The sequence below is a fragment of the Enhydra lutris genome, unplaced genomic scaffold, assembly GCF_002288905.1.
Source record: "Enhydra lutris kenyoni isolate GAN:26980312 unplaced genomic scaffold, ASM228890v2 scaffoldscaffold32, whole genome shotgun sequence".
Classification (NCBI taxonomy): Eukaryota; Metazoa; Chordata; class Mammalia; order Carnivora; family Mustelidae; genus Enhydra; species Enhydra lutris.
The window spans coordinates 20,412,460-20,484,548 of NW_019154116.1; positions in this window are offsets into that span (position 1 = coordinate 20,412,460).

The following is a 72,089-nucleotide window of genomic DNA, read 5'->3' on the forward strand; positions in this document are numbered from 1 at the left end:
CATTTGTTTTTATCAAATGGGTCTAGAATAATTTATCCTTAATGTCCAAGTGGACAGAATTACTTCAAGACTTTAGTACTTTAAAATTACAGAATTACTTTTAGTACTTTAGTACTTAGGAGCGCCTAGGTGGCTCAGTGGGTTAAAGCCTCTGCCTTCGGCTCAGGTCATGATCTCGGGGTCCTGGGATCAAGCCCCACATTGGGCTCTCTGCTCGGTGGGGAGCCTGCTTCCCCCTCTCTCTCTTCCTTTCTATAAATCAAATAATCTCTGTAAATCAAATAAATAAATAAAATCTTAAAAAAAAAGACTTTAGTACTTAATTTTTGCATCTTTTTCTGTGTAACCTAATATATATGGAAGAGATAAGATACTTTCTCCTTTACTTAACTTTAAGAGGAGCTTCCAGGTTTCAAACTGAACATGAAATTCAGGGCTGGAAGAACAGCTTTGGTTAAATTATAAAACTGGGGCACATATTTTAAATTCCTATTTTTCCTTATTGCTATATCATTCTGAAGGAAAAATTTCAGATAACAGTCCCTGATGACTACATCACATCTTGTCCTTCCCATTTTTCTCTCACCATCGTGAAAACATCTCTATCAGTTAGAGATTGTCTCAATATGAATATGACCATTCTGCTATGACTATCAACATCTGACTCTCTCTCCATCTCTCCAGTATTTGCACTCTACTTTACTTATAGGACATCAAGGTTATACATGGAAAAAAAGAAAGAAAGAAAGAAAGAAAGAAAGAAAGAAAGAAAGAAAGAAAAGGAGAAAGAAAGAAAAAGGAAGTTGTTCAGATAATAATGACAGGGATTAGAAAAGATCATGAACATGGCATTCAGATCTATTAAAAAAAAACATAAGCAATGATTAAAAAAAAAAGTTAAAAGGCTTTTTTTTCCCCCATCATATTGTTCTGTTTCTAATTGACAACCTGAGGATAAAGTTGTTTTTTTTCAAAAGTAACATATTCTTCTTTCATAATCTTTAGTGAACTGGCTACAGAAGTGTTTTGTGTAAAATACAATTAAAAAGGATTTTTGTTTTTCTGCAAAGAAAGAATAAAAATGAAAAACACCTCATGGAATAAATGTTAATATCTCAGCAAAGCTTATGTATTGTTACATCAAATATATGATTTTGTTTTGGAATTCAAAGATGAAGCAATTTTCTGAATAGATGTTCACAAAATGAATTATTATATGTTTCTCTCTGTGTTGTATTATTATTATAGATATAAAGATATAAAACAGTCAATACTGATACAAGGAGACAAGAAATAGAACAATGTTAAATGAATTATGATATTGCAGTGCAATACAAGGATAGAAATTTTAAAAGGTTGAAATATTTTAATAAATATAGAGAATGCATTTAGATAAATTTTAATAACAAATGACATTGCATAAATCACTGAATGCAGCACAAACAAAAGGACTAAAAAACAGGTATGTTTTAAGTTAATAAGAAAAGATTGTGTGAATGTGTGTGCATGCACTCATGTGTGTGTGTTTTGCATCATCATTAAAGATTAAGAGGTATTGAAGATAACAAAAAAGAATTATAATCTATAATCACTTAAGATAAATTGGGAACAATAGGAAGATTTACTCTTTAAATATTAAAATACACAACATGATTACTATAGCTAACACTGTTGTGTGATACATATGAAAGTTGTTAAGAGAGTAAATCCTAAGATTTCTCATCACAAGGGAGATTTTTTTCTCCCAAATTCATCTTTCTTTTCTTTTAATTGTATCTTCAAGAAAAAAAAAATGTTAATTGAGCCTATTGTGGTAATCAGTTCACAAAATATATAAATTAATCTATGATATAGTATGCCTTATGCTTATACAGTGATGTTTGCCAATTTTTTCTCAATAAAACTGGAAAAAAATAAAATGAAAAACAAAACCAATATTTAAATAATTGAAATTATTCTATGCACTATCTTATTATGTTGCAATATTTTCAGAATGTTTTAAAATGTAATGTTCACAATTGAGATAGGGTAGATAAAAGTAGAGAATATGATCTGTTTTTTAAATTTGTTATTTGAAAATAGAACAAAATATATAAAATATTCAGTCCCCTATGGACTAGTAAAACACTGTAAAGCTAACATGACAGGAAGTTCATGTACCCTTTGATCATGCAATTACTTTTTACTACACTTGAGCCAGAGTTAAGCATATATTTGCAGTCAGTTAATTGAGTTCATGTTTGGCAGAAAATAGTTGGGTAAATGTTCCTGAAGTCCCTATCTCCTGTTAGGATTCTATTTGCTAAACATAAGCTAAGTTGCTGAAGTAGTTGTATTACATAAATAATTACCATGAATTTCATTTTTTTATATTTTAAAAATAACTTAACTATGACTTTATAAACAATGGATTGGTATTTCCCCTATTTTCCAATATTTTACAAATGTAATCTGCCTCTTAAAAATTACATCAATTATATTAATTTATATTAATTAATTTATAGTAATTAAAATTAAATATAATTATATTTGAGATCCATTTACAGAGAGCTTGCAGCTCTCTTTCATTTTTCCATTTTCCCAATTCTATAATATTCCGTTATATATGAATACAGCACAATATATTTATCTATTAAATTGCTGTATATTTTTTGAATATTTATTTTGTACTCAGGCTTTAAAAAAAATATAGTGCTGTTATTGACATATGACATTCTGTAAATCCCCTGGAGTTTGTGAGCTTGAAAAAGAGAGATAGAGATATGTATATACATATATGTATATATGTGTATATATATGTATGTATATTATATATGTATGCATGTATATGTATGTGTATATATCTATATGTGTACATATATATATGTATATATATATATCACTTTTTGGATAAAATACAACTAAATAAGTTAAAAATTTCTTCATGATTATCATGCCAACATTTGACTCTTGCTCTTCCTTATAAATATAAATCCAGTCTCCAAATCCAGCCTATTAAAAGCTCTGCTGGAATTTTTATTTGAATGTCACTCTTGCATAGATTCCAATGTTCATGCCTTGAGAATTTGGGATAGATTTCTGGAAATCATTTTTCCCTGCTAAGTTGTTTAGGATAGGATGACAACTCTCATTCCATCTTTGAATGACATCTTCAAATTAGCACTCAAAATAATTTTACAAATCAACATCATCAACAGGGTATGGAGGTTTCCATTCTTTCAGTAATCAGAATATAAAATGGTATCTTACATAGATTTATTGTAATTTCTTCAACAACTGTATATCAGACCATTGTTCAGGTGTGTCTCTTCTATATAATGTCTGATCATAGATTTTGCTCAAATTTGCTTAAATTTCAACAGGATTATTCACTCTTTTTCTCTTGAATAATTGATTTTATTTTATATTCTGAATAATTTGTTAGACGTGTCTGTTTATGGATTCTAATTTTATTTTGTTCATAGTATACTTCGCTATTTAAACATTATTTAAACATATTCAAAACTTCCATTGTTTTCCTAGTGGTTTGCATTTTTGTTCCCTAACTAAAGTCATTCTATTTTTTTCATTATTTCAAAAATATTTCTTATATTTTATAAAAAACACTCCAAGGCATGTTGTATATAATGTGAACTAGGAACCCATATTTTCTTCTAGCTGGATAACCAAATGTCACAGAACTATGGACTTTTCTTATTCAAAGTGTTAGTTCCATAATTTACTATTTCCTTTAACATTTGGGCCAATTTCTGTCTATTCCAATATTAATCTGCTTAATTAATGTAACTTTTTAGCAAGTCTTGACATATGTTTAGGCAAGAACCAGACTATCTAGTTATATCCCAATCCTGCAAACATGTTTCATTATTTATATCATATTATCGCTGGTAATCAAACTCACTAATTCTTCTTACCTCATTGGTTAGTATCTTAGTTTATTCCGGTTTTTTTTGTCTTTTAAGGAAGATTTGATGGAAAGAAAATAAACACAAGAACAGGTGGCATATAATCATATTTAAGTAGAAGAGTACAAGTTGTTTAATCTGTTTTGAAGTAATGTATTATAAACAACACATTATGTCATGATATATAATTTTAAAGCATAGTTTTAGTGGTAAACATAATGTTAGATAGCAATATATTTGAATGTCTGTTTTGGCTATTTAAATTGTTAAGGACTCATTATTTTAAATATAAAATAGTGGTATCTAAAATTCCTCATAGCCATATTTATTTAGCATATATTTATAAAAAGTATATATATTATATATGAATTATATATAATTATATAAAAATATATATTTATATATTTATAAAACAATATTTATTTAGCATATATTTATAAAAAGTAGAATTGATGTTCAAAGAATTTGAATATTTTTCAATGTTTTTGTTATACTGTTTAAAGTTCATATTTTAAGTACGTATCATCAGATGTTCAAATTACTGCCAGAATTTCATGACTCATCTCTGTACTTGACATTTGTTCACCATAAGACTTATTCTCCACATACTACCCAGAAAAATTAAATATATATCTGAGGTTATGTCACAATCATTCATAAAACTGATGATATCTTGACGTCTTATAAAGAATCCAAACCCCTTTGCATGACCTACAATGAACTCCCTTTCCGTTCCTCTGACCATTTCTTGGGTTTTCTTTCCTTGAGTGTTGTGTTTGTTTTGTTTTATTTTATTTTGTTTAAATGCCATCCACTATCACATGTCTTTTTCCTCCTATATATAAAAACTCATCATCCAGAATTTCATGTGAATATGTCTTTGTTATTACTTAAATATCAGTTCAAAATCAACAGAGAATTATTTTTACCACTCTGTTAAATTAGCCTCTTCCATAATTTTCTGACATTAGCCTCTTCCATATTTATTCATAGGATTTACGTGCACTGAAATTTTTAAAATTTACATATGTGATTTATTTACATATGTGATTTTTTAAATTTACATATGTGATTATTACTTTTCTCCTCCAATAATAGAGTAAGCTCTTTGTCTATTTATTGATGCAGTCTGATACTGAAAGTAGTGCCTAACATATGGTCAATATTCAAAAAATATCTTAATGAAACAAAATGCAAGATTACCCATGCAAAAAATAGGGGTATAATGGTATTTTTTTCTTCTACACACTGTTTGCCATAATGAAATAAAAAAAAATAAACAATAAAGCAAACAATATATATAACAGCATGCAAACTGGAATTGGCTACTAAGCATATATTTGGTGTAGATGATATTGGCATGGCTCTGGGAACTGGCCTGAACACTACTTTGCCTCTAATATTATTTATCTTTGTATGCTAATGCTGAAGATACAACATGTGAAAAATAAAAAAATAAAAAGAAATAGAGTTTACCTAGTAGGTAACACACACTTCTGGGACCAAAACAGGAACAGTATTAATATTTAGAGAACTAGGAAGAGACCAAAGAGCTGTTTTATTGAAGAGGATACAGATGTATTCAAGAAATTGTTGTAAGAATAACTCATTTCAGTTCATCATAGTTTCACTACCCTATTGAAAGAATTCCTATTCATCAGTGGCAACTCATCTTTATGAAAGAACAGATGCTATACAGAGATTTTATATGATTTGAGATAGTCTAAAATGAGCAAAGAGAAGAAAATGGGGATACATAGCCATTAAAAATTATTTCAGAATGAATTACCTGGGAAAGTCCCAGCAAAATGATTTTAAATTTAAAAAGCTATAATCATGATACAAAATGTTAAGGCATGTGTCACCTTACAGCATATGCATAATATATATTATACACACATAGTTATATGCCTATAACTATATATATGTACACATGTATGTATGCATATGCAAACATACAGCTCATCAATGGAAAAATGCCTAGTGACATAAATTACAGCCACATCCACGCTGATTACCACATAGTTTCACAAGAGAAAAAAAGTTCCTGAAATACTAAGCTAAAATATTAGCAGTGATTCCTCTTTGTGTTATGAGACTATGGAAGGTAATTTTAAAATGTTTATATATTTTTACTGCACTTTCTGTATTCTTTACAATTTGTATTTATTTTAAAGAAACTTTATATAAAAATATAAATTATCTGTTATATTCACAATCTATTATAACATGAAATGTAACCCATACTTTAATTTTTTGTTGTTGTTGTTTCAGCATACATATTGCATTGATGTATTTTGCTAAGATAACAAGACATTGTGTTTAGTAAGCTTTTAAAAGGAGAGGAAACTGTTTTTAAATTGCATTTGATTTATGATTGAGTGGGAATACAAATCAAGTGCTGTTAAATGAAATATCCACACTGACCCTGAATGGGATGGATTTGAATTTATCTAACATATTTTACAGTGAAGACTGTCACAAACACTAGATAAGGAATTTATTTATGTTCTCAATATATTTTTTTTAAATCAACTACTGACCCTATGCTACAAGCCAGATTGACAGTGGAGCAAAGAAGATAAAAGTTCTCTGTCCTTAGATGGCTTATGGTTGATTCAACAAGGGAGTCATAGTGGATACATAATTACACAAATTATCACTATTATGATATATGTGGTAAAAAGACATCATGGTTGCTATATGTGTCTTAGTGGGAGAGGTACTCCAGTATTTAGAATTGACATTTAATGTTATACCTAAAACTTGTTTAAAAATTAAACATTAATATATGCTTGGAATAATTCCCACTTCAAAAATACAAAGAAATAGAAGGATAGAGATGGAGACAATCCTAAATTCATAGTTATTTACAAAATTGCCATCACATGTTTTCTTAAAATGGGACTAAAAACTGACAATTTCTCCACACTTTTTATCTTAATTGATATGTAAAAAAATATAAATAGAAAAGTAAAATAAGTCATATGTTTTTATGCTTTTGGCCAGATAATTAGCAAACATTGTTTATCATGTCCATCCAATATTCTTTAACAATTTTTCCAAAGAGATAAAATACCAAATAATATTTTGTTATAGGAAGCTTGGACTTACATATGACTTGAGATAGAAAAGTAAAAAACAACAGATATTTAGATAACTGGGAATTGAGCTAAACTATGAAAAATACAGTCAACATTATAAATTCCTAAGATAATAATTTAAATGGAATTGATTCTAGTGTTATACTAAAAAGATATTAATCATAAATTTAATTAATAATTATTTCATGTTTATATTTACAAAATATGTGTTATTTTATATAAATAACAAATATGAAATAAAATATATAAAATATAAGTAAATATAAATAAATATAAATAAATAAATAAATAAATATTTGAATGAATATCAAATGAATAAAACATACTAGGTTAGAAAATACATCAAACCTATTTATGGAAACACTGGAAAGTCAATACTTTATCCAATACTTTATTCGTTTATTTTAAGAAAATAAATATTTACAGATCAACATTAATGAATAAAACACTTTTTAAAAAAATACCAAAACTTACCTTGAGTGACAAATTAATTTAATCATAGAGTAAGGGGCTTTACTGCACAAGGTATTTTGCCTTGCTACCTTGAAAATATTCCCTTGCATACATTATAAGGAAAAAACAAACAAAGGCTACACTTCAGAGTAGTTACCTCACAAAGACACAAACAGGGCACCTCAGTAGATTTTCTCCTCAGTTGGCATCATTTTAAGGCACCAGTGCCTTGAAAAAATACCCATATTAAAAATTATTGTTCATTAACAAAGCATACAATTTTATTATCCTAAAGCCATAGTGTTCTCTAGATGATAGTAATTTTCAAGATATTTTGTGTTGTCTTTCCCAACTTATTTCAAATAAATGTAATCATCATAGTGACCAGATTTTCTTCTTCTAACTTGCAATATGTATAAACCTTTAAAAAAACAAATTATTTCCAATTTGCAGTGCTGCATGTAAGGAGCTTAGAAGCTGACACTCTATCTGTAAAACATAAAAAGCTCAACAAACTAAAAAAAAAAAAAAATCAACATTTCTTGGATACCTAAGGGAGAGGACACTGGACAAACAATTGCTCCAAGACTAGAAAGACAGGTAGAATACAGACAGCTTTAACTTACCAGAGCCGAGACTCATAAGTAGTAGCTGCCTCAGGAACAAGTACCTGGAGAGAAGTAAAAAAAAAAAAAAATGTAATTGACAAATTGCTGGAGGCTCAGTGTTGACAACTCTGAGAGATTAACTCCAGAGGGACTCAGTTACTGTGGCAGGGGAGTGGGGGAGTGAGGCCCCACAATATTGTGAGATTTATCTCCAAAAGGTCAATCAAATTCCCACAGTTAATATTTTAGAAAAATCACCTCTTTTTCCCAGCTGGGGGATAGGAAAAAGAACTATTTTGAAATATTCAAGGCACTTTGTTCATAATAAGGCCTGCCCTCAGGGGAAACTAGTTACCCAGTGTTTAAATGACTTGGGGGAAGTATCAAAGCGGAAAGGGCATCCTTTCTCTCCTGTCCCATCAAATGAGGCAGAAAACAAAATTGAGAAACTCTTGTGAAGTTCACAGTCCAGGGGCATAAGCTCACTAAAAACTGAGAACTAACAGCAAGACTGTGTAATGCTTCCTCTCCGCCCACAACACAACACCACATTAGTAAATGCCTATTTATGGCAGTCCCTTTTACCTTGTGCATAATATCCCACTATCAAAAAAAACAAAAAACAAAAAACAAAAAAACAAAAAACAAAAAACTGTAACAAAAAGGCAAAACAATACACACACACACACACACACACACACACACAATTTGAAGAGATAGAAATTTACAACCAGACCTGCTAGGGACAGTGGAATTATCAAACAAGGAATTTAAAACAGTTCTGATTAATATGTTAAGAGTTCTAATGGGTAATACAATTAGCATGCAGGAGAGACAGACATGTAATTAGAGAGATGTAAATCCTAAGGAAAAAGCACATACACAAAGATAAACTTGAAATGGATAAAAGACCTCAACGTGAGGCAGGAATCCATCAGAATCCTAAGGGAGAACATAGGCAGTTACCTCTTCAACATCGGCCACAGCAACTTCTTTCAAGATATGTCTGTCTCCAAAGGCAAAGGAAACAAAAGCGAAAATGAACTTCTGGGACTTCATCAAGATCAAAAGCTTCTGCACAGCAAAGGAAACAGTCAACAAAACAAAGAGGCAACCCACGGAATGGGAGAAGATATTCACAAATGACACTACAGACAAAGGGCTGATATCCAAGATCTATAAAGAACTCCTCAAACTCAACACACACAAAACAGATAATCATGTCAAAAAATGGGCAGAAAACATGAACAGACACTTCTCCAATAAAGACATACAAATGGCTAACAGACACATAAAAAATGTTCATCATCATTAGCCCATCAGGGAGATTCAGATCAAAACCAAATTGAGATACCACATTACACCAGTTAGAATGGCCAAAATCAACAAGACAGTAAACAACATGTGTTGAAGAGGATGTGGAGAAAGGGCAACCTTCTTACACTGTTGGTCGGAATGCAATATGGTGCAGCCACTTTGGAACACAGTGTGGAGATTCCTTAAGAAATTAAAAATAGAGCTTTCCTATGACCCTGCAATTGCACCACTGGGTATTTACCCCAAAGATACAGATGTAGTGGAAAGAAGGCCCATCTGTATCCCAGTGTTCATAGCAGCATTGGCCACAGTGTCCAAACTGTGGAAAGAACCAAAATGCCCCTCGCGGATAAATGGATAAAGAAGATATGGTCCATATATACAATGGAGTATTATGCCTCCATCAGAAAGGATGAATAGCCAAATTTTGTATCAACATGGACGGGACTGGAAGAGATTTTTCTGAGTGAAGTAAGTCAAGCAGAGAGAGTCAATTATCATATGGTTTCACTTATTTGGGGAGTATAAGGAATAACACGGAGGACACGGGGCAATGGAGAGGAGAAGGGAGTTGGGGGAAACTGGAGGGGGAGACAAACCATGAGAGACTGTGGACTTTGAGGAACTAAATGATGGTTTTGGAGGGGAGGGGGTTGTGGGGTTGGGTGAGCCTGATGGTGGGTATTATGGAGGGCACATATTGCATGGAGCACTGGTGTGGTGCATAAACAATGAATTCTGGAACACTGAAAAGAAATTTAACAAATAAATAAAAATTAAAAAAAAAGAAAAAGATAAAAAAAGTTAATGATAAAAACAAAGAAAACAAAATAACACTAACAGAAATGAATGCATTTGATGACTTATTGATAGACTTGACATAGCTGAAAAAAGACTGAATGAGAGGATAAATCAGTAGAATTCTCTAAAACTGAAAATCAAAGAAAATAAAGGCTCACAGGAATAATAGGCACAGCATAGGGAATACAGACAATGACACTGTAATAGTGTTGGATGTTTATAAATGGTAATTACACTTGTGGTGAACTTACAGAGAACATAAGGAGAAGTTGAATCATTATGTTGTACTCCTGAAACTAAGATAGCATTGTGTGCCAACTATACTATACATTGTGTGCCAAACAACTACAATGACCAAGAAAACAAAGACTATCCAAAACCTTGGGTACAGAATATCCAAGTAAGATGATTACAGTATGTGTAAGGGGAATAACCAGGAAGGGGGGGGGGGAAGGATAGAAAAAAAATATTTGAAACACAAATGACTGAAAATTTCCCCAAATTAATGTCAGAGATGAATAAACAAATAAATATCTAGTAACCTCAAGAAATAACAAGCAGGATAAATGCTAAAGAAAATAAAGCTTGGCATATCATTTCTTCAAGGAAGGTGTTAACAAAGGTAAAATAAAAACCCTCATTTTTCTCATTTTTAACTAACAGATTACAATTTGTTCAAAATAATAATACCCATAATATACTCAAGTATATATGATAATATATATATGTATAGGGAGAGATGATTATATGTAAGTGAAATTAATAACACAGGGATGGGAGAGAAGAATTAGCATTATTTTGTTATAAGTTACTCACTCATGAACATGAAATAGTATAGTGCTATTTGGAAGCGGACTTGGATTAGCTATAATTGTTTATTACAAACTCTAGGACAACCACTAAAAAAGTTAAACAAACAAATAGTATAACCTATATGCTAAGAAGGGAGAAAAAATGAGATCATGTTAAATGCTCAGTTAAAGCCCCAAGTAGCAAAACAAGAGTAGAAGATAAAAATAGAAATAAATAATAAGAACAACAAGGGAAAAACAGTAATGAAGATGATAGGTATTAATTCAAATATTTCAATAATCACTTTGAGTGCTTACAGTTCAATGTACCAATTAAAAGAGAGATTGTCAGTGGATCAAAACAATAACAACAACAAAAAACCATATATCATCAATATGCATAATCTAGTAGAAACTCACTTTAAGTGAAAAAATGCATAAACACTAATCAAAAGAAAGCACAAATAGTAATATTAATTTCAGACAGAGCAGATTTCAAACAAAAAAAGTTACTGGGGATAAAGAAGAATATTACATATGATAAAGAAACCAGTTCTCCACAAAGAATGTAACATGTATATTTATGGTTAACAATAGAACAGCTAACTAAGTGAAGCAAAAACTAACAGAATTAAATTGTACATATAACTAATATTCCAATGGTTTTAAGATGTAGTAATATAACTTGTACTCAAGCACAAAAAATGGCTAAAGAAATCTTAGGTAGGATAACAAAGCCACACACAATGTAACACACACGTACACATTCACTTTCCAGTTTTAGGAAATGAGTTTCTATCAAAAAATAATTAATTAATTAATTAATTAATAAAATATATGTACACACAGCATATACAGGTCTATTGCATATATAGCATATATATACACATATAGCATATATATAGCACATATACATATATAGTATACATAGCATATACATAAATAGCATGTAATGAGCATATACCTATATAGCATATGTATATACACACACATAAACTATCATAGATTATATATCATAAAATTATACTTTGCTATCAAATTTTAAGATGTTACCATTTAAATATACTTTTAAATTATATTTCTTTTTACATGACAAAGTACATAGTTTTAGGCAAGTATATTTATAAAAATTACCAAATATCGTATTATGTACTGTTTATGACATGTTTTTAGTGGATGACTACTCAGCTAAGCATTACTCTGTTTGATAAAGAGTTATAAGTTACTAATCATTACATCTGTGTTTTTAATATGTTTACCATGAATTTGACATGTAGTAATAATATATTTTATAGTTTAATTTGATATTCCTTTATATATGTGATAATTATTTTATAGAACAAAACATTATTCAATGAATGATTAATACTAAGAAAAAAATGTATGTGCACCTTACATATTTAAACATGGAGTAAAAATTTTGTGTTATTTATGATATCCTTCGAAATAAATTTGTCCCTGATGATGATACACCAGATAGACTTATGAAAAAGATGAGAGCCCAGATAAAAAGAAAAACTGAGGCCATTTTTTTAAGATTTTATTTATTTATTTGACAGAGAGAGAGAGCACAAGCAGGGGGAGCAGAGGGCAGAGGAAGAGTGAGAAGCAGACTCCCCACTGAGCAAGGAACCCAATGTGGGGCTTAATCCCAGGGCACTGGGATCATGACCTAAGAGGAAGGCTGACACTTAACTGACTGAGCCACCCAGGCACCCCGTGAGGCCACCCAGGCACCCCGTGAGGCCTACTTTCATAAACAGATGATACCAAGGTCACATTTATTTTAAACATTTATTATTAAAGTATAGTTGACATAAAATATTATGATAATGTCAAGTCACAACATAGTGTTTCAACAATTCTATACACTACACCATACTCACCACAGTAAACATAGTCACCATCTTTTAACATACAACATTCTTACAGTATTATTGATTACATTCCCCATGGTGTATATTTTTCAACTCCATGAATTATTTATTTTATTTTTTATTCAAGTATCATTAACATATAGCTTTATCTTACTTTCAATTGTAGAATACAATGATTCAATATTTCTGTACCTTCCTCAGTGCTCATTGCTATGTGTACTCTTAATTCCCTTTACTGAATTCCCTTTGCTCTGCATGATATATACACATATTATATAAATATGTCATTTAAAAATTTTTATTTTTTTAAAGAATTTTATTTATTTATTTGACAGACAGACATCTCAAGTAGGCAGAGAGAGGGAGAGGAGGAAGCAGGCTCCCCACTGAGCAGAAAGCCTGATGCTGGGCTCGATCCCAGGACCCTGGGACCATGACCTGAACCAAAGGCAGAGGCTTTAACCCACTGAGTCATCCAGGCACCCCTTCATTTAAAAATTTTAAACAATTTTATATCCAGTTCAGAGAAGAATTAAAATTATTGTTAGGGCATAAGTTGATTCTGAACATATCTTAATAATAAGCATTGGTAATTTTTCTCAAATGCTATGGCACACAATATTTGGTTTTCATAACAAATACTAAACAGAAAAGAATGATTTTGGTAAAATACTACTTAATGTCAAGACAAAGTATGATGCTAGTTAATGAAGAATATTACATCTCTGTATATGATGTGTGAAGAAAGAGTATAAGTTATGGATATGAAGATCTGTTTATATATGTTATATATTATATGTGTGCATGCTAGCATGCATTTAAATTTGGGTGTGACAATAACGTTGATATGAATTAAGAATGAAAATCTACGCAGCAACTTCTTCCCGGGAACATCGCCAAAGGCAAGAGAAGCAAGGGCAAAAATGAACTATTGGGACTTCATCAAGATTAAAAGCTTTTGCACCAAAGGAAACAGTTAACAAAACCAAAAGACAACTGACAGAATGGGAGAAGATATTTGCAAATGACATATCAGATAAAGGGCTAGTATCCAAAATCTATAAAGAGTTTAGCAAACTCAAGACCCAAAGAACAAATAATCCAATCAAGAAATGGGCAGAGGACATGAACAGACATTTCTGCAAAGAAGACATCCAGATGGCCAACAGACACATGAAAAAGTGCTCCACATCACTCGGCATCAGAGAAATACAAATCAAAACCACAATGAGATACCACCTCACACCAGTCAGAATGGCTAAAATTAACAAGTCAGGAAATGACAGATGCTGGCGAGCATGTGGAGAAAGGGGAACCCTCCTACACTGTTGGTGGGAATGCAAGTTGGGCAACCACTCTGGAAAACAGCATGGAGGTTCCTCAAAAAGTTGAAAATAGAGCTACTCTATGACCCAGCAACCGCACTACTGGGTATTTACTCTAAGGATACAAACGTAGTGATCTGAAGGGGCATGTGCACCCGAATGTTTATAGCAGCAATGTCTACAATAGCCAAACTATGGAAAGAACCTAGATGTCCATCAACAGATGAATGGATAAAGAAGTGGTATATATACACAATGGAATACTATGCAGCCATCAAAAGAAATGAAATCTTGCCATATGCGATGATGTGGATGGAACTAGAGGGTATTATGCTTAGCGAAATAAGTCAATCAGAGAAAGAAAACTATCATACGATCGCCCTGATATGAGGAAGTGGAGATGCAACGTGGGGGGCTTGGGGGGGTAGGAAAAGAATAAATGAAACAAGATGGGATTGGGAGGGAGACAACCATAAGTGACTCTTAATCTCACAAAACAAACTGAGAGGGTTGCTGTGGGGAGGGGGGTTGGGAAAGGGGGGTGGGGTTATGGACATTGGGGAGGGTATGTGGTGGGGTATGGACATCGGTGAGTCCTGTGAAGTGTGTAAACCTGGCGATTCACAGACCTGTACCCCTGGGGATAAAAATACTTTATATGTTTATAAAAAAATTAAAAGAATTTAAAAAAAAAGAAAATTCACAAAGAAAGAAAAGAACGAAAATCTAATTTGATCATATATTTATACATACAAATATTCTTTAAATTGCTTACTACCATGAAGACATGTACTTTTTTGAACATATAAGAAAATATACATCAATGGTGGATTTTTAAATGTTACATATGGAGAAAAAACTAAAACAAAATATGCTGCTTTGTCCATTGTGTTTCCTTACAATGCATGCTTTGACTATTTTCATATGATTTGTTCCACAAATGGTTATTATTTGTAAACATACTAATATTGTGTGTTCCATTTTCCCTATGAGGGAAATGAGTATTAGTAGGCGGTAAACATATACTTAAAACATGACACAAATTCCCTTCGTATTTCTTGGACAAAGAGAATAATAACAAGGGCAATCACTTCCACATTGATTACAGATAGCTTTCAAATACTGACTGTGCTACCTAGTCATTTCAGTTTACCACCTTAATCATGATACATTATAATCTTTGATATTATTCTCCAAACTATGAAGTCACACACCTATAGTGTTTCTAGTTAGCCACTAACTAGACTCATGATTAATCTATCTCATTGATATTTCATAAGCCTTCACCATAGGGAAAATGATATTAATATACAACAAAAGCAAAGAAAAGGAGGCAAAGGAAATAATGTTATACATCTAATTAGTTAGATGCATAAAAACCGCTTTGAAATTTAGTGGCTTAATGCAACAATGATTTATTATTTCTTAGGAATTGTGATTGGGTAAGAATTCTGGTTTGGTACAGCTTGGTAAGAGCTGATTGTCTAAGACAGCTGCATCACATGTCTTTGGCTTCTGCTAGAATGAGCAGAATGATTGAGATGGCTATGCTTTTCTCTCCATGTGGTCCTTCTTGCCCTCTCACCAAGTGATCTCATCTTCATTTTCTGTTGTGTTTCCAAGCATACCATTGATCCAAGCAAGCCACAAGGCCAGCTTAGGATTTGAGAATCAGAGAGACCCTTACTTTAGGTTGAAGGAGTGATGAAATCACATTTCAAGTGGGTGTGAATATAGGCATGAAAGAAATTTGGGGCATTTTTCAATTTACCAATTTCAATTTACCAACCATCTGGCCAGAAATTAGTCTTTCCTTCAGATCTTCCTTTCATAACAAAAACATCTTTTCCCTAGTTGCAAGAGTTTTCTGTGAAAGCTCAGAGGCAAACCCCTCCCCAGGAATTGCCCTTATATTAAAGGACTTGCTTCCTCTAATATATCTTCCCTCTTCTTATGCAGGCTACATCCAATTATCTGCCCATGCCGGGTATAAAGACTTAGACTCTTTGCCTCAACCTGGGTCAACTTGAAGATCCATCTCTGTTCTGGAGCTGTCAATAATATTGGCTGAGGATTTGTTGAAACTTCATTAGAGTTCACATTCTTCCTCTGCCCAAAGCTACTTCTGTCAGTCACTCAAAGATTTGTTTCTGAGCTTTTACCAATAAACTTCAGGCACACAATTTCCTTCTCAGAATATCCTTCCTAAGAATTTAATCTAAGTTACTCCTTCATATAAAATATGTTCATTCTCATTCCTGGAGCCACCAAATTGTTTTTGAGTTAAGGCATCAGGCTGAAAAGTCATAATCTCATGAACCGCATGAGGTCCAGATACAGATGAGGTATAAGGGTTACAGGTTTTCAAGGCCATTGCCTCTAGATCCAAGACAGTGAATGAAAAAGAAACATCATTCATTCCCCAAACACCCAACATGCAAGAGTGAGACAGGAATAAGATAATCACAATAGGAACTTTTGATCAGACTAGGAAAGAAGAAGAAGCATTTATGAAATCCAGCCGAGCGTATGTTCTTCACCCAGGGAGTTGTTTCCTCATCTATTGTTCTCTTTAGATTTTTTGGCTTTACCCTCTGACAAAATTTTGAATCTGCCCTCTGGGATAGCGTTTCCTTTTCACTAGAATAGCCCATGATTGAAGTTCTCTAGCATTCAATTCAACTTCCTTTTCATTGAAATCTGGGCCCAGATCCCATTTTTCTAATTAAACAAGCTCAATGCGAATCAGTCCTAGTCATTATTATATTTGTGAATACAACTTTCTTAAAGATTTAGTGTGTTTTCTATGGATTCCTGTTTCACAAACCACATTCATACATTTCAATGAAATGGAATTCTCTCTAACTGGAGCCATATGGTTGATTACTATAGGTGAATCCCTGTAGGATTCTTAAAAAGTTTTTTGGTCTAGCTGAGCTTGTCTGCTATGCATACCTTAAGCCTTTCAGAGGTCTTAACAAAGTATGTTATAACTTCATCATTAGTTGTTTTCAGAGCTTTTTTTTTTCTTCTTTGAAAATCTTGCATGCTAGGGAGTCTAATGATTTTATGGATAGATAGACAGACACGCATATATAATATAAATAATATATAGCAAATCCTGAGCCACATGGATCTCATATAAATTCTTTCAAACTGAATGATTCTTTCCTTAGCTTAATTCTTTCACACAGTAACTTAACATACCTAATGTTTCCTGACATAGCCTGTTAAAGTCAGGTAACACTTTTAACATGCATAAGGTCTTTAGATACATATTTTATCTTCTACGACATTACAGACAATATTCTTGCCAAACATTTTGCTACCTTTTAACTGAATTGTCTTTTTTTTTTTTTTTTTTTCATCCTTTTCTATGCATTTCCTCACTACTCTTTCAGATTTGGCTCATATGCCATTTGCCATTTTTTTCTAGTTTTTTCTTATGGATTCCTAACCACTTTCTAAATTTGTATCTGATACTTTTTATAAAAATCAGTAACATCTATTTTGTTTTCTGTTAAGGGAGCATCTCACTTGTATGCACCAAGTTCTTTATCAGTTAGCATATGCTATGAAATAAATGACCTCAAACATATTGGTTAAGACAACAAGGTTTATAATTTCTCACAGTGCTTATGGTCAAATCTGAGCAGTTCTCTGGGTCATCTGATTACAAACTGACAACATAGCATGGCCTCACAAATAAATCTGGGTCCTTAGGGGAGATACCTGGGCTGGATCTGATTCTTCATGTGGTGCCTAAAAAAAGTTCCTGGATTATTCATATAGTGGCTCAGGAATTTCAGCAGCTAGAGATGTCATATTCCAAAAGCATGTTTCAAGGGTCCAGTTTTGTCAAAGTGCTAAAGCCCATTGGCCTATGCAAATAGCATGGTAAATTCTTAATTCAAGGGGTGGAGAGAGTAAATCACCTGAAGGAAGAAGAGGTAAGTTCGAACTGTACATTGAACAGGCTGAACTTTTGGCCACCTTTTTTACCTCTACCATCTTACAATATAGGAAAAACAATAACCCTTAGCAATATTAAGTTCTATATTCTCAATAACAACAAACCTATCCTGTCTTTGTTTAAAAGAAGTTTGGGGCGCCTGGGTGGCTCAGTGGGTTAAGCCTCTGCCTTCGGCTCAGGTCATGATCCCAGTGGTCCTTGGATCGAGCCCCGCATGGGGCTCCCTGTTCAGCGGGGAGCCTGCTTCCTCCTCTCTCTCTCTGCCTACTGTGATCTCTCTCTGTCTGTCAAATAAATAAATAAAATCTTTAAAAAAAAAAAGAAATAAGTTTGATGTGTTTTTCACATGCTTTGCATGTTAGGAGTTATAGCCATATTTTAAATGAGCAAGTCTGAATTCATTACTTAATCTCAAACTTCCCCTCATTTTGCATTCCTTATTGCTTTTATGGTTTCATAATCCTTAAATAATGTATGTTCCATGTTTCACATCATCATTGTGTACCTTATTTTAATCCAATCAGTTTCTAAGTGATCCTGACTAGATCTATAATATACCTTTTTATTCTTTTCTCTATCATCCCAATGCAAATGCTCTTTCCTGGAATTTTATTATTCAAATACCAAAACTAACAAAGTAGATTATTCTTCCTTAAACCTTTCCTCAGAAAGTGCTATCAAAATTTCCCTAGAGGAAAAATATTCAAAGGCATAGCAAAATTAAAGACACACTTTAACAACTGAGCAAATTTTCTACAACTTTAACCTGACAGTCAAAGTATCAAAGATCTGATATTATATGTATATTGGTCTTGATCCATATACTTTGGCCAAATATACCCAGTGATGGTTTCCTATATATTACTTAAGCTTCTACATTATTTGTTCCATTTCCATTTCTTTCCTTCCAGTCTAAATTGGAAAAATATTACCTTTTTTTCAAATGGGGAATTTCATTTCAGTCCTCAACAAAGAAATTAAATAAATGCCTCTGTAAACTGACCTTTTCATATTTTTAAAAATCCCATTGTAAGTCTTACCACCTTCTTTATCATTCTCATCAACGGACGGAAATTACTTCTCCCTCTGAAGTTATAGAATTATTTAGTCTTTCTTGCAGTACTAGAATTCTCAAGCTAGTAATAAAAACATCTGTTTACTTGTTTGTTGTTCTATAAGGATAGGAATAATGACTAATACCCTTTATATATCCAGAAATATCTTGTGCAATGCCTTTAAACATGAACTCAACAAATAATGACAGAACAGAATCCTTTTAGGTATGGAACAATCAATTTTGACATAACTCTAATGAGTTTCATAAAGTAATAAAATAATTTTATATTTAATTTCAATTGCATTTTTCCAAGTTCAGTTTGTCAGTTCTTCTGTCCTCAACTTTATTAGTGTATTTACATGTCCATAAACTCTAAAAAATTTTACCCCTCTAATCTATCATGTGTTTCACCAAGTAAGGACATCCATAAGCAACATTTCCAATCATACAAATCCCTGTTTAAATCCTATCAAACACTATCACCTCCCAAATAAGGCAAAATGATTAAACATAACATTAAAAACACTGCTTGATTAATGTAATGCCAATTGCATTCTTATTAGTTAATAAACTCTTTCATGTCCTCTATGTACCAAACATTAATTCAGATACTACTTTTTATTATTTTAATAATACTTTCAAAATAATTCAATAAAATAAATTTAATATTTAATAATTTGAACATTAATATAAATACATATAGTATAATTTAATAGAAATATTAGAATTTTGCTTTATTGCTTCTATGACATATTTCCCAGAATATTCAGATATACATATCTCATTTAGAACTTCTAAAATTTCACATTGTCTCAGAACTACACATAGTACTTTAGATATAACTTTCAAACATGATTATGTAGGATTATGACCTTTTTGTGACTCATTATTATATTTTTATATCCTAAGTACATGATATCTTTATCAGCAGTATTATTATTTGCTCAGACTCTGTTCAGGTTCTTGTAAAGTACCAAGTGTTTCCATATAGAATTCTGTAAATCAAGCCTTAAACTGAACTTGTCTATACTGTGATAGTAAATCCAAACCTTGTAATTTTGACTACTGAAATTGAATTTTTCTATATTATGATGGTTAAATGTATGTTAACTTGACTAGGCTAAAGGATGTTCAGATATCTGGTTAAGTATTATTTCTGGATATATCTCTGAGGGTTTTTCCGCAAGAGATCGGCATTTGATTCAGTAGACTGAGTAGAGAAGATCTGTCCACACCAATGTGTCCAGGCATTGTCCAATCCACTGGGGGCCCAAAAAAGGAAAGGGAGGACTATTCTCTCTTGAGCTGGGGCATCCATCTTTTCCTGTTGTCAGACACGGGAGCTTCCAGCTCCTGGGTTTTCAGACTCCAGTATGAAAATCAGCAACCTCCTGGTTCTTATGCCTCTGGCCTGGACTGCATGTTATACCAGCAACTCTCCTGGTTCTCCAGTTTTGGACTCAGTCTGATTTACACCACGAGCTTTCCTGGATCTCCAGATTGTAGACAGCGAAAGGTGAGACTTTCAGCCTCCTTAACATGTGAGCCAGTTCATAAAATAAATCTCAGACATATCTATATATAACCCATTGTCTGTTTTTCTGGAGAACCCTGTTGTTAAGTTATTACTTAATAACTTTAAATGTATATTTGATTTTCAGTTCGTTCATTCCACACCATCATTACTACATTTACAAATCCTTTTGAATCCTGCTATTATCCTTCTGCTCTCATCTATACTATTAATAAATATAGACAATAGAACTTCTATATTTTCATAAAATGTCTTGGTCAAAATATTACATAGAAGAGAAGAAAGTAGGCTTTGGCACAACAACAACAACAAAAAAGTCAAGCAAAAGAAGAAAATCACTGTAGTAAAATCAGTTGCTTTATCTGACTAACATTCCTACATCCTTTTGCATAATTACTCTACATCAGTTTTAGAAAGTGCTTAGCACATATATTTCATGTTATTACTTGTCCCAGTGTCTCTCCCATATTTTTCTGTGACCTCAATTATATGTATATTAAATCCATTTACTCTGTCTCATATACCTTTCATGCTATTTTTCTTCTGTATTTTCCATCCTTTTTTTTTTTTTTCTTCACTTTTAGCCTCATTCTGGAAATTGGTGTTCTCTGGCTTCTGGTTCACAAACCATTTTATGCTGTGACTAATCTTAGGCCAAAACAATCTATTGTGTTCTCAGCAGCCATTACTACTTCAGTTTTAGAATTTGCATTTAATCCCTTTTATTGTAATTGTTCTATGGTAAATTCCCTACTAATCATCTGTGTTTAGGAACATATCATCTCATTTATTTTCAAGTAAGTCCATGTGTGATAACTCTACCATGCTAGTTATCTTGGATTTTGCCTCTAGTATTCATTTTTATTTTTATTTTTATCTTAGTATTCTTTATCATATGCCTCAACATTTATGTTTTAATGCTTAGTACTATCGTCTGAGTCAGGCTCCTCCAGAAACACAAAACCAATGGAATCATTCTATCTATCTATCATCTATCTATCTATCTATCTTCTAACTATCTGTTATCTATTTGAAGCTATTTTAAGGGATAGGCTCATGTGATTGTGGGTTGTTGGAAATGGAAAGTAAAAAATCTGTAGGATAGGCCTGAAGGCTAGGAATTTAGGTAGGAGTTAATGTTCCAGTTGTGAAGCAGAGTTCCTTCTTTTCCAGGAAACCCGTTTGCTTTCAAAGACTTCAACTAATTTTACGAAGTCTATCCACATATTTGAGAGAAATCTGCTTTATTAAAGTTTATTGACTGTAAATACTAATCATATCTTAAAAATGCCCTCATAGGAATATGCAGACTTGTGTTTGACCGAACAACTGGGCACAATAGCCACCAAACTGACACATAAAATTAACCATCAGAATTATGTATGAAAAATAATACAGGCTTCCAATTATTCTTTTATCCTCAAGAGTTAACCTATCATATGAGAGAGAAGATCACATCATACTGACTTGAGGCAGACTAGTAATCTTTGAGTGATTCTCTAGTTCATTGGTGGTTTGATTCTCAGGTATATCCATACTATGTAAGAATAATAGATATTAATACTTGTTTCCTAATTATGTTTCTTCTCCTTGGAAACTAAGGAACTTCAATTTTTATTCTCTTAGCACTGAGAAAATGTCAAAAAAAAAAGTCTTCCTTTCAGATTCTTTTGTCTTGACTTTTAAGATCTCGCCCTACACAACATAATAATTTGGCACATGGCTCAAGGGAAAAACTGACTATCCTGTTCATATCTATGTACTTCTCTTCGTTCTGAGATGTCACTTCCATCAATTTCTGGTTATTTTATTAGTTCCAAACACCAAAATTGTATGTTCCTATCCCAGTGAAGATTAATGAAGTCTCTTCCATCTTCTCTGTCTCTGGGCATTACTGCCCAGATTCTCAATTTGTCACTCCATATGAAGAACAGTCAACCTTTAAAAAGGAAGGAAGAAAACTTGTGCAACAGAATACTGGCTCATTCTTCTTTGGTTTCTTTCTATATAGAATCTTGTATCATCAAGTGTTGATTGCCACAGCAGCTTTACAATGGATTTATTATTCAGTAAACCTCCTCTTTTCCTTCTCTTCCTTTCTCCTCTCTTATTTTATTTGGATTTTCTCTCAGTAGGACTTTTGGCCTATCAAATTTACTCATAGCTGGGACTGGAAATTGCTGTTAGGATTTTTGCCACCAAAATTAAAATCAGAGACTATTTCAAGAAGAAGCAATTGAAGAAGTTCAATTGTCAACAGCTCCAATTGAAGCTGAAATGCTAACAAGCTGACTGAAGAGTCCTGATTAAATAATGTGTCATTGTCTTTAGCCAAAATGTATGATATTAAGTGTAGAAAGTTTTAAGGCAAAGCTATCTATGTCAGAGTATGTTGCTGAATATTAAAAGTGACTCTAATAATGTTTGGAAAGTATTATACATTCTAGTGTCTGGGAAAAAGCACATACAGAGAATGAAGATGAGGATTGTGTGCATAAGTGCAAAACTAGCTTCTTTTTCTGTTTTTCACTTACTTCCCCCTAGGGTTTCATGAGTGACTATATCTAATAAGTAAGTATGGGAGGAAAAATAAGCATAAACTAACAAGTAAACAGTGAATGCCAGCTAACTATAGTAATTGTAAGACATCACTGAATATTCTGTTCCCTGATTTTGAGTAAGTCAAAATGTGAAATGAGGTGGGTCTTAGAATCAATACAGTAAGTTACATATGCCATTTTCCTCAATGTGAGCTTCATCAGGATTCAAGATTTATTACATCTTCTATTTCACTTACTCTTTGGTCTTATTTCTCAATTGTTTCAGAACTGGAATAAGAACAAGTAGTGCTATTTATTTCTCTATGTTAAGGATCGCATTCTTCGAACTAAGTATGAGGGGAAAAAAGTATTACTTTATGTTGTGAGTCAGTAAGATTAGATTTGTCTTTAAAAGCTCCTTTCGTACTGGACCAAGAGAGGAAATTGGGGGGTGGGGGGAGAAGTAACAAGGCTAATATCCCTATTATGGTAATTGTTTGTTGATCTAAAAATGCTACATTCATTTTGAAGATAATAATATGGGCTATGTGAAATTAACTTGATTAGGAGGTACAGAAGAGAAGCAGGAAGGAGTATATTGTCTAAGACTTTATAAAGTATGGAAACTATCTGAAGTTATAAAACATGGCATTCTAAAATATAAGCACATGTAGCATATAAATTAAAAGTCATTGCTCTTTTCTTACTCAGATTTTTGAAATTTATCTAAATAGTGGTTTATAAGTCCCCGAACGAATTCAAGCAAACTAAGTTGTTTTAGGCAGAGAGCATATTTTACAGATGCTATTTTATCCTGTTACCCAAGAAACTACTTGCATTTATTACATTACCCCAGGACCTGTTTTCCTCTTTAAAGGATTCACATTTAGCCTTCTGTATCCCCAAAACCATGTTATTCCTACCTCAGAGACATGTTGCTTAGATTCTATGAATGCTTTCTATAAATTTCCCCTATAATGACAACATTGTCTAAATAACAACAAATGCCAAAAGCACTTTGTAGCTCATGTTCACTGTTGTTTGGCCAGATTCCTCGGGCTGTTGATACCACTCAACTGTAATCTATTCAGCCAGAATGATCTTTTTGAATTTATAAGCCATTAAGGGACATGAATCATACTAAACTCTGGCTTAGGCCATATTTCTAAATGTGCTAGTCCTTGATCTTTCCATGACTCTAACCCACTCAGCACTTACCAGCATGGTGTTTTTACCAATATCTTTCACTCTGAGAAAACTGATTTAGTCGAATATGTGCCAAGCCCTTTTTCCCTCTCACATTCATCATCTTCAGAATCTGTACCCATATAGTGTATAGAAAGATGTCTTAGTTATAAAAATGACTGTAAATTAAAAAGAAATAATTCAAGTACTCTGAATTGGTGTTTTCTCATTATGCATTTAAAAATTTTAGTGTTGGGGAGCTTGGGTGGTCTAGTCAGTTAAGCATCTGCCTTCAGCTCAGGTCATTATCCCAGGACCCTGGGATCAAGCTCTGCATCTGGCTCCCTGATCAGTGGGGAGTCTGCCTTTTCCTCTCCACCTGCCTCTCCCCCAGCTTATGCCCTCTCTCACTCCCAAATAAATAAATAAAATCTTAAAAAAAATCTTAGTGTCTAATGTAAAGACTTTCACAGAGTTTTATGGAATAAATGATTAAAAAGCTCACCTTCAATAAAATATAGATGGACATAATATGTTTTGCTTATTAATCATGCCAGTGTAAAGATATCAAGAAATTGATAGATGATGAATGCAAGAAGAGTAAACACATGCTACAAAACACATGAGAAACACAATAAAATCTTACTGGTATTTTTCCTTTAAAACTCACACATTAAAAATGCATTTTAAAATTCTATATTTCTTTGTCTGAATTTTGTTTGGTTTTTATTTTGTGTTTCTGTGCATTTAAGTTCATTAGTCACTACTTAAGATGTAGAAGGACTCTGATTTTGAGAAATTTATTTTAAAAATTTGAAAACTTGTTTAATGTCTCAACTATGACTTTATCCTTAAACTTTATATGATTTACATTTAAGATAGAATTTATGTTTATGAAGCATTCACAATAGCAACAGGTTATCTTTGTTTTAAGTAATTAAGTTGAAATGGGTTACCTAAAATTCACATCCACACAAACACTCTTTAAATACGATTTTTTTTTTTAAAGATTTTATTTATTTATTTGACAGAGAGAGAGAGATCACAAGTAGGTAGAGAGGCAGGCAGAGAGAGAGAGGAAGCAGGCTCCCTGCTGAGCAGAGAGCCCGATGCAGGACTCGATCCCAGAACCCTGAGATCATGACCTGAGCCGAAGGCAGAGGCTTAACCCACTGAGCCACCCAGGCACCCTTTAAATACAATTTTTAAGAATACTACCTCACACCAGTCAGAATTAACAAGTGAGGAAATGACAGATGTTGGCGAGGATGCAGAGAAAGGGGAACCCTCCTACACTGTTGGTGGGAATGCAAGCTTATGTAGCCACTCTGGAAAATAGTATGGAGGTTCCTCAAAAAGTTCAAAATAGAGCTACCCTATGACCCAGCAATCACACTACTGGATATTTACTCTAAAGATACAAATGTAGTGATCTGAAGGGGCATGTGCACTCCAATGTTTACAGCAGCAATGTCCACAATAGCCAAACTATGGAAAGAACCTAGATGTCCACCGACAGATGAATGGATAAAGAAGATGCAATATATATTCAATGGAATATAGAAACCAAAATCTTGCCATTTGCAATGATATGGATGGAACTAGAGGGTATTATGTTAAGCAAAATAAGTCAATCAGAGAAAGACAATTATTATCATATGATCTCTCTGATATGAGGAATCTGAGAGGCAGGGCAGGAGGTCATGGCGGGCAAGGAGGGAAAAAATAAAATAAGATGGGACTGGGTAGGGCAACAAACCATAAGAGACTCAATCTCAGGAAATAAACTGAGGGTTGTGGGGCAGGGAGCAGTTGGGGGCAAGGTGGGTGGGTAATGGACATTGGGGAGGGTATGTGCTAAGGTGAGTGGTGTGAATTGTGTAAGATTGATGATTCACAGACCTGTATCCCTGAAGCAAATAATACGTTATATGTTAATTTAAAAAAAAAAAAGAACACTATTGTTTTCACTTCTCTCTATACTAAAATACAAGCTTCATGTTTTTCATGGCCATTCTCACACAGATAGTAGAAATATCAGGGCACCCTTTTAATTTCAGCTTTTAATTAATGTGAAAGAACATTAGATCCTGAATCACATGGACAATAAAAATACCTAAGTAAATAATAAAAAAGAGATTAGATGATTTGTTGTATAAGATTTGATAGAGGAAAGTTTGGCAATCAGTAGTTTTATTTTGTTTAACCTACTTTGGGTTTACTCTGGAGATGTCTTAGGGCCTTTAATGAAAATTAGAAAAATAGTAGAAATAAACTACTGTCAAGGTAATTAATTATTATCTAATGATCCAGCACAGAAATTTAGCAATTTAGGAGAGACTCCGATGTGCATAGATTGAAAACAGTTAACTCTGAAACAGGATTTTTCTTTTCGTTGGCATGGGTATCACCTCAGTCTCATAATATTCTAGGGTAAGGCTGTTCAACGGGGGACACTTTGTCCCTCAGTGCTTTATTCCTCCTTAGAGAGCAAGGCTAATTCTACTGTTTGAATTAATCAAGAAAAATTTAGAGCCAGTTTATAATTTGCATATAGCACTATTGACACCTAGGTAAGAGTCTGTCATTGCTCTAAAAGCAGTATTTGTTGTTCATTTTGTGGTTTCTTTATTCATGGTATATTATTTCCCTCACTTCATGAATGTTTGTTTCTAAATTTGTTCCCTGGACACTTAGTTTGCTTCTGACCCTTTGCATCATTAATAACTCAGCCTTTCTAAGCCACTGGGTCACTAAATTGCATTATTTTTCTCTCTGGGAAAAAAAAAAAGGTATTTTATACTTTCTTATCATTTATTGCTTTTTCTCCCCTGCTTCAAATGTATACTAATGTAATTATACTTTTCAAAATCTTAACTTTTCTTCACAAAGATAAAGAAATGAAGTTGTGAAAATACACAGCACCGGGAAACTTTAAATATAACGAGTTAAATGTTGCAGAGATAATCATCAGATGTAGTATCAGGGAAAACAATAAAGTTCAATTCTAAAATACTTTTGCTATTACATTCATTACCAGGTTTAAATCTGGCATATGGTATAAGCCGGTATACTGAGTGGCATTCTTGATAAACAGTGATGCATGTTTAATTTTCATAAATGGAAATATATTTTCTAAATAGACTATAATGATATTTTTACACCCACCTACAGTGCATGAGGACATGTTTTCTTTACATTCTCGTCTATTGTTAAATGTTCTCAATAATTTACCCTTTATAAACTGATACATAAGCAATTATAACAACTTATTAATTTGAAAGTATTTCATCATTAGTGACATTGACAATATTTCTTGTCAATTGTCTTTATCTTCTTGCATTATTTGTTCACATACCATTTTTTGCTTGTCTGTTTGTTTTAAATTTATTCAAGATTGACCACCCTACCTCCTTCTACAAATGGACCTTGAGAGCTTGTTTGGAGGTTTTAGCAGGTGAGCACAGCTACTGATGTATCCCTGACCAAAAAAACCACGGTCTTCCTCTATTAGGGAAGGCCATTCGTTGTCTTAGTCTGAGCATACAACTTCGGGAGGGAAGCACATGAAGTGGTGAGGGAGGAAGGGGACACTTGCCTCCCCAGCCAGATCAGCCAAATCAACCCTGATGATTAATGGGGTAACATATGTCACATCCAGATCGCCCTCACATGCTCATATACCATTTTTATACTTTTTAAATTAGTTTGTAGAAACTCTCTTTAAGGAACACAGATATCCTAAGTATTGTGGATACTGTCTTTCAATCCTTTTTTTAATTTTTATTTTTTATTTATTTTTTTAGAGTAGGGGAGGGGTGTGGGGAGAGGGAGAGGCAGACTCTTAAACAGGCTCCACACCCAGCAAAGATCAGAGGAGGGGCTGGATCTTACTACCTTGAGCCAAAATCAAGAGACGGCTGCTTAACCTACTGAGGCCCCTAGGTGCCCTTCTAATCTTATGTCGTACATACTGTAGTGTCATCATGTTGCGGAAAAATAAAAATTAGACCAGGGAGAGACCAAGTGATACTCAGAGAAGTAGGAGAACTCAGATTTATTTTATGCTGGGAGATGAGCTTGTGCTTGAAGTTCTGGGCCCCAGGCAACGGGGGTATCGGGTTTTATAGGGGACTGCAGGCAGTCAGGTTCCAAGGGGTATGTTGACTTCTGGTAGGTGGGTTTAAACTGGGGGAGCCGGGGCTGCTTTATATGGGAACACTAGTGCTGGTAGTCTGTGGTGGGAAGCCTTTTTACAGAAGCGGAAATGGCTGGTTATCTCTTGCTCCCAGCAGGGCCTCTGGTCATCTCTAGCTTATTGTTAGTAACTTCCCATCTTCTGGGGCCTCCTGGCATGGGCCTGCTCTGTGTAATTTTCCTCTCCAATCAAATATACAAAGACAAACATATACAAATATGTGTAGTAGAATCTGTCAATTTTTGCCTTCACATCTGGACTTTTGCATTCATTTAAAAATTTTTCAAAAACAAGCCACTGGAAATAGACTCTTCTATATGCTCAATTGTATTTTTGAATTTTTTGTTTGTTTTTGTTTTTGTTCTAGGCTTTAAGTCCATCTGAAATACATTTGAGATAGTTTAAGGTCAGGACTAAACATCATCCCATTTGGATAGCCAACAATTTGAGAGCCATTTAATTACTTGAAATGGCAGACTCTTCATGAATCATGTGCCCATACATATATATAACTTCTAATTCTGGTTTATCAATATCTTTCCATTCCTATCTTACTGAGATATTTCTAAAACTTAAGTCTATAGATATGTTATCCATTACTGATAAAGTACGGAATAAATTTCAATAATTGCTTGATTTCTCCACTTTAATTCCTTTCTTTCATTTACTTCAAAAATATTGTTGACATGCCTACTATAAGTTGGAAACCCAATATCAAACAGGAAAAATGTGACACTAGGAAGAAAGAGAAAGGAGTGGTATAACCACAATTGTAAATTATGGTACATGCTGTTAAATAATCTGCCTATCCACAAGGCTTTTGTTGCAGAAAGATAATTACTGATGTTTTTAGTTTGTTTAATGCCTAACTTATTAGCTGTAAATAAATGTATTCTAAAGATCTAAAAAAGGTACACACAGTATTCTTTTTTACTTTTATAAGAATTTTTATCTTAAAAAGCCCTTTAACATTTCCTTAAAATAATTTTACTATTTCAACTACTCCCAAGTGCCTCACATACTATAATACAGAAATAATTAAATAACTATAAAAGTTTATTTCTCTTCCTATACTATCTAAAGGAAGTGCAGTATATATTATATATTTCATTTGTTTCTTAATTATCTTCATATTTTTTTTCTCACATTTCTAAGGATAAAATCATCATTCCAGAACTAGAAAAAAAAAGCATACAAATCTCTGCCTGGTTATAGATTGTGGTTTGTCAACCAACTGATTTCTAGTTCAAACATTAATTCTGGTTGTCCCTTCCAGAATTCTCAAAAATCGTCATTAGAACATTGTTCTAGGCCAATTTTTAACAATAACATTAATGTCTTATGTCAACAGAACATTCCTAGTACACACATTTCCTCAAAACCTGGAGGTTTTTCTGCGTGTACCCATTTTCACCAGGTTTAATTTTCTTTATTTCACACATCCCTTTAATATTTAGAAACATCATAATTTCCTGGTGACATCACATACTATAATTTAAAGGGTGGCCCAGAGTTTAAGTCTCTAAACCAGAGTTTGGGTAAGCAAACCTGGTTTCCTCTAGATCAAGGACTTCCTTCCATTAGATTTGGAGACTGCTCTCTCCCTGACCACTTTGTAAAAAATGGAGCTGACAACCTTTTCTGTTTCTAGCGCATGCCCTAGTTTTACTAGAACAGGTTGGCTTATTCACAGTTCTTTTACTTACCCTTCTCTATTTTTTAGTGAGAAAAATATTTGTGGGTCACTGTTTTTTATGCAGATAAATGCTTAATATTATGGAATATTCAGAGCCACATACAAAGGGATAATGACTTTATGTAACTATTGAAACAAATAAAGACATGTTTTTAACTATGTCTAATACTAATCATGTCACTAGTCTTAATTTTCCACATATTTTATGTTAGTTTTTTTTTTAATTTAAATAAAGTTACGGGCTAGAGAATTTCATTTTCCATCTTCAATAGCACACCTCCATTATTTGGAATATAGCGAAATGTAGTCAGCACTTTGGGTGTTTCATAGTCAAGGAGACCTCTGTTTTTGGAAAATTGAAAGATGGAGAATCTTACGATTTTAGAAATCTGCAGATAGAGAATTCATTTCACTATATTCCCAAATACTTCTAATTTTTATTCCAACCTACTGTCTTGTTACCAATGCCTAGTCAATAGGTTTTCTATTAACATTAGCTCCTTTAACATTTAGATATATCCCTCTTATTTTTGAAGGCATTTTTGTTTTCTGAGACATGGTGCTTTTGCACTATCATCAGTACAGGCATATCTGTTAGCATACAAACTACATGTTCTTGAAATGCCTTGTATTCTGCAAAATCACCACTAATAATCACAAGGCTTATGGGGAAAATGGCATTGGCCAAAACTTGTGTAGCTATTTAAATAGAGTACTAAAGAAAAGTAATTGGAGTCGTGGGAAATAACGTCGACAGACCAAGTAGCACAGGCTGTCTGGAGACTGCCTCGGGGAATATTAAAATTGCACAGAAACAACGGAGAAGAAATTGTGGCTTGTGGGCGACACAAAATCAATGCAGTGGGAAGTGGAGCTCTGAGCTCTAGAGGAAGTAAAACCTACCTAGGGCCTACAACTCTTCAGAGGTACAACTGTGGCTCTCAGTGCCATAGGGCAGTAGGTAATTTTGCACAGTGCAGTGGCTAAATCTCAGTGCAGTGACTTTCAGTTTTCCAAAAACAGAGAAGGGACCCTTGACTATGAAACACCCAAAGTGCTTACTGATGAGGAAACAGAAGGCAAGCTGAGGACAAAGCAGAAGCTGACACCCCACAACCCCCAAGCCCCCAAATGGGATATATGGGATATATGTGACATTCCTCTTGCACTCCTGGCTGCCCTAAACCTAAGGAAAGAAAAAACAGTTAACCTACAGAGATCACAATTCTGCAAGACAGGAGTCTCCCTCAGTTTACAAATGTCTTAGCAATTTATAAAAACAAAGCAATTCTATCAATGGCCTAGCTTCCAGAAGGAAATGTAGATATAATTAAATGCCCTTAAAACCTGCAGCTCACTGACACTTGAAGTCAGAAGAGGGAAGAGTGTAATGTTCTTCCAGGAAGCTCCTAACTATCTTCATGTTAACGCCTTGCTAAAGGGAAAAATAACCTTAACTTGGCAGTGGCAAGTCCTCCCTCTGGTATCCTGTGAATCTTTTTTAACAAATGAAAATCCTTTTGAAATCTCCCTTTCCCTTACCTCCCCCATGCCCACAGTATATAATCCCGGGGCAGCAGCTCTTTCTGCTCACAGGCCCTGTCCCCAAGCTTTAATGAAACGACCGTTTTGCACCAAAGACCTCTCAAGAATTCTTTCTTGGTCGTTGGCTCTGGACCTCATCCCAACAAACCTCACCTAATCCCAAAACCCCATGATTACTACATTTTTCCTGAGGGTTTCAATTCTTCTCCCACTATTTTATCCCTTTTCCTTCAGTAAGTCAGATGTGAAACCACACACTTTATAACTTTATCTTCATTACTAATGTGTGTGAATAAAACTGGTGAATTGGAGGTATGCTAGGGCAGATGGAGATTTCCTACAATAGCATGGAATCAGCTACAGTGAAAGAGCTTGGATTTTTTTAAACTCAGAAATAATATTAATGATCAAAATTTGAGAGCTCGTGTTTAATATATTTTTTTAAGATTTTATTTTTATTTATTTGACAGACAGAGATCACAAGTAGCAGAGAGGCAGGCAGAGAAAGGAGGAAACAGGCTCCCTGCTGAGCAGAGAGCCTGATGCGGGGCTCGATCCCTGGGCCCCAGGATCATGACCTGAGCCGAAGGCAGAGGCTTTAACCCACTGAGCCACCCAGGCGCCCCTCATTTTAGTATTTTTTAATATGGGAACACATAGAAAATAGGTTGAAAGGCCACATCTAAAACTGCCATCATTTACATTTTGACAAAATATATACATTGTTTGTTTGTTTAATTTTTGGTCTGATAACCCTGATATTAACTCACACTTCCAGGTGCTTTATTTTTCATTTACTTATTTCTTTATTTTTAGAGGGGGGAGAGAGAATGTGAGCATGAGTGAGAATGGGGAGAGGCAGAGAGAAAGAAAGAATCTTAACCGGGCTCCACACCCAGCCTGCCTGATGGGGAGCTCAATCTCACAACCCTGAGGTCATGACCTGAGCTGAAATCAAGGAGTTGTATGCTTAACCAACTGAGGCAGCCAGATACCCCTAAATGCTTTAATCTTTTACAAATAAAACCTAGTTAATTTTCTCTACATTATGCCCATTTAGAACTTTTACCTTTTACCTAAATTGGGATTATATTTCATTTTCTTTTATAATGCTAAAGGTTCTTATTGACCAAGACAAAATATCTCTAAGACAGGGAAATAAAAAAAACAATAATAAATAATGTTGATAGGGTTTTCTAATGATAGATTACCTTATATTCCTGGAATAAACCCTGTCCGTTGTGATTCATTTGATTTAAGTAGAACTGCACGGTTTAATTTTCTAATATTTTATTTGTATTTTGGCATATATTCAAAATGAAATTTATCTATAGTGTTCTTTGTCCTGAGTTATACTAGGTTTGAAAGAAGATGGGTTAAGATTTTTTAATATTTTTTTATGTTACAGAACATTTTGAATAAAATCAAAACAGCTCTTTAACTTAATTTTGTCAATTTATGTTTCACTTATAAAAGCACCCATGTGTAATTTGTGTTCAGGGCTATGCATCGTATTACTTTTCATGATTTTATTATCATTCATATTTGTGGCTATATGTTACATACTTCTTATCTCTTTACTCATAGGCAAGAATTCAACATTAAAAACAGACAGATATTATTTTGTCAGCTTATATTTTCATTGTATTAATTTTTTAAATATTTTGATGTTATAATTATTTTATATACAAAAAGAGAAAAAAATCTAAATGAAAATGTGAGGTCCAAGTCAATAGCATTTATTTAGCACAAACAACAAATAATGTGTAAATAAACATAAGATGCTTAAATTCCAGTCTTACTTAGATATCTGACCTTGAGTAATTCACTTAATTCATTTTCTGTGTGATTTACATAATGCTTGTCATTACAACTTAGATCTCAGTAATACCATTCAAAATGAAAAGGTTCCCCGGGGGGGAGATGTGTGTGTGTGTATGTGTGTGTGTGTATGTGTGTGTGTGTGTGTGTGTGTATGCACACATGTGGAATGTGTTCATATTTTATAAACTACTAAATAAATGATCATGTAAAATGGAGAGTGAAACATTTTATCTGTTTACATCTATTGGTTTTGACAAATGTATACTAAAATCCTTTAGAGGTCTGACACATTTTTTTCCCCATAACAACCAGTTTTATACCCAAGTATTCAAATCTCATTAACTCTGTCAATATGACCATGCGCACATCCTCAGTGGTAAAACCTTCCTAGAATTTTCCCATTCAATTAACGCCTTACATTTTCTTATTTGATTAAATACTTTAAATTGAATGAAGGACTCCAAGGAGCTCTTTTTGGCAATGAAAAAAAGAAATTAACCCTGTCATGAGCATCAGACACCAGTCTTTGTTAAACTTTTAATTTCTCAAATATAATTCCCTTTGAATGGCACTATGCAATACTTATAACATATCCAAAACTTTCTTGCAAATTTAAAGGACCTCATTTTTAATTGTTCAAATTCCTCAAATACAGAAAAAAATTCAAACAAGAATTTTAAAATACATGTATATAATTAATCTTATCTGTCTACAATACTGCAGGTACTTAGTCTTTCATGGGACTGCTGATACAGAAATTGGTAATATTGCAATCAATCACTATCACTATCCAAATCAGTTCTGGTCAAGGCAATATAAACTGAAGACAGATCCAATGTTTATATGATATTGCCATTATGTGGGAGGCATTATTATGTAATAGTTTGTGCATTTGTTTGGAATTAAAAAGACCTATTTTTGAATCCAGCTTTGCCATTTACTTTCTCTGAGACTATGGAAAAGTGAGTTCCTTATTTACAACTGTAGCAGTGGGTATAAGATGACGACACAGTCTCCATCCTTTTAGAGTATGTGCCTCCCTATTAATCTTCCATGAAATGTTCCCTTAGTTCCGTCACCCATAAAATGAGAATAATCATGATAATATTAACTTTCTTAAAGGTTTTTGAGGATAATACATACACATAACAAGCATGCAATGTCTGTTAAGTAACTTTATGGTTTATTCTATTAATTAGTATTAGACTGAAAAAAAGTGGGGGCATGGCAGGAATGGTTACAGCTCAATTTCAAATGATAGATGATAATTTCTCATCTTTTCCTTTTTAAATCATTTTTAAAAACCCAAAAGTAGAGTTTACAAGAACAGTATATGATCACCTGTCATTAAGGATAGGAAAAAAAAAAAAAACAACGAATGTCATCTTGATAATAAACTTGCAATAGTTTAAAAAAAACAACCACAAACAGTACATAACTGAATGGGCACTGACTGTTGTGTTGTTCTTTTTTTTTTTTTTTAAGATTTTATTTATCTGACAGACAGAGATCACAAGCAGGCAGAGAAGCAGGCAGAGAAAGAGGAGGAAGCAGGCTCCCCGCTGAGCAGAGAGCCCGACGTGGGGCTCGATTCCAGGACCCCGGGATCATGACTTGAGCCGAAGGCAGAGGCCTCAACCCACTGAGCCACCAGGCGCCCCTAAACTTGCAATAGTTTAATCAATTGGAGAATATTTTACTTACATAAGGGTTTATTCTTCAATAAATCCATTCTGATTGCTCTGTAGGTAGCCAGATATGGGGTACTTCTTAAATTAGATATTCTATCAATCTAGATGGTTCTTACACTTTGTCTTGTTATATTCCAGGAGAATCCTCATATGTTTTGTGTATTCTTGGGTTCCAGTTCAGAATTCATTCACATATTCTGCACATTTCAGAGAATTCAGCAAATTCAGAACTTGTATTGATAAAAGTGCTTTTCTTGGCCAGAAACATCAATCTGTCTCACCTCTAAAGGTGATCCTCCTGTCTCAAGAAGAATTAATAAAGGCTTTTCAACTTTCAGAATAAATGTCAAATTGTTGCCCGAACAAACTTTAAAAGCAACATAAGAACAGTGTTGTCATGCTCTTCTGTGTGTTTAAGCTTAAACTGACTGTTAATACACTTCTTTTTCCAAGTCTATAGATAAATGGCCTTCCAGCAAGATAGCTTAATGGATGTGCTTCCCATTCAGCCTGTCGCATTTTCGGATTGCTATCAATATAAATCAGTGACATATAAATCCATCCAATGAAATAAATCCGACTAATTGAATTTTGATTCAAAATGGTTCTATGCAAAATATCTTACATTTTCTATGAAAAGATCATTGAAGATATGACCCACAATGTTCAATGTTTTTCTTGTGAGAACCCATAAAATGAGTTTCTCTTAAAATGCAATATATTTATCTTTCTAGAGAAATCAGTGTGTTCTTAAAGTGTCTATATGAATGTCAAAACTTATTGTACCTCACTTTTTTGCCATGTTTCACAGACAGCTTAACAGTCATGATTAGTCACAACAATGATATTAGCCTGGCTAATTTCAAAGTTTGCTCTTTTTTTTTTTTAAAGATTTTATTTATCCACCTGACAGAGAGAGATCACAAGTAGGCAGAGAGGCAGGCAGAGAGAGAGAGAGAGGAGGAAGCAGGCTCCCGGCTGAGCAGAGAGCCCGATGTGGGGCTCGATCCCTGGACCCTGGGATCATGACCTGAGCTGAAGGCAGAGGCTTTAACCCCCTGAGCGACCTAGGCACCCAAAGTTTGCTCTTTATATAGTTTAATTTTTTCCTTCTTATAAATTTAGAAGCCTCTAAAAAATCTCTTTAAAAATATATAGAACAGGGGCACCTTGGTGGCTCAGTGGGTTAAGCCTGCCTTCAGCTCATGTCATGATCTCAGGGTCCTGGGATGGAGCCCTACATCAGGCTCTGCTCAGCGGGGAGTCTGTTTCCCCCTCTCTCTCTGCCTGCCTCTCTGCCTACTTGTGATCTCTCTCTCTGTCAAATAAATAAATAAAATCTTTAAAACTATATAGAACAGAAAAATGGGCTTTAAAATAGTCTAATGACTTTCTATCATTATAATTCTATATTTGATTAATTTTGACATATTTGATGTGGCATATCACTAATTATTATGTGAAAATATATAATTTACAACCACTTTATAATCTATTGCAAACATCAAACATCAGGTATGAAAATATCAAAAACAAAAAAAAATGTGATTTAAGTTCAAGTTAGTTCACACATAGTGCAGTATTAGTTTCAGGAATAGAATTTAGGATCATCAGCTGCATTTAATACCTAGTGCTCATTATATCAGGTGGCCTCCTTAATGCCCATCACCCAATTATCTCATCCCCCTCAATTTACCTCCCCTCCAACAACCTTCAGTTTGTTTCCTATAATTAAGCATCTCTTATGGTTTGCCCCCCTCTGTTTTTATATTATTTTATTTTCCCCTTCCCCTATCTATGCTCATCTCTAAAATAAATAAATAAAATATAAATAAAAATAAATTTTTTCTACTGTACCCAACATCATTAAGTCTCCATTTGTTCTGCTGCAATTCCCACTAAAATTAAAAATAACCTATAAACTGTTAAAATGAATTTAAAAACTTTGATCTAAAACATGTTTACCATTTGCCATTCAATGAATTACAGACTATGTGAAGAGGCACAGTAAATACTCACATTTTTTAGTGTGAATGACTGTGCATATACAGTACTTACATGAGTTTTTTTATATGAATGTACTTGGTTTTGTGTGTATGTGTGTGTGTGTGTGTGTGTGTGTGTGTGTGTGTAGGAGGAGGAGGAGTGAAGAGGAAAGAAGGGACATTAAACACAATTTTGTTAACTGTTAACATGAAGTTCCTTTTCAGATAGTCAAGTGAATATGTATACTTGGAAGTGGCTTAGGTGGGAGCTAATTTTTAAGATTCAACCTAGTATATATGGTACTGGAAAACATATGGTCCCTGAGATAAGTTAGGGAAAGTCTAAAAAGTGAGAAAATACAATGTTTGGGGAACCTAAAAACTTGAGATTTGGGCAGAAAAAAAATCCATGCAAAACATACTGGGAAGGAACCATCCAAAAGGAAAACTAGAAGACTAATGTTTTGGAAATAAATGGAAAAGAAAGTTCTGTTTTGGTTTGGTTTGGTTTAGATTTATTTATTTATTTGAGAGAGACAGAACATGAGCATGTGCATGAGCAGATGGAGGGGCAGAGAGAATAGCAAGCCTACTGAGCTAAGCACGGTGCCCAATGAGGGGCTCAATCCCACAACCACGAGAGATCATGACCTCAGCCAGAAACCAAGAGTCTGACACTCAACCAAGTGAGCAACCCAGGTGCCCTGAAAAGAAAGCGTTAAGAAGTAGCACCTCAGTTCTCCAATGAATGACTGATTTCGACAATTCTCAGTTCTACCATAAGTGTCCTTCTTTTTCAGTCACCCCCTCCCCCTTAGCCACTTCTGATGAGGACATCCAAGAGGATGTCTTCCTAATAAGTCTGTTTCCTGAATACAGATGTTTGGACCCTAGACATAAAACATGAGAAAATCATTATTGCTTATTCCAGGTAGCTCAGTATGTAACAAAGCAACTCACTCAAAATCTTTGTGAATTTCTTTGCAATTGATTCCAATCCACACCTTGTACATAAATTAATAACTATAATTCTGGCTAAGACATGTACCATTACAGATTTAATTATAATTATTTGAGACACTTCAGGCTTCTGTGGGACTGTGTCTGTAAGGACATCAACATGGACTTTGGATGATTTTCCCAGCTTCTTTCATTTCTGACTTAAAAATCCATGTTCTAATTATGCTTTACCGTGAACAATTTTCTAAACAATCAATATTGAAGCTTATGTCTAATACTCTTTCATAAATTGTTCCATCTTTCTTAACTGATTGCACCTCTTAAGCTATACTCCAGTCCCCTTTTGTTCCTCCTTCTAAATGATTTTGTTCACACTTTGTCATTGTGAGCAGCAACCCACCACACCACACACATATACAATGTAAGAGGAGAATTATTCATTTGTATTTCAGCAGAACACTGTTATTATATACAGTAATTACAGAGAAACATTTATATATATATAGATATATAGATGTACATAGTTATAAACATATATATACATACATACATATATATATATATATATAGAGAGAGAGAGAGAGAGAGAGAATGAGAGAGAGAGTGAGTTATGGTTATTATAGTTATATAATAAATACTTGCTGAGTTAAAGAAAGCTTAACTTTAGTTCCAGATGAAACTTTGTAAGTTTGGCTTAGTTTATTTTATTTTCCACAGCTAGGAAGCTAATGTCAGTATAACATTTTCATGTATAAAAATGTACATAAAAATATTTGGATGAAACTGTGAAAATAAAGATTTCTATATATTCTAATTAAACACAACTATTATTTCCTTCTATTTATACTTCTGAATAAATGTTTGATATTTGTCTATACTGTGTTCTAGTTGTCACCTAAGATATCCTTAAGTAAAAGTAATAGCTGAATAATTTTGGTTAAAATATCCATGGTTCCTTCAGGTCCATTATATTTGTACCTAGGCCAATCAATCCTAACGATGTCATCAGACTTTCTCCATATAAAAATTTCAAACAAATAACATGTATTTAAACACCTAATGAGGTATTGCATTCATATAAAAATCACTTTTATTTGAATAGTACATTTTATAATTGTGGTATCAGTTAAAAATGTTTAAATCATATACACAGATATAAGGAGAGATAGACATGGGATAGATACATACGTAGATAGATTCCTTACAGTGGCATACTTAACTGAATTAGAGATTAGGAACTATACTATAACAGATACAATAAAAGCAGACAATCTTATTATAAATATTTTAAAAAGAAAACAAGATATTTAAATCTTAGGTTTAAAATTTGATATATATAAATTAACAATTTAAAAAGTAAATTAAAAGTTTACTGTAAAATTTTAATTTTTTTAAAAAATTGTTGATTTTTTAAGAGAACCATCAAAAAAAGAAGAGTCATTTTATTTATGTTTATAATCTTTAAATGCCTGTCCTCTTCAAAGTTCCTGATATTAGTATGCCATACAAAATGTATTTACCATTTTTCCATCTGGAAATAAATTTGTGCAGTTTTAAAATGTGACAATTATCCTTACAGAAGATTACTAATGATTTATTTGATATATTTTTTACTCTCAATTCCCATGTAAAATAACAAAGAATATATTCACATTATGAATTACAGCATTTTTTAAATGGAAAGGAGTAAAAGTGATCAGAATGTTGTTTAATAATATTACATCCTGTGAGCATGTATACTGAGGAAAGCAATGAGTCTCAGGAAGCATTGATTTCAAATGTGTTAGGAACTAATTCAGATTCATGGCAGGAAATGTTTCATGCAGTGTATTTTTGGTAAAATTCCTCATGTTAGAAGGAGCCTATATGATTTAAAGAAAAAAAGGAACAATTTACTTAAAAGGGATATTCACCCTTTTCTAAATGAATATCTTATTTACAAATTAAAGATTAAGTACCTTTGTGATCTATAAATAACTACTTATTGTGGATAAAATAAATGAATGCTCCACTTGAATATTCATTCTTAGTTTTGCATATTTTTTCCAGATTCACTGAGAAAAATTGGTTTTGTTATTTAGTACATTCTGTATGTAAAAACAATCTGTTCAGCTTTCAAAGACATCAATTAGAAAAAGATAGGCATTTTCATCCAACAAATGTATTAGTTTTGACAGTAAATTTTAAATTTGAACATGAGGAATATTTTAACATAGCCCAGTGAATTTACATTTCTATTTAAAGCTTCATTAACTTTTACTGTTACATAACAAAATATTTCCAACATCTTAAATATCCAAAAAACATGTATGTGATAATTCAAATATGGCAACAAAATACAGAGTGACTACTCATTTAAAATGATGATGTAGGTATTTTGAAGGCATGAAAACATATTTACAGTGCATCTTGAGTTTATTTTTGTGTATGGTGTTAGGAAGTGGTCCAGTTTCATTCTCTTATACCTTTAAGCAGACAGACTTCTAAATATGCATAATTCCACTCCGAAACAAATCTATAGAAATACTTTGAATCTATATTAATCTGTATCTATATAATTTTTAAAAAGATATATATAGCTTAACATTTATACTCTCAAATATATGTGGTTATATGTGTGTGTATTCATATATGCATTCTAAAATACATACAGTAAGATATGTGACAATATATTACTCTAAGATCAATTTAACATTTATCATACTAGAGTTAAAGTTCTACTGGAAGCAGAGATAGCTTCTGCTTTATTTAATGATGTAGTCAAACAGCATCATTAGTACCTGGCATATGGGACTTAATCAATACTGAATACAGAAGAACTAGATGATTGGATATATCTATATCTATGTAGATATTTGTGTATATATACACAAATATCTCCTCCTAATTAACCAATTTTCTATATATTTTATTGTATATTATATGTTTTTACAATTTTCTGTTTCTTATTTTTTTTCTTTCAAGGAGAATATATTAATACTTTTAAAGAGCTCTTTAAGTTTTATAAAATAAATATTAAATATAACAGCTCTAACAAATTTCATTTAAATTCTTCCACTATGAGCTTAAAACTGGAGAATTTGGGACACCTGAGTGGCTCAGTTGGTTGAGCCTCTGCCTTTGGCTAGGGTCATGATCCCAGAGTGCTGGGATCGAGTCCCACATTGGGCTTCTTGCTCAGCAGGGAGCCTGTTTTTCCCTCTGCCTACTGCTCCCCCTCCTTTGCTCTCTCTCTCTCTCTCTCTCTCTCTGACAAATAAATAAAAACTTTAAAAAAATAAAGGAAACACAGGTGATTTCAATGTCCTCTGATTTATAGTCAAGTAAAGCAATTTAATAAATGTTATTTTTTTCTTCTAAAAAGATGCTTTAAGCTGACATAAATTTATTTCAATATTGAATAAAATTTTAATTAAAGATAAGCACTTGGTTTATTTAAGTAAAAACAAACTTTTTAGATAGGAATTAAACATTATATCAAATAATTTTTTGGAATGGTCTTAGTGTATTTGAAATATTTAAAAATCTTTTGGGAGCCTTCTATTTATTTATTTTGAAATAAATTATGTGGTAACCATTAGAACTGCAGGCCAATATTTTGTTTATTTTCTACACAGAGTATATCCTTAGCCTTCTCTGATCTCTTTGAAGTCAGGCATGTCAATTTGACTTTGTCCAGTGAAATATGAGAAATGAAGTGTGCTGCTTTCCAAGAAAGTTTTACTGTCTCCTAGTTAGTGAATGTAGAGTGACCTGTGTAGATTCCATCAGTATAGTTTACAACTTTATTGAACAAAGAGTCCTTCATTGTGTCTTGATGGAAACAAAACTTGAGGAAAAAACTCAATTGATTGTACTAATTCACCAAGATTTTGGATGTATTTGCTACAACTGCAAAACCTGAATGCACTTGATCGATGCAAATATGCTACAATACATGGTAAGGATAGGCCTATGCGACTATCAAAGTACTCAAAATCCCAACAGAAACTATAGTTTGGGATCTTTAGTTCCAAAATGTTCTATACACATGTCATATTTCCAATCAACAAGAGAAAGTATTTCTATTTGGCTCATACAGAAAATGACAATTAATGTTTGTGTTTGTCTGTCCAATCCCTTGCTGTGAGGCAGTCTTTGACCATGATGCATATTCTTCCTTTAATGTTGTTGTGATAATGCTTGATTTTTCTCTAATGACATACAGACTTGTACACATTATTACCGGTTTCTGTGAGATATCTTTTATAATTGAACCTTCATCAAATGAAGCCTGTAGTATACATTTGCATGATATAACTCCATAGTCTATTATGCCTCTGAATCTCTAATTAATATTTTTGACATATTTAACTCTCTTTGCTGAATTCTAGGTATTTTTAAAATTTTGTTTTTCAGTTTGATACTCTAACTGTATCTGAAATATTATTAAATAAGTCACAGCATTTAAAAGACAAATTTAAAAAAAAGTCACTGCCTTTTTATTTCAACTATTATAGTTTTCATATCTAGGAAAAAATGTATTTGATTTATTTTAGGTATGTTTGAATATTTTTGATCCTTTAATTTTTGTTATTCTTTATTTTTTAATGTTTTATTTTATTTCTTAAATATTTTTAATAGCATTAAACATTTAATAGTATTAACATTATCAATAGATGTTAGTTGGCCTTCTCTCTGTCTCTGTGCAGTCTTATATCATCAGAAAGACTAGACTCAGTTTTTCCCCGGGAGCGTCCCAGACCAGAGTGCCAACAGAGTTAGACTAAAAGGTGCATCTTCTCTTGAAGTCTAGGTTTGAAATTCACATAAAATTATTTCTACAACATTCTACAGGTTAAAGCAAGTCGTGTGCTGCCCAGAATCTTTATTAGTCTTTATTTCTTCAAGAAGAAAATTGCCAAGTCACACTATAAATAAGTTTGCAATACAATGCAGCCATTTTTTGCAATCTACCACCGCCCAAAATAGAAGATTTTTAGAACATACATAGCATAAAAATCATTAGTATTCATGTAGTTTTAATACTGCAGCTTTGTGATATATTTTGAAATCAGGAGTGTGATGCCCCTAGCTTTGTTCTCAAGCTTACTTTGGCTATTCAGGATCTGTGATGGTTCCATATAAATTTTAGAATGATTCTTTTCAATTTAGGATTTTTTTTTCTATCTCTAAAAATGTAGGGATTTTGATGAGGATAACACTGAATCCATATATTGCACTGGATAGTATGGGAATCTGAACAATGTTAAGTCTTCCAATCCATGAACACAGATTGTCTTTTCCTTTATGTCTATTTTAATTTCTTTTACCACTGTTTTATAGTTTTCAGTGTACAGGACTATCTCTTACTTGTTTAAGTTTATTCCTATTTTATTGTTTTTAATTATTATTTAATTTAATTATTATAATTATTGTTATTATAAATTGTATTGTTTTCTTTATTCCTTTTTAGATGGCTCCTTGTTAGATAAAAATCCAACTGATTCTTGGCCATATTGATTTTGTGTCCTGCAAATTTACTGAATTTGCTTATTAGTCCTAACTGTTATTGTTTTGTTTTGCTTTGTTGGTTGTTATTTTCTTTAAAAAAAAATCTTTTTGGAGTTGCTAGGTTTATCTACATGGAGGATTATGTCATTTGCAAAAAAAATAATTTTATTTCTTCTTTTCTTATTTGGATTATTTTTATTTCTTTGTCTTGAATAATTTCTCTGACTAGAACTTTCATTATTATATTGAATAAAGTTGGAAAGAATGGTCATTCTTGCCATGTTCCTGAGATTAGAAGAAAAACTTTCATTTTTTCACCATTGAGCATGTTAGCTGTGGAAAACTACAGTAATAAATACAGTGTAACACTGACATAAAAGCACAATATAAAACAATGGAACAAAATAGAGAGCCCTGAAATAAACCAACATATATGTAGTAAATGGTCTTTGACAAGAGTTCCAAGAACACACAATGGGAAAGGATAATCTCTTCAACAAATTATGTTTAAAAAACTGAATGCAAATATATGAAATTGAATACTTACTATACACAATACTCAAAAATAAACTCAAAATACACTAAAGCCTTAAATGAAAGAAATCAAACTGTAAAACTCCTAGAAGAAAATATAGGGAAACACTTTTGGCATTGGTCTTTGCAGTGATTTCTTAGATATGACACCAAAAGCAGGGATAACAAAAGCAAAAATAGACAAGTGGGAATGCATCAAAATAAAAATGTTCTGCACAGAAAAGGACAATAAAATGAAAAGGCAACCTATGAAATGGGAGAAAATATTTTTAAACCATATCTCATATAAGAGTTTAACTTCCAGGGCCCCTGGGTGGCTCAGTGGGTTAAGCCTCTGCCTTCGGCTCAGGTCATGGTCTCAGGGGCCTGGGATTGAGTCCCGCATTGGGCTCTCTGCTCAGCAGGGAGCCTGCTTCCCCCTCTCTCTCTGCCTGCCTCTCTGCCTACTTGTGATCTCTCTCTATGTCAAATAAATAAAATTTTTAAAAAACAAAAAAAGAGTTTAACTTCCAAAATATATAAGGAGGTCCTAAAACTCAAAGGAAAGACAATTTTAAAATGTCCTAAAGACTTGAACAAACATTTCTCCAATGAAGACATGCAAAAAACAAACGGGTTTCATGAAAAGACGCTCAGCATTGCTATTTACCAGGGAGCCCGATGCGGGGCTTGATCCCAGCACCCTGGGATCGTGGCCTGAGCCGAAGGCAGACACTTAATGATAGAGTCACCCAGGTGCCCATGTTAAAGTGTTCTTAAAAAAAGGTGACCAAAAAAAACTTTTGGAAAAGATGGATAAGTTTAGTGCCTTGATTGTGGTGATGGCATCATGGGTATTTACATATGTCTAAACTCATCAAATTCTATGTATTAAATATGTGCAGTTATTTTTATATTAATTATACCTCAATTAAACCTTTAAGAAACAACATTAGTATTGCAATAATATAGAAATTTTGAGCAAATTAAAAAATACAACTTAACCAAGTTGAAAAAAAGTAAAACTGATAATTCACAGCAAAGGGGATTGAAAAGGTGAATAAACATATAGAAAAATATGAACTGCACTGATATTGTATGTAAAATAAGCAAAATAATAATAATCCATTGGAAAAATTATAAATCTGTACTGAATTGACAAGAAATGGAGAAAAGCTGATTTTTTATATGGTGTCGATAAGGTTAAAATTTAAAACAATCACAAATATTGGCCCATAGTTTTCTTTTATTCTTGTGTCCTTATATGGCTTTGATATCAGGGTAATGCTAACATCATAAAATGAGTTTGAAAGTGTTCCCTCCCCTTCAGTTCTTGGAAGAGTTTGAGGAAGGAATGGCATTAATTCTTTAAATGTTTGTTAAAGTTCACCAACGAAAACTGGACTTTTCTACCTTGGGAGGTTTTTAATTTAATTTAATCTTCTTATTCTGTTCAAATTTTGTATTTCTTTCTGATGTGTTCTTGGTTAATTGTGTGTTTCTAGGAATTTATCTGTTTCTTCTAGAAAGTTTAATTTGTTGATGTATAGTTAGCTGTAGTAGTCAGTTATGATCTTGTGTATTTCTGTAGTATCAATTATAATATCATCTTTTTCATATCTGATTTCATTTCAGTCTTCGTTTATCTCTGTTTTCTAGGTAAAGTTTTATCAGTTTTGTTTTTCTTTTTGAAAAATCATCTCCTAGTTTCACTGATTTTTTTTTCCTATTGTTTTCTGTTCTCTATTTCATTTATTGTTGTTCTGGTCTTTATTTTTTCCCTCCTTTTGATAACTTTGGGCTTCTTTTTCTAGTTCTTGAGGTGTAAGTTTAGGTTATTTATTTGAGATCTTTCTAATTTCTTAATATATGTATTTGTCACTTTAAAGTTCCCTTTCAATACTGCTTTTACAGCATTCTATAAGTTTTGGTATGTTGTGCTTCCATTTTCATTTGAGATATTTGTTTTATTTCCCTTTTGATTTCTTCTTTCACCCACTCACTGGCTAGTCAGGAATGTGCTGTTTAATTTCCACAGTTTGTTGCTGTTGATTTCTAGTTACTTACTATTTTGGTCAGAAATTATACTTAAAATGATATCAATTTTCTTAAATTTGATAAAATATGTTCTGTGGCCTATCATATGTCTGATGAATATATATGCAAAAATTCACAACAAAATATTAGGAAACCTAATTCAATTGCACATTAAAGCCATACATACCATGACAAAGTGGGACCTACCCAAAACACAATAACTGTACAACATATGAAAATAAATAAATGTGGTACATCATATTAATAGAATGAGAGATAAAAACCATATTGCCATCTCAATAGATACAGAAAAAAGTATTTGACAAAATACAACATCTATTCATGAGAAAAACCCTCATCAAATTGGGTATAGAAGGAACAAACCTCAAAATGATAAAGGCCATATATGACAAATCCACACCTAACATTATAGTCTACAGTAAAAAATTAAAAGTTTTTACTTTAAGACCAGAAACAAAATAAGGGTGACAACCCTTACCATTTTTATTCACAGTGCTAGAAGTCCTAACTAGAGCAATTAGTCAAGAAAAATACAAGACATTCAAACTGAAAAGGAAGAGTAAAACTGTTATTTGCTGATCATATGTTCTTATATATATAGAAAGTCCTAAGGACTCAACAACAACAACAACAAGTTAGACATAATCAACAAATTCAATAAAGTTAAGGAAAAAAAAATCCCTATGAAGGGATCAGTTGTATTTCTATATACAAGCAACAAAACATCTGAAAAAGAAATAAATAAAACTAACCATTTATAACACCATAGGCTCTTCAACAAATGGTGTTGGGAAAATTAATAACCATATGCAAAAACAGGAAGGAAGGAAAGATGGAAGGAAGGGAGGGAGGAAAGGGATGGGAAGGAAAGGAAAGAGAGAAAGAAAGAAATTAAGAATTGAGACCCCTAACTTATACAATTCATAAAAATTAACTCAAGATTGATTAAAGACTTAAAAATAAGACCTGATACCATTAAACGCCTAGAAGAAAACAAAGGGAAGACACTCCTTGACATTGATCTGGAAAATGGTTTTTTGACTATGACATCAAAGCACAAAAAACAAAATCACAAATAAGTAAGTGATACTATATCAAGGATAAAAACCTCTAGACAACAAAAGACAATAAAATGAAAAGGCAATCTACAGATTGGGAGAGACACTTGAAACCATTTATCAAATAAGAGATTGATATCCAAAAATATATAAATCCATCCAAAGTGACAGGATATTACTTCTGAGTTTGGATTACAAAGGTTAAGATCTCTCCCTTGCTCAATGTGGTCAAGTCAGCAGCCATACTGTGAACTGCCTGGTGAATAGGGTCAAAACTGGCTTTCCATCAATAGCCAGTGAAGATTCTGGGCCCTTAGCTCAATATATGAGATTGTCCTGCCAACAGCTAGTAGGTGAGGTTGGAGGCAGATCCATCCTCAGTCACACCTTGAGATGACTATCATCTTGAGAGACCATGCCAGGATTACTCACCCACAAAAACTGAGAAAATGAGTGTTTATTAATTTAAGTAGCTATGTTTGGGAGAAATTTACAACACAATGATTAATAACTAATACAGCTAGTAAATGTGAATGATGTCATGTCATAAAACTCAATAAATCCAGTTCTAGGTATATACTATAAAAATAATATGGCTCCTATAAACTGGGAAATGGACTAAATAAATGGGTTATTCATAAAATGAATTTTTTTTAAATTAATAAACACAGGTCAACCTAGAATACAAAATTATGAATAAAGCTATTAAATTACAGTAATCACACTAACAGATATTTTTATACTTGAACACTAAAGTAGCAAATAATTACATACTATATATAATTTATTCATATGCAATAAAAATATTATAATATCAATCCATGATATAAACACTAAGATCAGGTTAGTGCCCCAGTGAAGGATCATTGAGCAGTCAAAGAAGTCACCATGTCATTTATAATGTCTGTTTTTCAAATAATAGGTCGGATGCAAATGTGGCAAAGTGCTGTTAACTTTTCTTACATTTTATTAGGGGAATATAAAGATATTCTTTATAATATGCTCTACTTTTTCTTGTTTGAAATATTTCACAATTTTTAAAAATAATATTTAATAAGGAAAAATTAAAACTTTTAATGTGACACATCAATATGAACTTGATAAAAGTGCCACTAATATAAAAAAAAATGGAGATAAAAACACCTGCATTTGGTTTAGACAAGAGAGGACCAAATTAGATACAGATCTTGTTTATTATAGTAATCTGATGACAACAGGATCAGCAACCATAATACATCAAATGATTTCCAAGACATTAAGCAAACAAATCATTTATATAGAGTAATGTAAACAAATCATTCATATTTCTACTGCACATAGTACATCTATAAACTATGCTTCAGAGACATCTAGTAAATAGTATAAGGCAGAGTAAATCTATCATATTTTGTTATTGTTGGAAAAAAACATTTAAAATGACATACAATCCACTAAAAATAGAAAATACATTATTCAGCCATGGAAATCTGACATCTAGGAATATTAATATTACTATGTTAATTACAGAGTAATATAATTATTCAAAATTTTAGTCACTTGGTATAGAGAGCAAGATGGAGTCACTCACGTCAAGCAGAGACTTGTATCAAGAAGGGACCTGTGTCAAACAATGATGCAGGCAGCTAAGGGCATTGCAGCTAAGACTACATATCCCTGAGATGAGCACTGGCTGATGACACACTCAGACCTGATAACCAGCAGAAACAGAGGAGGTCTGCAAGGTCCCAAGATTGACTAAATCCCTTTAGAAAAAGAGGATTTGGCAGGAAACTGTCAGACTCTTCAGACACTGACTCCCTCTCTAGGCCTGACCACTTTAAAAAGGCAGCTGCCACTGAAGGCTCTGCCCAGTTGATCTCCTAACGGAACAAAGGTCCTTCACTACTTGAAAGATGATAAGCAGTAAGTGATGAGACCTGACCCAGATTGGACAGAGGCTTTATTTCAACTATGTTTGGTTCATTAACTTCCTACCCCTTGTTCTATCTTCCTCGTTGTGTGACTTGTCCTGTGACTTGCTTTGTGTGATGTGTAAGAAGCCAAGTTAAACACATGTTGAAAAGTCATTGAGTTTGGTATCCTAAACCTGCTCTATTACTATGTTAACCTTGCTTTATGACTGAATAAAGCTGACATTGTGGAAAGATAAAATTTGTATGTAAGCCTTCATAGCATGCTCATGACACTACATACGTAGTAAATTATATTAAAGATTGGCAGTTCTAAAGTTTTTTATGATTCAGTTTGTTGTGCCATACAGATAAACTCTACAGGTTATAGATTTTCAAACTAATCTCTTTCTTTTTGTAAATTTATGAATTATTAAATGATAACATATATAATACCAAAATTTCATTTCCTTTTATATATCTTGTCTCTGTTACCAAAAATTAATAATAATTAACATAATATCTACTTTTTATATGCTTTGTTTTCATCATAATTTCTTTAATAAACAGAGTTAACAAAAGCTGACTTTAATATGTTATTTGTGGCTGCTTATAAATAAGACATTATTTGTGTATAGCAGAAGGGGATGAAGAGTGGTTAATAAGACTATAGTAATTCCCAAACCCTTCATAGCTCACTAACTGGTATCTAAACATTTACTTTCATACAATTTAATAAACATTTGTAACTAGTAAAATGGAATTAACAGTGGAGAATATTATATGAATTTTTGTGAATCATTTTCATTTATTTTCACTTTAGTGTTCAAACATAATTTTGACAATATGTGTAGGAAGAAAAATATGCCTATGTTATTGGAAAACGATATTGGGGACCAGAATGGACAGGAAGATTTTGGAAGACTAAATTGGCACTATTTATAAACTTCATTTAGTTTGCACTAATGGCCCAACTTCCTCACCACTTTCTCTATCCATTCACTTTTCTATGCCTAGGTCGTTATAACTCAGAGAACATGCAAAGTAAAGGAAATGATTAATCTATAAATATTAAAATATTTGGTCTTTTTCCCATTCATTAACTCTAATAGTCATCTTATTTAAATATGTAGAGTAGCACACTGAGGTAAGTAAAAATAATATAAATCATAAATTCCTACAGGGTAAATTATGATTTCCTAATTGTTTTGTTGTTGTTGTTCATATGGAAAAAAATGCTTTTACCTCTGTGATTTTAAGGTGCACTTTTTATTTTTATTTTTATTTAGTTATTTATTTGAGATAAAGAGAGAGATGCAGGGGCAGAGGGAGAGAGAGAGAATCTCAAGCAAATTCCCCACTGTCTGAGATCATGACCTGAGACAAAATCAAGAGTCAGACACTTAACTGACTGAGCCACGCAGGTGCCTCATAAGGTGGAATTTTTAAAAGAATAAATCTAAATTTACATATAAAACAACAACCCAAATATTGTACTGCTATTGTATATTATTGATATTGAAATGCAGTTTTTTTAATAGTTTATCTTTTATGAAATTGGGGTTATTCCTTAAATTAATATGTAAATATAATTTTATAGCACGTGCTTTTATATTAATTATGCATTTTTAATGTCATACTTTATTTTTAATTTTTCATACTCAAACTTGAATTTTTTTATTCACATTCAATTAGCCAACTAGTTGGCTAGTTTTAATAGTTAAACCAGCACATCATTAGTTCCAGATGTAGTGTTCAATAATTTGTCAGTTGCATGTAATACCCAGTGCTCACACATCCTGTGTCCCCATTAATGCCCATCACCCACTTACCCTAGCCCTCCCAACCACCTCCCCTCCAGCAACCTTCAGTTTGTTTCCTATAGTTAAGAGTCTCTCATGGTTTTTCTCCCTCTCTGATGACTTCCCTCCAGTTTTTCCTCCCTTTCCATTGGATCCTTTGTGCTGTTTCCTATATTCACATACAGTGAAACCATATGATAATTGTCTTCTCTGACTGACTTATTTTGCTCAGCATAATTATGTATTTTTATCTGGGATTTTAGAATCAAGCAAATGTAGTAAATTAAAATTAAGACTAGGTAAATATACTTATTTCCTCATCAACTGAAGAGCAATGAGATTTAAGTAAATGAGAAGAATCTGAAGGAATGGTTAAATATAATAATTTACATATAAACTTAAAAGAAAAGTTTAAAATCATGTACATTGCAAATATGTAAAAATAAATATTAAAAATATTGAAATATTCAAACTTGCATCCTATGGATACAATTGGAAAATGACTCTGCATCTTGGAAAACATGCTTCCTTTATGAATATGTATAATAGTACTTAAAAAAGTAAGAAAAAAACACTTTAAGAACACTCCATTTTTATGTAGTATTTCCCAAGTAAGGCCTTCTAGGGGCCTGTCTTGAGCCTGGCTGGGCCTTTTTCCTAATCTTTAGACTCATTATCTTCTCTCCCTTGCTGACCACTCCACTTGGCTACCTAATAGGCAGTACAGACTTTAGATTTATGTAAATCTGGTTATCTAGTCTAAAATGTAAGACCCCACTCTCTATTTACTACTGTAACAGACCATCCCAAAACACATTTATTAGTTCACAGATTCTATGGGTTGGGAATTTGGACAGGACAATACTAGATGAGATTGGTCTTAACTATTGGCTGTGGGGACTTGAACACCAGGGACTGAAATAACCTGTAAGTATCCTTAATCACGTATCTGCCTTCCAGTTAGGACCTCAGATGGGATTTTCCATCATAGGACCTGCAAGTCATTTATCTATATGCCTTGGACTTGCTAAGAGCATTTAAGGACAGCAGGATAAACAGACTTCTTATATGAGGCACAGAGCTCCAAAAGCTAGTGTCCCAATACACAGAGTGAAGTCTGTATTGCGGACCTGGCTGTAAAAACCACAATTGTCATTTCTACTGCATTATTTTAGTTAAACTAGTCTCAGACCCACCAGGATTTATGAGGATGTGGACCAGCACTGCCTTTTAAAGGCAAGGTGGTAATATCACATTGTAAAACAGCATGTAGGATGGGTGATGTAGTTGTGGCTATATTGGAAAAATACCACCTGCCACAGCCATATGGTCCTCTTGCTTAATTTTCTCCTCATCTCTTATCACTAACATTCTATATATTTTACCTTTTTTATTTTTTTGTGTATCTTTCCATTAGAATATAAGTTTTATGTGTTTTGTTTCATTGCTTTTCACAGCACATGAAAAAAGTACCTGGAACAAGTAATCATTTAATAAATATTTGTTGCATGAATGAATAAATGGGTGGTTATTTTAAATCAATTTTAAAAAGAGGAGAGAAAATGCAAAATAACTTATGATTAAAATACAGGCATAGAGATAGAGAATAAATTAATACATTTTTAAGGCTACTCATTTTCCTATGTTTAGTATATATTTCAAAGTTTGATGATTTGCTTATACCATCATGAAATTCCCTTGTCTCTTTTATTTCCAACATTTTTATACTGTGCCTTTTTCTAAGCCAGAAGATGACATTGTTAGCATATACTGTGACTTATAATGCTTACTTCTTCTATAAATCAATGAAATTATGAATTTAAACTCTGAGATAAATTCAGCTATTCATTTGCTATGAGAAGCTACATTGTTCCAAGAAAATTTCTAGGCTATTCAGATATATCTTTTATAGACAGATTAGAAGCATAAATGAGCCTAATGAGCTTGCAAATTTTATGTAATGTTGAAGAAAAGAATTAGTGCATTGTGAAGTATATATGATGAATTTAATTGCATTGACAGTCATGTTGCTTCATATATATGATAGAGTTAATGAGAGTGACAAGAATTTATCAAATTTTAGAGTGAAAAAACTAGAGAAAGAGGAAAGGTGATGTATATAAAAATTTAAATAGTCATTGGTTTCGAACTGATAGTGACCATTCAAATAAGGGGAGGAAAATTACCTGTTTGTTCAACAATGTAAAGGAAAGGGTTGGTAGAATAGAGATTTTCGTTTGGGGTCGTTATAAAACAGAAGCAGTAAATGTGGGTGGTTGAAGTAGGATGAATATGCCAATTCATAAAGTAGAATACATATAAAATGAGGACTATATAAGATATGTTAGTATTTAAGAATTATTTTCATACATTCCAAAAGTAAAATGTATTTTTATAGATTAATTCAGTCACCATATGCATGAACATTGATACAGTGCTCTCACAAATATGAGATTTGTGTCTATGACTCATTTTCTTTCACTTCAACTAGGTGCTTAAGTAAATTCAACTCTAGGACAAAGAGACAGTAAGTATACTTTCCTGGTCTAAGCCATTTTGTCCATTTTGCCTTCAGCAGAAATAAAGTGTGAATTGTACTCTTATTCTCAATTGGCCACTCTGCCCATTTTTCACTGGCTCAGAATACAGAGGGGGAAGAAAAAACATAAACACACACATTCTCTCTGTCTCTTCTTTTCTCCTTCTTTCTTCCCTTCTTTTTCTCCTCTCCTTCTCTCTCAATTACATAAACACATATAATTTAATAAATATACAAATTTTGAAGTGACCCCTTAAAATACAATACGTCACAGATTTTTTTTTTCCTTGACACCCATACAAGATCAAAACCATCCTGTGTTTCTCACAGCACTTTCTATTTCTCTCTCTCTCTCTCTCTCTCTCTCTCTTTTTTTGGACCTACTAAAATTTAAAGTAAGTAAACATTGTGGGGATTATTTATTTTATGTTCCTACATGAGATTAAATGGGTCAATTTTATCACTGCTGTAATTCTCACTTCATAGCAGTCTCTAGCACAGACTAGAACTCAATAAATACATTCTGAATGAATAAAGTTACTTACACTCACTGAGCATCATCCCCCTCGATTTTAAACTGGAAATGATAACACCTATGTAATATACAAAACATCAAATACCTCAAACCTTTTCTATCCTACTCACTTTTATCAGTATTGTTAATTTTTAGCTCTTCAGACCTGATTTTCTTTCTCCCTGCAAACCAAAAAAATTCCACTGCTTTACTTAGATTTGAAGTTGCAAATCCCTGTAACAGTTGTCAAATAAGTTTCAGGAAGATGAAAAATGTTCTCTTTTCCCTACAGCTGAATAAAAGCAAATAATAATTTATATTATAGAAGCTACAGTAATACGGCTTTGGAATATAAGTTTAATCTTCTAATAGAAATAAAAATTTGATTGGCTATTTAATGATTGTGACCCTTTTAATAATATTTAATTTTCCAGATTATGATTGTTATAAATGCCTGTAAGTTTCATTTGTTAGGCCATAAGTTCATTGCTGTTATCATTTTTCCTCTTCTCTAATATGCATCACACTTGGGATATAAGCAACACCAAGAATAACACTAACATATCTACTAGACATATTTGATTTCTTATTTTAAAATGGTTTGGGTTTTGATGTCCCATTTAAATCAACATTATCTTCTAGCTTTGGTGTGAGGACTGGATATAAATCACCAAGCAACCAGCACAGTGACAAACTATGAATTAAATGCTCAATTAAATCTGGTGATGCTACATAATGAAAAGTGCTTGATTAGATGGACGGGCCATTAGCATTTGGGGCAATTGTTAATTTTGATTTTTCTTGTTCGTATATAGATAGAAAAACACACAGTGTCACTGTGAAATGACAAACCTAATGTGAGATTTTACCATGAATAATTTCCCTCTAGATTAGAGAGAAGATTAATGTTGAATTTTCAAATAATTACTTTAAACTAATTAAAAATAGAAAGGAAAGGCAATAAAAGGAAGTCTTCAAGATACGAAAAAAATAACTTATCATTGGATAAATTTTCAGAGTAAACAATTTCCTTAAATACAAATTGGACCTCATATTCCCAGTTTGTTTCCAGTACAAAGTCAAAGTGTCATTTTATATTAGGTGAATAATAAGACTCCACAGCTCATTAAAGCATAAATTCATTTCTTTGCTTCTCTTGTGGTATAATGTGTTTGCATTTTTGCCCAGAGGACAGATACTAACATGAACATTTATCTGTAATTAAAGATTCACAGACCATTAACAGTATAGCAATTTCCCTGCAAGTTAAGGAAGGGAAATAAGATGTTTTAAAAGTTATTTTTTATCTCTCGTGAAAGTTACCCTCCCTTTCTTTTGTTCATGTTTTCTATGCTGGAAAAACCCATTCTTAGAGTGGCTTTCTCCCAAACTAAAGTAAAAGAAGTGTCGGATAATCTACTACCTTCTGTTCTCTCAATAATTGTTGAAATGTTTCCTGTGATTCTGTCCTCTGTGCAGACCATCTAAATTGATTAGGGAAATGAGTGCTAACTCTAAATTTCTCTATCTGTATTCTAAAAGATATGTGCTGGAACAGATGAAGGTGAAGATAAGGAAACCAAATCAACAGATGCATGGCTGAACAGCTAATCATCAAATTGGGTGTGGGGAACACATTACTGAAGCTAAACTGAGTATCTAGAAAATATTTTACAAGGAATTAAATATTATAATGTGCTCGGGTAACACCTTACTAGTGATTTTAAAATGCCAGCAAGTGGTAGCCAAAAGAAAAAAAAAAAATGTCTTACATCAATTATCTGGGTAAAATTATCTGTTCTACATTCAATCATTTAATAAAAGTATATTAACATTACCTGTTCTATATTCTAGGTGGAATCATCTGTTCTACAAACATTTGTTTAAGAAATATGTATTAAACATTTTTGTTAAATTATAAGCATTACAAAAATAGTATGGAGGGTAGGAGTAGAGACTGTGAAGATAAATTACATGGGTCAAGTTCTTTTTCTGTCATTTCCTAGCTCTGTGACCTTGACCAAGTTGTTATTTAAGCTCTCTCTTCCATGATTCTACTTAAAAATGGTTTGTGACAACTACTGCCAGGACTCATTATTACCTACATTTCCTTTTGTTTTTAGATACAAAGTCCAAATATATTCCCTATTTCCTATACATTCATGTCAGTTCAGGTGATGCTCTTTTTCTAGCCAGTGAAATGAGACCAGTGATGCAGCACTTCCCAGCCTGGCCCATAAAATTGACCCAAGATAATTCTGTTCTTCTTCCCCATCAAAATGTAAAAAGGAAAGAACTCTGATGATGCTCAAGGCCAAGGCTACAAGATGGAAGATGGCAATGTCCCTGATATACTGCCTGGAGAAGACGCTTCCCTGCCCCACATGCGACTTATTGTGGTATGAAAGAGAACTATAGTTTCATCATGTAAATCCATGGGGATTTGAGACTTTGGGCTGTTCATGACAGAATTAAACTTCTTTAAATTCAAGATGAGGCTTTTAATAGTATTTATCTCATTAAGTTAAGTGAAAATTCATGAGTCAATACGTGTAAAACACTAGAAATAGAGCCTCAATCAGTTAAGACCATAGAAATATTTGTTCTTTTATTGATTAAGTAATTGTGGTAGTGTGGTAGAATACACATCTGTTCTTCTGTTTTATACCTTCTCTTAGCTTTAGGTTGGGGCTCTATGATTAGATTTGGGCCAAAGGAATATGGGAAGAAGCTATGTGAGACATTGCTGCACCTGATTTTAAATGTGTCCTGTGTGTGCACCTCTAGATCACATTTTCTTGTCAGAGAACTGTGAAGGTGTATGATGAAGATAGTGTTTTCAACAATATAGAGTCCAGAGCCGTGAGTTACCTTCTGGGCTGGCACAGGACTTTGAAAAACTAACCTTTATACTGGTTAGCACTGACGTTTTGGTGCTCACTTGTAACACAATAAAACCTGTCCATCCCTAACAATAAGGTTGATAACAAAGTCTGTCATGGATATAAAACATAACAAGGACTTCTGTGTTCTTAGAAAATTTATGATCTATTTTAGGAAATAAAATATGTATATTTTAACTGTATGAAAGGTAGAATATATGCATGATCGTTACATTCCTATTTTTAAGAATAATGAAATTTTGCAAATTTTCACATCAGTTAGGAGAGTGATAACAAAGGACACAAGGATTTATAGTTGATGATTCTTAAGGACATGTACTTAGTAAAATTCTACAACCACTAAATAGATGTTTTTATTTTATTATTATTTTATATTTTATTTTATTATTTTTATTTTATTATTAAAATAAATTAGATTTCCCCAGCAAAAAAAGTAGTTACTGTCTATCAAAGTATACAGTGTACATAAAAATCATGTTTCCTAATAGAAAATAGAAAATTACCTTTCTGAAAATAAGTAAATTTTGAATTTTCTTCTATCAGCTTTAATCAATTGGCCTTTGAAGATATAAGTCTGCTGAGCTCCTATTAAGTCCATTAAGATTCTGCACCTTGGTGGCTTTGAGGCTGCAAATTCCTACTAGCTTTTTCATAATTTACAATAGATGATTAGGTTTTTATTTACTTTTGTTTTTTGTTAAGTGTGCTCTATAAATTTGTTCTTCAAATAGACAACCTAGAGATGAAAAATTCTAGAGCCCATAAACAGAAGTTATAAATAATATTTCCACAAAAAATTAAATATTTCTTCTATCATGTGTGATTTCCTTAGCCATTTAAAAATAATAGTTTCAGGTTTTCATCTCCTCTAGAATATTATAGTTAGGAATTACAGATTGTCTCACCTGGGTTGGAAATGGTATTCTCCTAATTAATTTTTAACAGTGGGAAAATAGCTTTAGAAGTATGAGTGATTGCTATTTTCACAGCAGTATCAAGGAACACATGACTCTTTTTTTTTTTTTTTTTAAAGATTTTTTTTTTATTTATTTGACAGATCACAAGTAGGCAGAGAGGCAGGCAGAGAGAGACAGGAGGAGGAGGCAGGCTCCCTGCTGAGCAGAGAGCCCGATGCGGGACTCGATCCCAGGACCCTGAGATCATGACCTGAGCTGAAGGCAGAGGCTTTAACCACTGAGCCACCCAGGCGCCCAAGGAACACATGACTCTTGAAAGAGGAAATAACAATAGATGTGTTTGTGGTTCTGTCAGTCTCTTCTGTCACCTGTCAAATTGTGGACACCATTTCTATTATTATACATCACATAACACTTAACAATTAATCAATATAGGATTTTTCTCTGAAAAATGAAGCTTCAAGAAATGAACCCGAGACTCTGAGATATAAAGATCTTACCTAATTTAACATTTTTAATGAGAGATAGTCAGCATTGAAAGGACCTATCCTCAGTCTTTGTTTTTAACTACTGAAATAGTTGAAATATATTGAAATACTGAAATATATTATTTTTGAAATATATTATTTTTGTTGTGTATCACAATCATTCCCAAAATACCATTATAAAAGTATTTTATATACCATTATAAAAGTATATTATATGTAAACATAAGTATACTATATATTCAGAATATGTTTTTCTCCTCATGTCTATCTAACAACATGGAGTTACTTAGATGATCAGATATAAAATCAGGGGATATCTATCCTTTGTTTTCCTTCTCAGTTGTTTGATATTCTTAAATTCCCAATTATTAACATTATTACTAGAATGCTTTATTGTAGTTATGTTAGAAATAGGTCATTATTGTTGAATAATAAGTTCAATTGTACTAAAATAAACATTTTATTGATCCCATATTAATGTACAAAACTTCTCTTTAATCTTACTTTTTTATTCATTAAGGAAACTAAGGTATTCATGTTAATTAAAAATTAAAATGCATCATCATTCTCTGAATTCTTAGATATCCCTAATGTCAAACTGTGTCAGTTATGGTGATATCATTCCATTTGCTAGTGAAGGTGTGAATTTGAAAGATTTCAAAAGATTTTACTTTTTTCCCTTTCTCAAAGTAAAAGAAATGGCTAGCTTTTAAGTTTATATTACATAAAATTCTGTTTATCACACATCTTCTATTCCAAATATTTCATAATCAATGTTTTATTGTTTATTATAATTGTATAGTTATACAAATTTGTATAATTTGTATAATTATACATATTTGTTTAATTGTATTTCTATAAATATTGTATTGTATTATAATTGTATTTCTATAAATATAGAGATACTTATATACACAACCAAATATTTCCATTGTCTTTCCCTCTATCCTATTTTTTTTCCTCTGTGCTTTCTTTTTTTTTTCCTTAATTTTACTAGGGATTGACATTATTTGAATTAGTGAAACAATTAAATGTTTACTGCCTGCCAAGTAGCAAGTTTTAAAATTCCTTCCAATGATTTAATATTTTCTCTAAAACAGTACAGAGAATCAAGAATGCTTTTTGGAAGCTCCACCAGAAGTCACCAGAAACTTTTGGAATGAAAGCTACTTCCTAACAAAAAGGAAAAGGCACAAAATTGGTAGAAACACAAATGAAATAATGAAGAAAGGGAACACCAGGCAAACAATCAAATGGAGACATTCAGACTTAGCCAGCACTAGCCTGAGAAACCTCATAATTGTCACACTTGTTTGTTCAAGGAGGCTGATCTTGAATCAGAAACCTATAATGAGACTTGTCATTTTCTTAGTGAAAAGCAATAATCTTAAAAAAATGAACAAATAAAAACTTAAAAACTTGAAACATAGGTACTAAAAGAAATACTCCAAGTCCTTTTTTATAAATGAAGGCATTAAATATATTTCTTCTAGCTTGCTTCAGAAAACAAAAGGGCAATCCTAAATAATTGGAAGCACAACAGCCTTATAATCAGGAAGACAGGCAATTCACCACATACTGTTACTTGTCAGCTTTCTATAATTCTTGTCTAATTTACCCAGTGTTAAAGTAATAAAAAATAAAGTACTTGTTTGATTACTGAATTATTAAAACTGCATAGCAGACATGCCCTTTGCTTTCATCTCAAAATGTTAAATTCCACTCATAGACACTTTAACTTTTTTTAAACTAACATGCATATTTTTCATGTTAGGGGTAGACTAATTTATTATAAAGTTTAAATTTATCCTGTATTTTTCTAATGATTTTCTTCTATTCATTCATTCATACTTTATATATCAAGAACTTTTGAACCATTCTTCTGTTTAGGAAAGAACAGAAGAAAAAAGAGCATTAAGAAGTCCTAACGAGTATTACAAACTAATATAAAGATATGCTTTAATAAGTATCTAAAAGATAAATCAAAATAACCAGAAAGCAGAATAAAATATGAAACTATGGAGACTTTTAGTCCAAATAAAAAACATCACAGAAAGTCATCTTTTTATTTTTTTAGTTGCTTCTTTTCTTTCTCTTTTTTCTTTCTTTTTTAAATTCAACTGAGACAGGAATGTAAGACGTGCAAATATACATATTCCAGATTGCATGGCCTCTGTATCTCCAACTGCATCATATATCATCATGTAGTGTGTGTGTGTGTGTGTGTGTGTGTGTATGGAAGGTTTATAGACACAAAGGGGCAGAGTCAGCACTTTTAAAAGTTTAATAGAAAATAATTCTTTCAGACAGTTGGCCAAGTATTAATGCCCAATTGCATGCAGATACTCTTATTACTGCAAAGAACCTCTCAATTCTTTTGAATGATTCAATTTCTTTAATAATATATGTATTTTGATTAACTGTTTTTGTTTTGATTAACACAACTGGTTTGTGTTATATTTGAAGTCACATCAGTTCTTGTACATTCTATAGAATCAAATTCAGATTCATGTGATACCTTGAGACCTCTGCCACAAACATTTAGTCCCTCAACAACATAGCTCTTTTCAACTCGCATATCACTCGATTTACATTTATTTATATGAAATACACGACTGGCTCTCCAAAAATCCCCAAATCTCAAACATAGATAAAATGAGCATGAAACATGAAAAATAAATCATCTACAATGTATTTTATGTTTTCCTGTTCTGTGATTGACTAAAAACGTTTCCCCATGAGAGAATAGAATGAATAACTTACAGTTTTCTGTTTTCTTTCCTGCCATCTGTTTGTTTATTTTTTTAGGTGATAATGAGAATGAGGAACAAGGAGATTTGCAGCAATGAATTTCAAATATTTCTAATCTGTGGATCATTTCACTAGAGGGTCCTGATGATGCCTCGATGTTCTTCTACAGTAAATGTGTGATAAATAAAAATGTGATTTTTTTCCTCCTAAAAACTATACACATTAATTTGAATTCCTTGAAGGTAGTGTTACTTTTGCCTAAATTTATCCAATATGTTACATAACCCTGAAGCACAGTAGACATTTTATAAATATTGTGTGTGTTTTTAGTCCATATGTAAGAATTTGGAATTCATGAATGATGGCCAGCATGCAATGTTAATTTTTGAAGGACTTTCAAATGTTTTATCAACATATCTCATAACCAAAAGACAAAGTATATTTATCCCCTGTGTTAATTAATTTGTAGATTTGGGAAATACTAGTGCCAATAGTACAGTGATGTTGAAAGAGGAGTTATATACAAGCCATGCATGAGTCATTATAAATGCTATATAAATGTAAGTTACTAAATAATTTGTTTTGTGTTAAGTCTAAGATTATTTGTCTGGTATCCTGAGCACCTGTTCACACACAAATAATAGAATTTATTCTCTTTAAATGCATGCTTCTTTCCATTTTTCTTGATGATAATCCAATTTCATCTACAAGCAAGCTGAACAGAATAAGGAAAAACTAAAAATACTTACCCCCCTTCCTTCTCTACCATAGCTTATTCTTAGATCTTTAATGGGATATTTAATGTTGCCATGGAAAGAGATGATGCCCTTGACTCCTACCACTGAAATCTACACCCAAATAAAATTTGTTGAAAGAGAATTGTAGAAATATATTTTATAGTAAGTTCATAAATAAATCTCTCTCATCAAAGTTCTCTCTTTAAATTTAATGTGCTGGGAGGAAGAAATTTTATATCATCAAGGGTTTTTGTATTGCTAATACACTCAAACCTATTCTTTTTAATATTAACTCAAGTGGATTTCATGGTAAAATGTCCACTGCCTGTAATCAATGTCAGGGAAAGAAAGAAAATGTCCAAACAAACTTTTGCATGGCTCTTTGGCTGTTTTTTCAGCTCACTTCTAAAGTTGTGTATTTTCATTTAGGGTCAATGAGATAAGTGATACTTTTAAGAACTTTCAAAAATTTGATTATTTATTCCAGAATCCAAAAAAATAGTTTGATGAGTATGATAAAAATCACCTCTCACGTGATTTCTTATTAATATTATGTTTCTCAATTACTCCAGAATATGACTATATAATGCTATCTTTTTACAAAAACTGATATATAATGACAAAAATATTGCTTCACATGTTCTCTTTTGTAATATTGAATACTATAATAGCCACATTTAATTAAAAATAATATAATATGAGGTTCCTAAATATGCATTCAGAACCCTTAATATCTAATATCTTCTTTGTGTATAAAAATCACTTGTTGGGGGCACCTGGGTGGCTCAGTGGGTTAAGCCTCTGCTTCCAGCTCGGGTCATGATCTCAGGGTCCTGGGATCAAGCCCCACATCCGGCTCTCTGCTCAGCAGGAAGCCTGCTTCCCCCTCTCTCTCTGTCTGCTTCTCTGCCTACTTGTGATCTCTCTCTCCCTCTGTCAAATAATTAAATAAAGTTAAAAAAAATCACTTGTTGTTCTTAATACTCTAATGAAGTGGTCTCTCGAAACATGCATAAGTTTCCAAGCAATCAGTTGCAGTTTAAGTATTGAACTGAATATCCATTAATAAAACAAAAATAGCACCAAAAGCTTCCCACATATACATATTCTAAAATCAATCATATCATAAATATTTTCTATAAGTGAGTTTAACTAAAATTTAATGACAGATAATCTCTTCCTCCTAGAATTTTCTCCAATAATATATGCATGTCTGCTCAATGTAATACTGGGTAGTGTCAAAGAAAAAAATGCACTGGACAGGCAAGGTTGATTTTATTCAAGACCATCAAAAAGTTTTTGATGTTGTTAGCTAATGGAAAAATACTATAGGATGCAATGGGTTGGAGGGTGTGGGTTGGTGAAGGTGATTAAACCATTTGTGCTTGATAATTTTAGACTCTTGCCCTCTCATAGAGATTAGGACATAGGAATTCTATCTCCCTTGGTGACTGTGTTTCAAAGGGATTCAGATCCTTGAGAAAAACATTCCTGAGTTGAAAAACTGGCAAGAGGTTTTTATAAATATTTACATCTCTAAAGGACGGAAAAATTTGCAAAACACATTTTCTAAAGCTCTGAGAAAAAGGTGGTCAGAAATCTATAGACCGGAAGAAACCTATCTAAAGTTTAGGCAAACTGAAGGAAACTTTTAGGCCATCTTAGTCAATATTTTAACTATTGCCATGAAACAAGACAAAGGCATGAGCTAAAAGAATTAAAAAAAGGATGCAGATTACTATAATATTGTATATAGATAGATACAATTTATCAAAGGAATTCAGTAATTTCCTCCTATAGAAGTGAAAGACAACCAGAAAATATAATAGAAAATGAGATAGTAATCAAATGAAGAAGATAGATTGGAAAGTAAGTCTATATTAAAGCATAGATCCTTTATAGAAAAAATATAAAATTCTATTAAAGCACCTGCAAGAATATTTGATAAATGGTATACCTTATTTGTATATTGAGTCAATTTTCTACAAGTGAATAGAGTCCACCAATCAGTAACTAAACCAATTTTAGAAAACTTTGTTGTTTTTAAAACTCATCATGATCCAAAAATAAAGTAAGAAATTCAAATATATTATTTTTTCTAAAATTAAAAAATGGTAACAGATGCTAACTAGACCTAATGTAGTGATTAATCACAATACATACAAATATGAAATCATTATATTGTACACCCAAAGCTAACATAATACACATATCAGTTAAAATAAAATAAACTTAAAAATAATAAAATAAAAAATGTTATTTTTTGCATTTAACTATCAGTTAAAATAAAATAAAAATAATAAAATAAAAAATGTTATTTTTTGCATTTAAATATTTGATTAAAAGGAAATTTATGATTATCTATAATATGTGATAGGAGATTAATTTCTCTATTTTCTTCATAGAAGATCATTTTCAATTTATTGAACCATCTTTTCTCCTATTCATCTGTACTGCCAAAACTGAATTTCTTTATTATATGAATGAATTTTTATATTCTCTCTCATTGCTCTATTTATCACTAAAACAAGATCAAAGTTACTTATGTTCCACAACTTTAAAATTAGCTCTAAAATCTAGTAGGACACCCTTTGCTACAACTAGCACTTCCCCCTTTCCAGACCTTTTTTGTTTTGACTCAGTATTTCTATGTGACATGAGAAGTATTGTTGATCAGTGTAAAAACTTTACACTACCCTGTTTTACTTTCCTACATGGGTGCGAAACACATTGTTTTACTTTTCTAAATTGACTTGAAACACATTTCATAGTATATCATACATATCATAAATAATAAACTTCGTATGCTATATCATATATTAAATTTGCACTGTCTCCCTCCTTTACTAAAATATATGCTATTTCAAGGCACCAGTTTGTCAATTTGGATCACTGTTGTATATCCAGCACGTATAACATTCCCTACCTTGCAGCAATTCTAAGTAAATACATATTATGTGAATGAAAGAATGAATGACATCTACTTCTATCTGTTCATCCCCACAATGTACTTGTGTCAGGGATACAGACTCAAGCCAAATCTCACATAGTATTCTCCCGATTACTGTTCTTGATCCAGGTACTGCACATGACCTAACTCAGCCTAATCAATCTGAAGGAAAGACTCGGTTCCTTTAACAGGAAAGTGATTTCCTCAGTCTTTCACAGATGGAAAGGATAAAGTGTGACCTCAGTCTCTTAGATGCTGCTGATAGATACTTCCTGACAATTGGGAATACTGAAAATGAAATAAGTATCCAAAAGAAGGCAGGCCAGAGTTATAAGAGATGATAACAAAGAAATTGGCCCTGAACTGAGGATGTATAATGCTTGGTGACTGTCTTACATTTGGACACGTTGTGTTTTTTGTTTTTTTGTTTTTGTTTTTTTTTAGATTATACATATTATTTTTTAATTGAATAAGCAGTTAGATTTGAGTTTAATACTTGCTGTAGTTGAAAACCCCTTACCAGAGTGGGATCCAGTAGTTTCCTTCAGAAGAATTTGCCACCTGTGTTAGGAATGGCGGTTTTCTCTAAGCATGCCAAGTTAGCAAATACCAGGCAAAAGATGGTACAAATTCTTTCAAATACTGGTGATTTTCCCACATGAAACAAGAGAAATAGAGACAAGTTCATCATCATCAACACAATGGCAATCTGTCATTTCAATTGAACAGGAACATAGCGTTGTAATTAAGGTTACAGGCTTCAGATTCAGACAAAATTTCTAAGTGAACGTTTCATCTGTACTAATTATTGAACACTCTGCTTTGGAGCAAATTTCTCAAGATTCAGTTTCTTTGGAAATGTTTTGAAATCTAAAAACTCGTTAATTATTAATGATAGTATAATAAATGCTGGAAGAAAAATATTACAGACTATTATTAGGTGTTGGGAAGGTACTTATGTGGTCTAAAGCAAGCTTCAAAGTCCATAACAATGGTCAAATGTGACTTTGGTTTGATAAAGGAATAAAACTAACAGGAAAAATCATATGATTAAAAAAACACAATATTTTGTTGCTTTTATTGTTTTATTATTATCTAAAGAATTTAAAGAATTTAAGATCTCAATGTAACTGTTTAATTACTGGTAGTTTTTTAAAATAATTGATTTCAACATTGAGTTTGGTTCACGTTTTTTAAAAATACCATATGATTCCTTTATGAGATTCTTCATTCTATGTTTCACATCTAGAGATATGGCAAGTAGGCCTTGGAGAAATGGATAGTAAGAAGTAGAGAAGTCATGAAGCTAGATTTCTTTTCTGTTAAAAACATTAACTTTCGGGACGCCTGGGTGGCTCTGTTGGTTGGGCGGCTGCCTTCGGCTCAGGTCATGATCCCAGCGTCCTGGGATCGAGTCCCACATCGGGCTCCTTGCTCAGCAGGGAGTCTGCTTCTCCCTCTGCCTCTGCCTGCCATTCTATCTGCCTGTGCTCACTCTTGCTCTCTCTCTGACAAATAAATTAAAAAATCTTAAAAACAAAACAAAACAAAAAAAACATTAACTTTCTACCACAAAACCCTGTCCATTAAAATGAACTTCTGTTTCATTCTTAAGGAAAAAGTAAGTCACCATAAGTGGTGACACCATCACTGAGACTAAAAATGGAGGAGGGAGGTCAGTACAAAAGATTATTATGTTCCAGAAGGTAGATGATCATGACTTGAATCCTTATGGAAATACAGAGAAATGTTCTGATTCTAGATGTCGGTTAAAAGTAGAATTGACTACATTTGTCTATGGATTGGCTGTTAAGGAAGTGACAGAAAAAGATCAAGTTGACTCCAAAATTTTTGGGCTGGGAACCTAAAAAGAGGAACTGAAGTTTACTGATACAAGAAATACAGTATGAGTAGCAAGTGTATGGGAAAAGGTGGTAAAGTGTAGGTTTGGAAATTGCTTTTCATGTCCAAGGGTAGGTTTTCATTTAGGAAGGAATTAAAATAAGAACATAGAATTAAGAACAGTGTAAAGTAATTAAAAAGCTGGGAATTTTTAGAACAGGTATGGTATTTAAAACCATAGAACCACAAAACAAACAAACAAAAAAATAGGAAAGTGGAAGAAAATTGGCTGGGAAGCTGGAGAATGAATATTAGAAGTAACTGCAATGCAGTGATTTATGTCTCCATCCAAAATCACCTACCGTTTCATGCCTAGGTAGTAGAATGGATAACTCTGTTTTAGGTTTCCCCAGGGCTCTGAATTGTTAATTTCATGAAATTGAAAGGAAAGCAGAGAAGACATGAACAGACACTTCTCCAAAGAAGACATACAAATGGCTAACAGACACGTGAAAAAATGTTCATCATCATTAGCCATCAGGGAGATTCAAATCAAAACCACATTGAGATACCACCTTACACCAGTTGGAATGCCCAAAATTAACAAGACAGTAAACAAGTGTTGGAGAGAATGTGGAGAAAGGGCAACCCTCTTACATTGTTGGTTGGAATGCAAGTTGGTGCAGCCACTTTGGAAAACAGTGTGGAGGTTCCTTAGGAAATTAAAAATAGAGCTTCCCTATGACCCTGCAATTGCACTACTGGATATTACCCCAAAGATACAGATGTAGTGAAAAGAAGGGCCATATGTACATCAATGTTCATAGCAGCATTGGTCACAGTGGCCAAACTGTGCAAAAAGTCAAGATGCCCTTCAACAGACAAATGGATCAAGAAGGTATGGTCAATATGTACAATGGAATATTATGCCTCCATCAGAAAGGATGAATACCCAACTTTTCTATCAACATGGATGGGACTGGAGGAGATTATGCTGAGTGAAATAAATCAAGCAGAGACAGTCAATTATCATATGGTTTCACTTACTTGTGGAGCATAAGGAGTAACATGGAGGACATTGGGAGAAGGAGAGGAGAAGGGAGTTTGGGGGAAATTGGAGGGGGAGATGAACCATGAGAGGCCTTGGACTCTGAGAAACAAACTGAGGGTTTTGGAGGGGAGGGGGTTAGGGGGTTGGGGGGGTTGGGTGAGCCTGGTGATGGGTATTAAGGAGGGTATGTATTGCGTGGAGCACTGGGTGTGATGCATAAACAATGAATCTTGGAAAACTGAAAAAAATAAAGTTAAAAAAAAAAGGAAAGCAGAGAGATGTGGGGAAGAAAAGCAAAAAGTTGCATCTTTAATAAAGGTATAAGATAATGTTATTTTAATGCCCCATAAGAAAGGAAATGCAGACATAATTAGTGAATATTTTTATAGGCCATATACCTCTCAGTTTACTTGAGTTAGATGATTGTATTGACCATTCATGATGTACTACCCACTAACACTTTACCTAAAGTTGTAACCACCTGCAAGCTGAAGGTACTGGCTTAAGTTTGTAAACTTATACAGGGAATTGTCTTTGACTGGGAGAAGCCATCTGGAAAGACACCTGCCCCAAATCTGAGAGTCAGTCATATGCTAACAGACATGGATACAAAAGCCTAGAATTTTTGTCACAAGACACCACAACCATGCAGTGTAACTTAACAATTCAGACTGCCCTATGGATCAAATCAAGTCAAAATTTTACCTAACAACCAGTCCTAGCTTGAATCTTTTCTCTTTCCTGTTCTCTTTATCTCAGTTCCTATGAATTTCTTAAGAAAAATTCTTCCTTAAAAAATCATGCACACCAGACTTTTTTTTTTTTTTAAGATTTTATTTATTTATTTGTCAGAGAGAGAGGAGCGAGAGTGGGCACAGGCAGACAGAGTGGCAGGCAGAGGCAGAGAGAGAAGCAGGCTCCCTGCCAAGCAAGGAGCCCGATGTGGGACTCGATCCCAGGATGCTGGGATCATGACCTGAGCTGAAGGCAGCTGCTTAACCAACTGAGCCACCCACGCGGCCCACACCAGACTTTTTTTTAATCTCATGCTCTGTTTCTAGGTAGGACTATCTAAGGTAGAATCAGGATACCTTTTGAAGGTAAAGCTGACAGGATTAGATGATCAGTTAGTTCTGAGAAATGAGTATGGAAGATAAGATCAAGGTTGTCTTTGATTTGGTCTTAGGTAGGAAACTATAACCGTGGGTTTATGGATTTAGCTCATTCACCAGTTGGATGAAACTGAAGACACCTTCACTACAGCAAGTTGACTGTTGATATTCCATGGTATGCTGTAGCTGTACAAAAGTTAGGATTTCACTCTGTATTAAGATAAAATACACATAGAAATAAATGCACTGACTTGTACAATATTATTGGAGTTTGAGATAGATGGGGAATAATAATTATCAGGACCATGGAATCAAATGACTATGGCTAAGAACCAATTATTTTGGAAGGAAAAAAATGGTAAGCTCAAAAAAATCCATCATATATGCAAAGTAAAATATGGCATCTGGAACTCCCTCTGGTCAAAAAAAATCCTTACTTACTGTGTCACAACACTATTCATACTAAGCATTAGACTCGGGACCTAATTATGAGTAGCAGAAAGTCAATAAATATTGAATTGTTTGCTTTGTAATTCTACTGTGCCAAAGTCTGGGCCTTGACAGAGAAGTAATATCATGAAGAATATTAAAGCAAATGATTGAAAAAAAAATGAAGACTCAGAATCCTCTAAACCTGTGAATCTGTAGGAGTAGCTCATTGCTTGAAGACTATGCAGAAATCTCAAATGAGGCAGTGCGAGAACTAAATCATTGAGAAGGTGAGTAGTGGATGATTTCTGTAGACCAGGCTTACAGAAGGAGATGTTCTAGAACTAAAATACCCAATAGCAAATGAGATTATAGGAAGATGAAATTATGGGAGGCCAATGGCAGAACTTAACCATCATCGATAAGATTGATGTAATAAGCAGAATCAACAGCCAGTTAAAATGGCTGCCAAAGAGTAGGCTGCCCCTTAAGTATCTGTGGAAGTGTCTAATAGAAAATAGACTTCTAAGAGACAGAATGGATGGAAAATTATAGGGAATATATATATATATTTATATTTAGGGATGTTTATAGGGAATATATATATATATGGATATATATGGATATCTATATATGGATGGAAAATTATAGGGAATACATATATAGTGTGAGTGTGTGTGTGTGTGTATGTGTATTTACACATGAATGAGCAATTGAAGTTGAAGTTGAAGTTGAAGGCAATCACTCCAACAGAAAGTCATAATTCAGACTCAGTACCTACTAACTGAAGAAAAGGATGGGTCCTCATGAAGAAGGATTGTGCAACCTCATTTAAGTGGATTCAGTAGTATTTACTCTGCCCCTCTCCAAAGGGACATACAACCATTTACACAAGTAACCATTCCCCAGTAAAAAGAAAATAACCAATATTTACAGGGGTGTTAGATTCAGGGTCTATGAAAACATTGATACTCAAGGACCAAAAGCATTGGTTAAGGTAGAGTATATAGTGATGAGGTGTAAAATGGTGTGCTGACCCCACAGTAAATCAACTGATTTCATTGTCCAAACTGGTGATCATTTACCTATTTCCTCAAAACACAACTGAATTTAACACACTTAGAAGCTGGATTTTTGAACTATGGAAAAAGAGTTATTATAGTAAGAAAGACTAAATGGGAATTCTGAAAACCTGTGACCTCCCCCCAATCAAGATAGTCAATTGAAAATGATATGAGCTCAGGGAGAAATGGCAGAGATTAGTGTATCTCTTAAAAATTTAAGGTAATATTCCTCATTATTCCCTCATTTTATTTTCAACATAAAATCTATGGAAACATTGGATGAATCAGGACAGATGAAAGTAGACTAACAAAAATGTAACTAAGTTTGAGTCAGAATTTTAACAGTTTTCCTAAATTTGGAACATTTAATAGAGTAGAGTAACATAACCTCCATAAGGTTATATAGATTTGGTCTGGGAAGTGTACTTCATTTCTTTCAATGCCCATCACTAAAGAAGATAAGAAGCAGTTTGCATTCACACAACAAGGACTATCAGTGTGTATTCATGGTCTTGCTACAAATATGTTTAATTCTATACTTTAATATCATTAAGTCAAAAAAAATTTTTTTTTTTAAATGTCAGGGGTGCCTGGGTGGCTCAGTGGGTTAAGTGTCTGCCTTCGGCCGAGGTCATGATCCCAGGGTCCTGGGATCAGGTCCCTCATCAAGCTCCCTCCTCAGCAGGGATCCTGCTTCTCCCTCTCCATCTGCCTTCTGCTCTGCCTACTTGTGGGCCTCTTTCTCACTCTCTCTCAAATAAATAAATAATATCTTAAAAAAGAGAGAGACTGTCATACTGGCTTAATATATTATGATATCGATTAAGTTGTATCTGGTTAGCGATAAATAGGAAGCACTCTGGATTACTTACTGAGGCATAACTGGGGTTATGGTAAAGGTACTGCTACACTGGTGAAGATTTCAGGCATGCAGTGGTTTAGGACAGGCCAGGTCATCCTCTCCAAAGAAAAGGACAAGAATTCACACCTTGGGCGCCTGGGTGGCTCAGTGGGTTAAGCCGCTGCCTTCGGCTCAGGTCATGATCCCAGGGTCCTGGGATCGAGTCCCGCATCCGGCTCTCTGCTCAGCAGGGAGCCTGCTTCCCTTCCTCTCTCTCTGCCTGCCTCTCTGCCTACTTGTGATCTCTGTCTGTCAAATAAATAAATAAAATTAAAAAAAAAATTAAAAAAAAAAAAAAAAAAGAATTCACACCTTGACTACTTTACCGCTAAAAACAAAGATGGAAGAAGCATTTTCTCCATGTATGAATACAGTTCTAACCCATTTACTGTGGAATGAGAAAGGTTCCTGGTTTTTATCTGGTCCCAAAACAATCCTGGATCTCGAAATGAGTACAATGTGCAAAACACACAGTTCTGACAAATTCGGCCATGGAACCCAGTAGAACATCTGAATATTAAAGCTATCTGAGTTTAGATAATAATGCAATTGATTGTCTGTGGAAAAGAGGTCTGAATACTCACCATGCCCTATGTAGTTGAGAATTATAGTGTGTTTAAAAAATACAGTTCCTGGCATGCTAGTAGATCCTGGTAGAGCTAGAGTGGTAACTGATCATTAGATGTAAAGAGACTGTGAATCTTAACCC